At 33.8% G+C, this 72,089-nt stretch overlaps 1 long non-coding RNA gene across 1 annotated transcript; it reads left to right on the plus strand.

Annotated features, from left to right (window-relative positions):
* Nucleotides 1-484: 484 nt before the first annotated feature.
* On the plus strand, nt 485-48,438 carry LOC127553823 (uncharacterized). The gene is made up of 3 exons (XR_007951828.1): nt 485-609; nt 3,925-4,033; nt 47,226-48,438. It is a non-coding gene; the product is annotated as an uncharacterized LOC127553823 (long non-coding RNA).
* The last annotated feature ends 23,651 nt before the right edge of the window (nt 48,439-72,089 follow it).

The raw sequence follows: 72,089 nt of genomic DNA on the forward strand, positions 1-72,089 counted from the left end.
TAGTGTGATCTGAGGAGAGATGTGTTCACTACTTTCCTAGTCTATGCTGACCTGAACCCTTGCAGTCACAAATGTTATCATTCCTTAGGCTCCCTGATCCTTTAACCAAAACATTCTTCTCAACCCGGAACTGAGACTCTGACTGTGCAAAGGATTTACCAAGTAGTGTCTTGTTCAGCTTCCAAGACTAAAAGAGGAATCCCCTATAAAGGTCAAAGAAAGGTCAAGCCAGTGCCATCAGGATGTAAACAGAGGCCTGAAGTCCTGAGATCCCCATTTGTGATTTGCTGTGAACAAACAGGGAACTTTATGGGTGGGAACTCTGACCACACAGAAATCACATCATAAATGGGAAGTATCTCCATCTTTGATTGGCTATGCGTGTGACCTCATAGACCCTATATAAGCTCAATGGGGGAGGAACTTGACCCTTTTCACCTGGAACTCGCTAGGAGATGGAACTAAGAGAGTGCAGGAGGTCCTAGAGTAGGATGTAGCCACATGAATAAAGATTCTGAGCTTGCATGCAACTGCTTTCGAGTGATCTGTTGTGTTCCAAATGCATCCTTATGAAACAGCAGCCATAGGCCTCTGATACCTCAGAAAGAGGTAAGCTTGGTATAGACATTTACCAGAGATTTCTGAAGCCCTGGGAATTAGGAGAGCCTGGCAAGAGCAAATGCAAAGATAGAAACATTTGCAGTCCCCCTCCCAATATTTTCAAGATCAAGTTAGAAAAATGATCCTTTAAGAATAAACAAAATAGCATTTTTAAGTGATTGTCGTGATAAAAATGAGGAAAATAATGCAAAAACAAAGCAATTCATATCTTCAAGAACATTAAAATCTAATAAGAGGAGTGAATACATAGAATGGTGCACAGAAAAGAGTTTTAGTCTGGGAAGTCACAGAATGATGCATGGAACAGTAAAATTGACTAACCAAAAGAAAAGCCAGAGGTAATAGTAGTGCTTATTTAATTTCAATTCTCAGAGCAGGATGTGGAAAGAGGATGGGGTTAGGAGGATTGTACAAGGTAGCAAGATGGAAAATGTTCAGGTGAAGATGAGAATACCCAAAGTATGGCAAGAGGGTGGAAAATGGCTGCAATAAAGATGAGAATGCATATTCCCAATAAGTTCTTAGCTGAGTGCCTTCTGCCAGATACAGTTTAGAGAAAGAAGTAACAACAGCAAAACATCCAGCAAACTGTCAACAAAATTGTCGTGAAATCTTGTAGTTCCTATAGCAAGTATGGATTATTAGATGTCAAATATAAGACTTAAGGTGGATAAGTGCACTCTACCCGAAATTGAAGATACTTTACAAGTTTTTCTAGGTGGCAAATGTCCCTAGGAATCTCATCATCTGTCAAGATTAAATTATCCTTCATACTTACACCACATCAGTACCATTTGCTTCTCTGATTGGTGAGATAATGAGCTGTTCCCAAAGATCCATTTAAGTATGGACCCAGGCCATCCTTCTATTTCCCACTCACTGGTATTCCTTTAAACTGTCACACCATTCTGTTGGATACCTTCACCATCACTGCCTTTTTATCTCCCTTCTGTATGTTGTTTCCCCCATTATAGCATAAGCTTCTTGAGGACAAGCATCGTCTTGCTTTTTTTTCAAATTTGTATTTCCTATAGCTGGCTACATGATAGATGCTTAATAAAAGTTTATGACTCACTGACTGAGTGTTGAATCTGTACCATCTTATCTCTATGATAGAAGACAAAGGAAAGACAGCCTTTCATGTTCCTGAGATAGAAATTACCTAGCTTGCTAAATCCAGTTGCCACTGTCAACTAAGAGATCATTAATAATTTTATTATAATAATAAAGTTGGGAATTGAATTATGAGGGGATAAGAAGAGAAGAAATAGAGCCATCTATGACAGATGATCTGTTTGAGTTTAGCTACAAAGGGCAAAAGAGATATAAGATAATAATTAGAGAGGATGGAAAAATCAAGTGAGAGTTTCCAGAATAGTGGAGACATGGGCATGTTGGTAGAAAGTATGCAATGAGAAAGAGATTGAAAATAAGAGAATGATGATGATGAAAGAAGTAATCTATTGAAGGAGATGGGATAGAATGGGAGTGCTTGAAGAGAATTGGCTTGGTAAGGTATAAGGCCATTTCATCATATAAGACAGAAGAGGAGATAGTAACAGAAAGTATAAGAGTAATAGGAAATAAGGAAGAGAAGAGAGAGCTTATGGAGAATGGCTTTAAGTTTTTTTGTAAAATATGAGGCAAGATTCTCAGTTGAGAGTCAGAAAAAGCAGAGAGGGAATATTGTCTTAAGTCACAAGTCTTAGGGATTAGGTCAGTAATTTCTTCCTAGAGGGGATAATATTTGAATTATTCAATAGATAATTGCATGCATTGCTTAGTTTAAGTCATCAATGTATTTCTTTGTATTAGTCAAGGTATGTAATTGAAGAAGAAATATGTAAATTGATTTGATACATATATCATACATAATACTTTTTTCTTCTTCTAGCAATACACTAGCAATTCTAACAATAGCCTTGCAACAATTCCACCTTAAGATGAATCCCTGTGGATAATGATAACTCTCAAAAGTCTTCTCCAAAACCACAGTTCAAAAGCATTAATTCTGTGATGTGCAGCTTTCTTAATAAGCCAACTGTTTTTTTCCTAGTCCAGTTCTTATAGCCATGCATTGCTAATGGAAAAGTCATAGCTTTGACCATATGGGTCTTTGTTGGAAGGTGATGCTGTCCTGATTTACCTTAACTTTCCTTACAAGGAGCAAGTATCTTTTAATTTCATGGCTACAGTTACCATCTGTAGCAATCTTTGAGCCCAAGAATATAAAATTTGATACTGTTTCCATTTCTTCTCCTTTTATTTGCCAGGAAGAGATGGGACCAGTTGCTAAGGCCTTAGTTGTTTTTTTTTTTTTTAATATATTTTCAATCCAACTTTTATACTTCCCTTTTACATTCTCATCAAGTAGCTTTATTTTATTTTCTGCTATCAAAGTAGTATCATCTACATATCTAAGATTATTGTTATTTCTTCTGACAACCTTAATTCTGACTTTTGATTCATTCAGCCTGACATTTCCCATGCTGTATTCTGCATATAAGTTACATAAATAACATGACAATATACAGCCTTATCATACTCCTTTTCTCATTTTAACCCAATCAGGAGTTCTATATTCAGTTCTAACTGTTGCTTCTTGGTCTTCATATAGTTTCTTCAAGAGACAAATAAAATGATCTTGTACCCTCATTTCCCAAGGGACTTTTCTCTCCCCCTCTCATGTATCCTCCAATTTTATAACAGAGTCCTACCAAAACATTGATTCACCAATAGGTAGAGTATCACCAAATTCTGTCTGTAATTTATTCAGCTATGTTTCCTCCTGCCATTATTTTTCCCCTGTTGACTTATATATGTATGTATGTATATTTAAGGTCTTCTCATTTTCTTCTTAAATTAAAAAAAAATCAGTGTTTTTATCCCTTATTTTCCCCTGCTGTTCACTTTCTGGTTCTCCTCTGAAAAATTTTCTAAGGTCTAAATCTCTAAGTGTCTCCGTCTCTTCTCATGCAAGGCATTTCATGATTCACTGCCTCAGTGACTTCTAGGGGAACAGACTTGGTTTGGGTTTTTTCTGATCCCTCTAGGCTTAGTGGATTATCACACAATCTCTATCTGTTTCCTAGATGTCTTATTCTGGCATACTATCCTACTTTCTCTGTTTCTCAGTTTTCTGCCCTAGAAATGACAATTCAGAGAGACTACATGCTGTTGCAACAGAGTTGATTTCTATAGTTTTTAAGTTTCAGAGATTCTAAGAAGAGATGGGTGGGGTAGGGTTCATGGTTGAGCTATATTTGAAATCCAGACATATGTCCTGATCCTTTCTCTTTGCAGAGATCTTTTGCAGTAAAGAACATTAATTCTGTGGTGCTGTTATACTCCCCAAAAGCTTCTGCAACCCTGAGCCAGCATCTAAAAAGAAGGAGGGGAACTGGGGTATAAGGTAATATTAAGTCCTTAAGTTTTTTTTTTTCCCATGTGTCAGGTTTTGGGGTTTGCTAGTACAGGTACATAATATGATAGGGGGTTAAACAAAAGGATTCTGAGTGAGTTCAAGGTGTCAGTTCACAGTTGTGGGTTGTTTTTTTTAATCTTCTAGATTCCAAGAGTTTTAGATCATGTATACAGCTGAAGTTGCATTATCTTTAGTGCACAATTTATGTTTTGGAGAGCTCTGAAAAATTATGGAGATCAGAGAAAATACCAATACTTTCCATTATGTTGGTCATGTGACCTGGAAGTCCCTAACTAAAACACTTTAATTAAAATTGTGTATCTCTATTTACTATTCTTGTAGACTTTAAATTTATAATATTCATATTATGAGGTGATCCAGGCCAATTCCAATAAACTTGTGATGGAGAGATCCATCTGCATCTAGAGAGAGGACAATGGGGACTAAATGTGGATCACAACATAGTATTTTCACCTTTTTTGTTGTTTGCTTGCTTGGTTTTATTTTCTCTCATTTTTTCTTTCCTTTTTGATCTGATTTTTCTTGTGCACATGATAAATGTGAAAATATGTTTTTTATAGCTTTTTATTTACAAGATATATGCATGGGTAATTTTTCAGCATTGACAATTGCAAAACCTTTTGTTCCAATTTTTCCCCTCCTTTCCCCACCACCTCCCCCAGATGGCAGGTAGACCAATACATGTTAAATATGTTAAAGTATACATTAAATACAATATATGTATACATTTCCATACAGTTATTTTGCTGCATAAGAAGAATTGGACTTTGAAATGATGTACAATTAACCTGTGAAGGAAATCAAAAATGAAAGTGGACAAAAATAGAGGGATTGGGAATGCTATGTAGTGGTTCACATTCTAAATGTGGAAATATGTTTAGAAGAATTGCATATGTTTAACCTTTATTGGATTACTTGCTGTTTAGGGGAAGAGTGGAGGTGTAAAGGGAGAGAGAAAAATTGGACACAAGATTTTACAAGGGTGAATGTTGCTAACTATCTTTTCATGTATTTTGAAAAATAATAAGCTATTAGAAAATAAATAAAATATTCATATTATTAACTAGTATTAAATTATGGAAGGTGTTAAAAAACAAAGTTGAGACTGATTTTTAAGGGATCAAATATTTTATTGTAAAACTATTAATATCCCAAAGTAGTTTAGATGAGCTTTTTTCTAAATATTTTGGGTAAGAAAAATGGAGTTTGCCACTTTTAAAGGTTCTTTTAGATCTCACCATTTTAAAATATAATGAGAAAAAATGAAATTTTTAGCAAAAGCTTAGCTAAAGTGACTATTGACTCAATTAGAACAAAATTCCCTTTTGTTTCCCAAGTGAGTTGCTGCTTCCATTTAAAAGTCTTTTTCTTTCTGGTTGTTGTTCCCTGGAGGTAATAAAGGCATGAACATACTTTAAATGAGTAAATTCCTTGTATGACAGAATTTGCTAATTTAATGGACTAATTCCACAAGGGTTTAGCTACCAGCTTGCAGAGAGACTCCAAATTGCACATTCTTTAGCCATAACTAGCTTAACAAAAACTGTCTACATATTTTCTCATAAGAATACTAGATATCACAAATTCTTAGTACTCATGACCCTAATCCAGACATCAATTCTAATCTAAAAACATCCTAAAATTCTGAAAGTTCAGAATAAAATAATTATATTGAGTTAAGAGAATTTTAAAATTTGTTTTTTAACTGTAGAAAATGAGTAATGAGAATTACCTCCTCCAAGCCTTTCCTCTCCTCCATAATTCTGTTTGGCATATATAGTGACTTCTATAAGCACTTGGAAGAATTGCTCATTAAATTCACTAAGGGAAATGTTTTAACCCAAGATCAAGATTTTTATTGTGAACATCTGTGTATGAATATTTGGTACAAAGTATAAAATGACTGCACTGTCAAAATATTCTTTTGCAAAAGTTTGCTCCTCTTGGGTGATGACTAATTGTCTTCTGGTGATTAGTAATAATGATTATGTAAAATGATGATTCTATGAGACTTTTTCTACCAGTAAATGAAATAACACATTTCATACTTCAGATTCTTGTCTATTTAGTTATTCCCAAGAAATTAATAAGACCTATTATATATTATCTGTATACAAATATATGCATTATATGCATTGTCAAATAGAACAAAGTTGCTAATGTTTTTTAGGAGAGAAGTTACTCTCTACATAAAATCACATATATTTTTCATGTATATGTATAAATCATATGGATGGGAGCAGCATGGTTCAGTGTGAAGAATTTTAAAATATGAAGTAGAAGGAACTGGGCTCTAATCTCAGCTCTGTCATTTAATAATTGTGTGACCTTGATTCAGTCACTGAATTTTCCTGAACTTTAATTTCTTCATCTGAAATATGAGAGCACCAGAAAATATGCTATCCAATTCAATTCTGCAAGTTCTTATTAAAACTTGATGTGTTTTATACTGTATATAATTATAATCCTTGACTTCAAGGAGAGTGCCCTCTACTGGATGAAACAAGACCATAAGAGAGAAACAAATACAAAATATACACAAAATAACTGAAAGTAATGGTTGGGTGATGGATCAGGAGGAGGGATATAGGGGAAAGCTTTAACAATATTACAAATATATTTGTGTAGAATAGGCTTTGGAATCACTCAAACTAGCAGCTTAGATTCTTTGAGGGTGGCTTCTGCTTTTCTCAGCATTCTAGAGATGCTGGAAGTGAGGGTTCTAATATCATTCATAAGTATCCATCTAATAAATTCCCCATTATCAGTTAATAAGTTAGTATTTCCTCAACCAACAAATTAATATCCATTAGTTTTTACAAAGAATCATTAACTGAAAAGATAAAGAAAAGACCAGATCTTCTCATATCAGAGATATACTATACCTTCTATCCTTGCTTTTGGTCCTTGGGAAGTTGACTCACACTTAAAACAATTGGCACAATACAGCCCCCCAAAAAGAAATCTCTTTCTCAATTTCTTATCAAAAAATTCCTTTCATTATGTCTGTCTGAAAGTGGACTCACTAAGCGTCATGTGAAATTGAACCAGAAGAGTGCATATTAAGAATTCCCCCAGTAGTCAGATAGCCCTTGCCCATTATAATGCACATATGGGGTAGTTCTTCACCAGTCTGCAAGCTTGTGTTTTATATTTTAAATTTTAATATTTTATTATTTTTGTTGTTTTTGCATCACTTATATTTTTACCTCCTTTACTTAGGGTCATCCCTAATAAAAAAATTAATAGATTAAAAAGAAGAAAGGGAGGGAAGGTACCACAAATCTAACTAGCACAAGAAATTTTTAATATTATCTTCATCCCATCATCCTTACTTCTCCAAAAAATCAGAAGATGTCTCATATCCCTTCTTCAGAAAGGTAGTTATTATATTTTTATAGGAATCAGTTTTAATTACCATTATGTTGCCATCCTATCAAATTATATTGTTGTAGTTATCGTGTATGTTATTTCCTGGTTTTGTTTAATTCATTTTGCATCAATTCATATGATTTTCTATGATTCATGTTCTCATTTCTGAGATAATATTCTATTACCTTGATGTACCACAATTTACTTAGCTATCTCTCAACTGACATTTATAATCTTGCCAGATCTTTGCTATGATAAAAATTGTTGCCATAAAAATCTTAGTGCATATGGGTTCTTTATTTTCTAAAGGTTTATGAATAACAGGATAATCTCTTGGTCAAAGGAAAGGCATAATGGTTTTCTGATACATTAACACCAGCTAGGTTAAAGAATAAAGAATGAACGAATAAAACATTTATTAAATTATTACTGTGTATAAAGCATTGTGTGAAGTGCTGGGGATACAAATAGAAAAGTGCAATGAGGAAAGTAAAGTGAGCATTTTTATTGAGTTCTTCAAATAGTCTTTTCTAAGCATTTTTTAAAAAATCATCAATCAAATTCTATGTATCATAACCAACAAAAAGGTGCAATGAATCATTTTTCTTACCCAGAACAGCTTAGGAAGAAAGAAAGAGAGGTCTGTGGTCTGCAGTGTGGGGACTGGCCAGGAATATGGCATAGAGGAAGTGAAAGTAGTTGTGAGTCTTGGAGACAGTGGTGGTGGTTATGGTAGTAGCAGGAGCAGGAGCAGTAGCAATAGTAAGACTTCTTAGTACCTAGGCAGGCTGTAAATTGAATAACTAGTCAGAAAGAGTTTAAAGGGAATCCAAGATTGGATGTCATTTGGTAACTCTTACCTCTTTATATTTATATGTTTGTGGGTAATAATTATGGGGCATAAAGAAGCACTTGAGTATGGGAAAAAGCAGGGACTTTACCTGCAAAGGAACCAAGACATAGACCAAAATAGTTGTGACCACACCTTCCCTGATCATACCATCTTAGAAGCCCTGAAAACATATAGACTCCAATACCTACCTATGAAAATAGCAGGCCAGAAAAGCCTAAAGTTCAGAACAATCACCATCATGACTAGAAGCAGCAACCCAACTATAACATGAAGCCCAAAGTCCAAAAATGGATCGGAAAACTGAGCAAAAACAAATTAAGAACATGGCCATAAAAAGTTATTATGGTAACAAGAAAACTCAAGGTACAAATTCAAAAGGCAAAGATAGCTACAAGCAAAGTCTCAGAGACCAATGAAGATTGAACACAAGCCCAACAAAACAAGAATTAAAGAAAAAATATGTTTTAATATTTTTTCTCCAATTACAAGTAAAACAGTTTTTAATATTTGTTTTTAAAACTTTGAGTTCCAAATTCTATCCCTTCCTTCCCACCTCACGTACCATTGAAAAGACACATGTGAAATAATACAAAATATTTCCATAAAAGTCATATTGCAAAAGAAAACATAGATTTCCCTACACACACATATATATATACATGTGTGTGTATGTGCGTGTGCACACACACATACATACACTCTCAAGGAAAAAATATTTCAGTCTGAATTCAGACCCAATCAATTCTTTCTCTAGATATGGATAGAATTTTTTCTATGTCCACAGTACATTTCATTTTTTCTTGAGCTTATGGAAGACTTTTCAGGCTTTTCTAGGAGCTTCTTGCTCATTATTTCTTATAGAATAATAATTTTTCATCATAATCACAATTTATTCAACCATTCCCTAATTGATGGGCCTCCACTCAATTTCCAATTCTTTGACCTGAGAAAGGAGCTGCTATAAATATTTTTGTAAAAAAATGCTCTTTTGGGATTCATGCCCAGTGGTAGGGTTAAGTCAAAGGATATGCCATAGGCATTATCATTTTGTTGCTTCCCCTTTTATACCTTCCCTTATATACTACCAGAAGCCCATCATAAACATCCCCCCTCAGCACTAATAAATAGTCCAAAATTGTGATGACCGCATATTTAAAATCAGCCGGAGTCAGGTTAAGGGAAAAATCTTCAATCTTTATTGAAGTGAAGAGGAGAAGAAGGATTGCAATAACAATATGGGCAGACAGGAAGCCAGCTAGCAGAGGGGGATTGGAGGTGAAAGGTGGTCGCAATAGCAATGCAAGCAGCTGTGACAAGATGCTATCTAGCAGTTTCTCTTTCCACTTCCCTTTCCACCTCCCTGCCTCCACCTACCAAAAACGTCATTTCCTATACAACACATTAGGACTTGCACAAAGAGTGGGCAGGGCCATTCTTTCTCCAAGCATATATATTAATAGAGTATGGTCCAATTACTATTTAGCCTCAAGTGCTTGGGACCTCAGTGCATCAACTCAAGCCTCAGCCCATTACATCTCCCCCTTTCTTTTGTTTTAGAACACAGATGGTCATGCCATCCCTGACTCCTCAGGGAGGTCAGAGCCCCCAAGGGGAGGTGATTACACCCTCCCTGACTTCTCAGGAAAGGAGGTGATCACGACCCCCCCTGACTTCTCAGGAAGGGAGGTGAAAACACTAAAAAGGAGATAATCACGCCCTCCCTGACATCTCAGGAAGGGAGATGAAAAGCACCAAAGGGAAGTGGGGGTTGCTAGCGTGTTTCTGGGCTGAAGGTGTCTTATTAGAAACAGGTATGCACAAACCCATCAACATGGGAGGTATTACACAAGAACATAGCAGTAACTCAGAGGCTATTAGTGATGACTCTCCCCACAGTCAGTGCAGGCTTGATGTGGTGTAACAAACATGAATTGTACATGCAAGTAACGGTATGACAAACAATATAAATCAACATGGTGTTGTAAAAGATTGCCAGAAGTCCTAGAAGGAGGGTATGTAAACAGCAGTCACACATACACCTTCTTCAGCAGCCAAGAGATAGTCCAAAACCAATCTATTGTCCATTGCTTCACAAGTTAGGGAATCCAATGATCCCCCCAAGTTTTTGAAGTCCTGCAAAAGTCTTTTTATGTGTTAGGGAATCCAATGATTCCAGCAGATTTTGAAGTCCTGTAACAGTGTTATCATTTCTCAGAAAATCCAATGATTCCTGAGGGTTTTCAAGTCCTACAACAATCTTATCATGTCTCAGAGAATCCAATGATTCCTGAGGGTTTTCAAGTCCAACAATTTTCTATGTCCATGAGTCAAACGCCATAACTGCCACTCTCTTTCAATGGTGAGCACAATCAGCAACAGAACCACCTGATATTTCTTGGGTCTTCTCTTTCATTTCAAGGGTCTGCTCTGTCTCTCTGCAATGGACAAGGTGAATATGGCTTGTTGACACCCATCTGATTCCTTCTCCACCTGTAGAGATACAAGCAAACCCTCTCCCCCAAGCAGTTAGCCTATCTGGTCCCTTCCATTCACCACTTTCTGGGTCTCTCTCCACATCACCTGGTGATTATCTAAAGATAGTGGAGCTGCTCGCACTGGACATTGCCCTTCCGATGGGTTATAAAAACTGTCTGCTGGAGCTAGTGCATCTTTGTCAAAAATCAAGAAGTTAATAGTATAAAGGGCTAGATTTAGAAGATTTCTAGAGTTACCTGTGGCTCCCCCTTTCTTTTGTTTTTGGAGCAGCATCTTAATATCTCTGTTTCTCCTCTCTACTATTGCCTGTCCTTGAAGATTAAAGAGTATGCCAGTGGTGTGTAAACTCTTTTACTGTGCACAAAAGTTTGCAAAATGTTTGGAGGTATATGCAGGACCATTGCCTGTTTTTATTGCTTGTGGCACACTTATAATGGCAAATGCTTGTGTGAGGAATTCAGTGACCACTCAGGCTGTCTCTTTTGCTGCTGGTACGGTAAAAGTGAATCCTGAAAAGGGTCTACCACAACATGGATATAAGACAGACGACCGGAAGATTTATAATGGGTCACATCCATTTGCCAGATTTCATTGGGTCTCAAATCACGAGGGTTCTTCCCTGGAGGGGAATGTAGGAGGGTGGAAAGGAAAGCAAGCTGTACAGCTTTTTACTATGCTCCTAAGATTTCCTCTTTTGTTATCCCAAATTGTAAACGCAAAGCTCGAGCAGTCTGATGGTATTTAGAATGGGATTCCTCGGCCTCCTGAAATAAAGGTGTACTGGTTAATATGTTAAAAGGCTATCTGCCTTTGAATTTCCATCAAAAATAGGACCTGGAAGTCCACTATGTGAGTGGACATGCAAGATATAAATCTTTCCTGGATGCTTTCTCATTTGCTCCTGAAGTTCCTTAAAGAGCTGATATATATTAGAAGCTGCAAATTTTATTTGGGCTGTGATAATTCTTTGTACCACACCTACTGAATAGGCTGAATCAGATATTATATTTATGTCTCCTGGGTAATAAGTGAGAGCTAGCATGAGCGCATATAATTCATTCTGCTGAGTGGACTGAAAAGTAGTTTTGACTACTCTCTTATAGTTAAGTCATGAGAGTATACAGCACAAATATTGTGTTTGGATGCATCTGTAAAGATAGTTGGTCCTTTAAGAGGAACCTTAGAAACTTTTTCTTCAAGAATCCATCGCCAATTATGTAAAAGTCTGGTTATCTTTAATAGAGACCTGTGTGTAAAATTTGAAGCCATGGCTAATAAAATTTGCCACTCTGGGATGGTCTCACAACACACATTAATTTATGTATTGGTGTAAAAGCTGTATATCTTGTCAGGTCTTGTCCCAGATACTTGTACTGCTTGCTTAATGGCCTTTAATAAAATTCTAGCCACAAGCACTGGGTAAGGAGTAAGGCTTTGTTCTGGTTGTGCCAGGAGGTTCACCCCTTTATCACACTCCTTGATGAAGGACTGTTGTGGGTGCCTCTTGTGTGGCAAAAACTGATATTTCCAAGGGTTTTTGAGTGACTCTTTCAACCACATTGGATAAAGCCAGTTCAACTTTTCTAAAAGCCTCGAGCTTCTTTTGTAAGCTGGCATGGTGAATTTAAAGCACTGTCTCCCCTTAAAACGTCATATAATGGTTGTAACTGATAGGTAGTCAAGCTTAACACTGGTCTCATCCATTGGATATCTCCTATCAATTTCTGAAAATCATTTAAGGTGTTTAGCTTCTCTGTTCTTAAGGACAGTTTTTGTACTGTAAGCACCTTAGAGTATACTTCATATCCTAAATATTGAAAAGGAGCATGTCTTTGAATTTTTTCTTCAGCTATGTACAATTTGTAGTATCTTAGTGTTTCTATGGTCTTTTGTAGACATGCTTCTAGCATTTGTTCCTCAGGTGCACATCCCAATATAGCATCCATATAATGTAATAGCATAACTTTTGGAAATGCTTTTCTTATTGGAGCAAGAGCAGCAGCAACATACATTTGACACATAGTGGGGCTGTTTTTCATTCCCTGTGGCAAAACTGTCCATTCATATCTTTTATAAGGCTCAGCTAAGTTAACGCTGGGCACTGAAAAGGCAAATCTTTTCATATCCTCCTTATCCAGAGGGATAGAATAGAAACAATCCTTAATATCGACGACCCAAAGAGGCCATTCTCTAAGCAACTGAGTAGGAGATAGAAGTCCAGGCTGAAGAGTTCCCATAGTTTCCATCTGTTCATTCACTTTTCTTAAATCAGTCAACATCCTCCAGTTTCCAGATTTCTTTTTTACAACGAACACTGGGGAATTCCAAGGACTTAGAGAAGGTTGTAAGTGCCCTTGTTCAAGCTGCTCCTGTACTATATCTAATAAGGCCTGAATTTTATCACTACCTAAGGGCCACTGTTCTATCCACTCTGGTGTATCTGTTTTCCATTGGATAGGAACAGGTGAAAGTGTTGGCAGGCCTTCAACAGCAGCCCTGCTTAAAAAACCGAAGTACTCATTTTTAACCCTAATTGCTATAAAACGTCTCTTCCTCACAGATTGATGGGTATTTTTTCAACTATAAAAGGAGTAAAAACTCCTGTTTTGCCTTCAAAAGTCCATCTTATAGGGGCAGTACTAACTTCGGCTGCTATTGATCCTCCTATTCCAGACATGTAGGTGTCTGCTTTAATCTTTGGCCAGTGACTGGGCCAATTGACATCTCTAATGACTGTATGATCTGCATCTGTGTCTACCAATCCTTCTAATGATAGGCCATTTATACAGATCATTAGCATATACTGTTATAGCTGCTATCCAGTATATGTCTGGATTTTGTGGCCTGGAGTCAGAATCTGGGTGACTATCACCAGGTTGCTTATTAGGATTCTGAATGAGTAAACCTGATGCTACTACTTTTCTTGGGTGATAAGTCACACATTGTCTACCTGTATTAGTGACTGGGATATTATCTACACATTCCCCAGTTTCCCACATCAGTGTGTGGATGGACACTGTTTTGTACGTATAAAAAGGAGGTGAAATGGTCAAGCCTACTGTGCCTGGAGGCAAGGGATCCATAGGCTGGAGAGGAACAGATTTCACCTCTCCAGGGGGTATCTCAGTTGTCCCAGCTGCATACAGCTCTATTCTCCCCAATTGTAATTCCCTTCTGCCATCAGGTTGCTTCCTGGCTGGTTGATTGTGTAATCCCCTTCTCCCATCATATGGCTTTCTGGCTAATTGGTCATGTCTGGGTACTGGACTTGTAGGAATTCTCTGGGTGCACCATTGGCTGCCATCATGCCCCAAGTGTTTTTTGCCTTGGGCCCTGGGGCTGGGCTCCTCATCCCGTTTCCCTGAATCTGTCTACATTCTGAGGCCCAATGGAAGCCTCTGTTGCATTTTGGACATGGGGTATTGGGTCTTGTTCTCCCACCCTGTTTTCTGTCTCTATACCAACATTGAACTTTCAGATGCCCTACTTTACCACACTGAAAGCATCTACAAGTCTCTCTGGAAGTCCCTTGCCAGGAGGGACTCTGTCTTCCCATGTTAGGATCTTGGGAAGTCTACATCATAGCCTGGCTATAAAAGGCATTTGTGCCCAATGTGGCACAGCATCTTATGAGCTCCTCTAAAGGAGCATCCTTGTGCAGTCCTAGTATAATTCTTCTGCAGACCTCATTAGCATTTTCCTTAGCAAGTTGCCTTATCAAAATGTCTGTTATTGCATTTTCCCCATTTGTTCTTGTGATAGCTGTCTGCAAACATCCCACAAAGTCAGCAAAGGGTTCATTTGACCCTTGTGTTATTTTTGTGAAGGCCTCATCCTTGTCGTCTTTACTGTGGAGAGAAGCCCATGCTTTGCTAGCATTAGCAGCAAATGGGGTGGGGGATGGAGAATCTTTAGCTAGTATCTGTCCCATTTCAGCCAAAAAAAGGTTACTAGTTTAGTCTTTAAGAAATAGACCTGTTTGTCTATTACATTACTCACCTAAGTTCCTGGTCACTGGAGACTTCTTCAGTGAAAGTAGGGTCCTTGGTTCCCATGCTTGGGCGCCAAGTATAATGACCATGTATTTAAAATCAGCCGGAGTCAGGAATTCAGGTTAAGGGAAAAATCTTCAATCTTTATTGAAGTGAAGAGGTGAAGAAGGATTGCGATAGCAATATGGGCAGAGAGGAAGCCAGCTAGCAGAGAGGGATTGGAGGTGAAAGGCGGTCGCAATAACAATGCGAGCAGCTGTGACAAGACCCATCCAGCAGTCTCTCTTTCCACTTCCCTTTCCACTCCCCTGCTTCCACCCACCAAAAACGTCATTTCCTATACAACACATCAGGACTTGCACAAAGAGTGGGCGAGGGCCATTCTTTTTCCAAGCATATATATTAATAGAGTATGGTCCAATTACTATTTAGCCTCAAGTGCTTGGGACCTCAGTGCATCAACTCAAGCCTCAGCCCATTACACAAAATCAAGAAGACTGGAAGAATGATCAAACAAATTTCAAAAATCCTATAAAAAGATAAAACAGAGTTAAAGGTTAAGACACATTCAGGAAAAGAAAATGATTCAAAAACATCTACAAGAAAAACATTAAAGAAAAAAATCAACTTGGACACAAGTTCAAAAAAATTACTGAAAGATGAAATAAGAGGTTAACATGAAAGTAAAAATTAATTTTAAATTCAAATAAGATCAGCTGAGGGAAAAATATAAAAAGAAATAAAAATTATGGAAGAAATATATAATAAGAGAATGAATAACTAGGAAAAAGAAGTCCAAACTTTGGAAAGTATGAAAACTTACACAAGTAATAAATACCCTAAAAATTAGAATGAACCAAATGACTCCAAGAGACAGAATCAAAAGACTTTGAAAAATCTGTCAAAATAGAAAAAAAAAAAGGGGGATCTCTTAGTTAAAAAAAAATTACCTAGAAAACAAATAAAGGAGAGATAATTTAAGAATTATCAGAATTGGCTCAGTTAGGTAGGGCAATGAATAGAACCTCAGCCCTGAAATCAGGAGGACCTGAGTCAACTCTCTTATTGGAAAGAATTGGAAATTGAAGAGATGCCCATCAAGTAGGGAATGATTAAACAAGTTATGATATATGATAGTGATGAAACACTATTATTCTTCAGTAAATGATGAGCAGGATATGCTCAGAAAACCTGGAAAGACTCATACATTGATACAAAGCGAAATGTACTGTGTACAAAGTAATAGCAATATTGCAAGATAATCAACTAGTTGTGAATGATTTCGGTATTCTCAACAATGCAGTGTTTCATGACTAATATGAACGACTTATGATGAAATATGAGGACCTGAGGAAGAGGACCTCAGACACTTAGCTAGCCTAGCTGTGTGACTTTGGGCAAGTCACTTAACCCCAATTGCCTCAGGGGGGAAAAATCATCAGAATTGAAAGTCATGGCCAAAATGAGAACTTAGACACCATATTTCAAGAAATCACAAAACTACCCAAAACTCAAAGAAATAGTGCAATAAAATTGGGGGAAAAAATCTATTAATCACCTTCTGAAAAAATCCTCAAAGTAAAACTCCCAAGAATAATATAGCAAAAACTCAGAGTTCTCAAATCAAAGAAAAATTCTGCAAATAATCAGAAAAAAAATTCAAGAACTAAAATCATAGTAAGGGTTTTACACAATTTAATAGCCATCACTATATAAGAGCAAAAAGTTTGCTCCTGAACGTGTTATTGATATTCCAGAAGAGAAAAGATTAAGCTTTACGCTAAAAATAATATCCAAGAAAAAAATGGAGTCTCCACAATAGTGGGGAAGGGATGAACTTCTGATTAAATGGAGGATTTTAAAGAGTTCCTGATGAAAAGACAAGAGCTGAGTAGAAAATGTACAATCATGGAGGAGATTATTGTACATGGCAACAAAATTATAAAATGATCAATTCTGATGGAGGTGGCTCTTTTCAACAATGAGATGATTCAGGCCAGTTCCAATAATCTTGTGATGAAGAGAGCCATCTATACCCAGAGAGAGAACTGTGGGAACTGAATATGGATCACTTTTTGTTGCTGTTTGCTTGTATTTATTCTCTGGGTGCACCATTGGCTGCCATCATGCCCCAAGTGTTTTTTGCCTTGGGCCCTGGGACTGGGCTCCTCATCCCGTTTCCCTGAATCTGTCTACATTCTGAGGCCCAATGGAAGCCTCTGTTGCATTTTGGACATGGGGTATTGGGTCTTGTTCTCCCACCCTGTTTTCTGTCTCTATACCAACATTAAACTTTCAGATGCCCTACTTTACCACACTGAAAGCATCTACAAGTCTCTCTGGAAGTCCCTTGCCAGGAGGGACTCTGTCTTCCCATGTTAGGATCTTGGGAAGTCTACATCATAGCCTGGCTATAAAAGGCATTTGTGCCCAATGTGGCACAGCATCTTATGAGCTCCTCTAAAGGAGCATCCTTGTGCAGTCCTAGTATAATTCTTCTGCAGACCTCATTAGCATTTTCCTTAGCAAGTTGCCTTATCAAAATGTCTGTTATTGCATTTTCCCCATTTGTTCTTGTGATAGCTGTCTGCAAACATCCCACAAAGTCAGCAAAGGGTTCATTTGACCCTTGTGTTATTTTTGTGAAGGCCTCATCCTTGTCGTCTTTACTGTGGAGAGAAGCCCATGCTTTGCTAGCATTAGCAGCAAATGGGGTGGGGGATGGAGAATCTTTAGCTAGTATCTGTCCCATTTCAGCCAAAAAAAAGGTTACTAGTTTAGTCTTTAAGAAATAGACCTGTTTGTCTATTACATTACTCACCTAAGTTCCTGGTCACTGGAGACTTCTTCAGTGAAAGTAGGGTCCTTGGTTCCCATGCTTGGGCGCCAAGTATAATGACCATGTATTTAAAATCAGCCGGAGTCAGGAATTCAGGTTAAGGGAAAAATCTTCAATCTTTATTGAAGTGAAGAGGTGAAGAAGGATTGCGATAGCAATATGGGCAGAGAGGAAGCCAGCTAGCAGAGAGGGATTGGAGGTGAAAGGCGGTCGCAATAACAATGCGAGCAGCTGTGACAAGACCCATCCAGCAGTCTCTCTTTCCACTTCCCTTTCCACTCCCCTGCTTCCACCCACCAAAAACGTCATTTCCTATACAACACATCAGGACTTGCACAAAGAGTGGGCGAGGGCCATTCTTTTTCCAAGCATATATATTAATAGAGTATGGTCCAATTACTATTTAGCCTCAAGTGCTTGGGACCTCAGTGCATCAACTCAAGCCTCAGCCCATTACACAAAATCAAGAAGACTGGAAGAATGATCAAACAAATTTCAAAAATCCTATAAAAAGATAAAACAGAGTTAAAGGTTAAGACATATTCAGGAAAAGAAAATGATTCAAAAACATCTACAAGAAAAACATTAAAGAAAAAAATCAACTTGGACACAAGTTCAAAAAAATTACTGAAAGATGAAATAAGAGGTTAACATGAAAGTAAAAATTAATTTTAAATTCAAATAAGATCAGCTGAGAGAAAAATATAAAAAGAAATAAAAATTATGGAAGAAATATATAATAAGAGAAAAACCTGGAAAGACTCTTAAGCTGATGCAAAGTGAAATGTACTATGTACAAATGATGAAATATGTTATCCATACATAGAGAAAGAACTGATGGTTACTAAATGCAGATTGAATTGTACTTTCTTAACTTTATTTTTCTTAAAGTATTTTTTCCTGTTTTCTTTTATAACATGACTATTTTGGAAATGTTTTGCATGCCTACACACATATAACCTATATCAACTTGCTTTCTCAATAAGGGGTGGTAGGAAAGGAGGAAGGGAGAGAAATTGGAACTAAAAGCTTTTAAAACAAATGAAAAAATTATTGGTTTTTTTTTGTTTGGGTTTTTTTTTACCTATAACTGGGGGAAAATGAAATGCTATTTTTGAAAGCAAATCAAGCAAGAAATGAAAGCAAAAATGTTTCCTTCCCAGGGTTGTTATGAAGTAATCATTGTAAAGTGTATAGATAGGACAATGCACAGAACAATATTATATATTAGTCATTATGATTACTATGATCTCTATGATCTTTTGAACTCATTTCCTATTTCTACAAAATGGGAGATTTGTACCAAAAAAAGAAAAGAAAATGTGCAAACACAGGAATCAAGAAAAAATAAAAATATAAACATCAGTGACCAATAATAAGGAGTTAAATAAGGTTAAACTGTTTCCATTCTTATTTAAGGAAATAATGTGTGTATCTCTTAAAACATTATCATTATCAAATGTCATACAGAGAGCCTAATTAAATAGAGATCTTGTGAATAATTCTGTCATGTTCTGATAATTTTAAAAGAAGATAAGAAAGAGAAGAGAAGAGGAGAAGAATACACTGGTAGAGAGAAAGAAGAGAAAGAATGGGGAAAAGTAAAGCCCATAAATTGAGTATGTAAATATTGGTCCATAGAACAACAAAGAGATACTGACTAAGCAATACTTGATTATTATCATCTTAATTGGATAAAAGAATAATATACACATAAGCATAAACATTTGGGTACAGAAAATTCACTCAGGAAGGCAACAGGAACGGAAAGAATTAAAAAGCATAAATTATAAAGAAGATAGATTAAACAAAAGACTAACCAAAGCAAAACAAATTCTTAAAAAGAAGGTGAAAAACAAAAAATAAGGGAAAGTATACAAAAAAAAGTTGCAGAGAAATGCACAATCAACAATGTCTATAAATATAAATGGGATGAACTTACCATAAAATGGAAGAGAATAGCAGAATAATTGGAAACCAAACTCCCATATGTCACTTCATACATTTAAAACAGAAAGATAAACACAGAACTAAAGTAAGAGCTTAATATTCTTTAGACAAAATAAAAAATGCCAGTCACAATATAATCACAAGCAAAGCAATAGCAAAAATAGTTCTAATTTAATAGTTCTAATTTTCAAGGAAATTATATTTTTAAAAAGTACCAAAGAAAATAAATTAATGACATTAAACACACATTCATCAAATTGCATAGTATACACATTCTTAAAGAAAAAGTTAAATAAATTATAGAGGAAAATAGGAAAATTAAAATAATGTTGTTTAGTCATTCAGTTGTGTCTGACTTTTCAAAAGTATGATATTATAAAAATCACAGCTTTGACTATATAGAGCTTTGTTTACAAGATGATGTCTCTGCTTGTTAGTATGCTGTCCATATTTGCTATAGCTTTCCTTCTAAGGATCAAGTATTCTTTAATTTCATGGCTGTAGTCACAGTCTGCTGTGATCTTTTAGGCCAAGAATATAAGATCTGACACTGCTTCTGTTTCTTCTCTATTTGTAAGGAAGTGATGTTACCAGTTGTCAAAATCTTAGGATTTTTTCCTCTTATTTTAAACTTCAAGTCAGCTTTTATTCTCTCTTCTTTCACCCTCATTAATAGGCTTCTTAATTCCTCTTCACTTTCTGCCATCAGAATGATATCATCTGTATATTTGAAATTGTTCATATATATCCTGACAACCTTACTTGTAGCTTTTGATTCATCCAGCCTGGCATTTCCCATGATGTACTTTGCATACAAGTTAAATAAATAAGGTGACAATATACAATCTTGTACTCCTTTTCCAATCTTAAGCCAATCAGTTATTCCTTGTTCAGTTCTATAATATGTTGCTTTCAAGAAACATAATTGAAAACAAAAATATATACAGGGTGGCTGGAACATAATTTAGACAATTTTCCCCAAAAATAGTAGTTGCAATTGTTATATAGGATAAAATTAGAACAAAAATTCATAATGTAAAAGAGATTTAAAAAAAGGAAACTATTATGCTGAAAAGGACCATAGTCAACAAGGTAAATACATTTTTATAGACCAGAATACAATATAATATGAACCATTTCAGGGAGCACATAGACCCAAAAGGAAATATAACAATGAAAACCAGAGGAAAGGATACCCATGTACAAAAATATCTGTAGCACATTCTTTAATAGTGGCAAAGAACTAGAAATTGAGTGACTGCCCATCAGTTGGAGAATGATGGAATAAGTTATTATATATGAATGTTATGGAATATTATTGTTCCATAAGAAATGATCATCAGAATGATTTCAGAAAGGCCTGGAGAGGCTTGCATGAACTGATGCTAAGTGAAATGAATAGAACCAAGAGAACATTATACATGGCAACAACAAGAATATGCAATAATCAATTTTACTAGACACAAACAATGAAATGATTCAGGCCAATTCCAGTAGACTTGTGATGGAGAGAGCCATCTGCATCCAGAAAGAGGACTAAGGGGATTGAATGTGGATCACATCATAGTATTTTTACCTTTTTTATTGTTTGCTTGCTTTTTGTTTTCTTTCTCATTTTTTTCCTTTTCGATCTGATTTTTCTTGTGCAGTAAGATAATTGTGGAGATATGTATAGAAGAAATACACATGTTTAAGATATATGGGATTACTTCTTGTCTAGGGGAGATGGTTGGGAGAAAGAAGGGAGAAGAATTTAGTATACAAGGTTTTGCAAGGAAGAGTGTTAAAAACTATGCATTTATTGAAAATAAAAAGCTATTATTAAACAATAGTAAAACCTAAATTGTTGTGAAAAACAAATCATAGAAACAATTTAAAATTATCTAAACTAAAATTATAATGGGGAAAAGACAACAAAACTTCTGGGTTGCAACTAAAATAACTGCTTTTTGTATTGGGAGATTATATCACTAAAAACATAGAAATTCATTGAACTGAATATATACTTCGAAAAGCTAGAAATTTGACAAATAACTAAACCTAAAGTAACACAAAAAAAAAGGAGATATTGAGATTTGGAAGGGAAATAAGCTGGAAACAAAAAGAGATTACTTTAGCTTTTAGAAACTATACTATAGTAACTATATTATAATTAGAAAACAGCTTGTGGAAATTAATCTTGCAAATCTACTAGAGGCTTTCCAATGAATACTTTTCTTCTTATGTTAGAGAATAAGTTTTTCAGGAAAAAAAAAAACAAATCAAACTCATTAGGTAATAACCCCAAATGTATGCCTGCCTAAGCAGCCCCTCCCTTTGGCAACAAAATTCAATATATGCTTCATGTTTCAGTGCCTATTTCTTTTTTAACTCCTAGAATCTTTCAAGAACTATTATTCTTTTCTTCAATTACTTTGTTGACTACAATACAAATAGAAAAAAAAAAAGAATATTGTAGCTATGTCTAATTGATGAGGATCAGGACAGAAAACAGAAGAAAATATTTACTTGAGAAGAAATTTTATGATTTGGGTCAATTATACACTTGGGATGGGCGAATCCAGATGAAGTCTGAGTTTTTTCAAATAAGCCAAAATTATTTTTCAAACACTTTGGGTTTCATTCTAAGTTTTCTGCATAACTTTTAAACTAAAATGAATTGTGAGTTGTAATCCATGTGTTTTAAAAATTATTTATGTAAATTATGTAAATAATCAAACAAAGCTGTTCAAAAAGCCTATAAATTCATTATATTGGGAATTTTTTTCTTGTAATAAAAGAAAAAATAAAATTCCTCATATTTTGTTGAAGTTAAAAGTCCTTCAATCCCAAGTTTCTATTTTAATTTAAAATTTGATTTTAGTCAAATATACAAAACTAATATTGTGTAAAAACTATGTTTTTTAAAGATTGAAATGTTTACATTCCTACATAGGAAGATGATATGTGTAACTCTTGAGAATTGTATCTTTGTTAAGAGTTTGCTTCAAGAGTGTAGGTATAAGTTGACTTTAATGTGATGATATAAAATTAATATTGTGAACATTTATATAAAATAAAGCTATAGAATTTGCACGTATATTGCAACAATTCATATACTTAAGTATTATAATAAACAAATATGAAAGAGCCATTTGGTGAAGACAAGTTTGGAGATATAATTTTTAAATCATTTGTTCTCTCCATTTTATTTACTTTAATTGCTTTTTAAAGAAACCAGTAATAATATTTTAAAAGGGAAGATAATATCCTTACTATATGTAGTACAGTATACTATATTTTTCCAACTCTAGCTTCACTGACTCTGGGGAATAAAAGAGTCGATTTTCTTTATAGGCACGGGCTTTAAAACAGATTATGGCTATATTTCAACAGCCAACATAGCTATGGAGAAGCTCAACATCAGGTTAGCCAAAAAACAATGATGTTTTTGGCAACTGCAACTCTTGACAACCTTCTCTAAAGTCATAGAAGACTTGTGATTTGCATTAATGGAAGGAAGGCACATCAAGAAGGACCCAGTCTTTTTTTTTTATATAATAACTTTTTATTGACAGAGCCCATGCCTGGGTAATTTTTTAACAACATTATCCCTTGCACTCACTTCTTTTCCGACTTTTCCCCTCCCTCCCTTTACTCCCTTCCCCAGATGGCAAGCAGTCCTATACAAGTTAAATGTGTCATAGTGTATCCTAGATACAATATATGTGTGCAGAACCGAATAGTTCTTTTGTTGCATAGGAAGAATTGGATTCAGAAGGTAAAAATAATCTGGGAAGAAAAACAAAAATGCAAGCAGTTTACATTCATTTCCCAGTGTTCTTTCTTTGGGTGTAGCTGCTTCTGTCTATCCTTGATAAGAAGGACCCAGTCTTATGGTAACTTGAATTAAAAAATTAATTCAGAAATAGCAGGATGTTTTTGACTAGTCTGGGCTAAAGTAAATCCACTTTCTTTTTTTCTTATCTTATAATCATCTTTTCATGAGTTTATCTAGGATTGAATTATATTATTTATATCAGGGCTTCTTAAATTTTTTCCACATAGGATTCCTTTTTATCCAAGAAATTTTTTTATGTGACACAAGTTATATAGGTAGATAAAATAAGTATACACATCAAACATTTACTGATAATAAATCATAATTTTGTGCTCTCCAAATTCAGTTATGTAATCCCATATTAGATCACAAACCATAGTTTAGGAAGTTTGGGTTTACATGGCATAGTCAAGTGACTGAAGTAATTGGCTTACTAGTTAAACTCTAAGAAAGAGCTAAAAGAATTAGCAGTTCCTTTTTTCTGAATAAGGGAATGAGAAAAGACTTGAAAAATCTTAACTGACCTTTGTGTACTTTGATTCTGAATTACAAAAATGTAGTTCTCTCCTTTATTTTCAGAGATAAGTCTCAATGAGTGTGTACCATAACCTATATTGCCGACTTGGCTAATGTGTTAATTTATTTTGGTGATACCTTTTTATTTTTAAAATATATTCAGAGATAGTTTTTAACATTCATCCCCACAAAACCCTGTGTTCCAAATTTTTCTCCCTCCCTTCCCCCTACCTCCTCTCCTAGACAGCAAACAATCCAATATATGTTAATGGTGTGCAATTCTTTTATACATATCTTTTCACATTTATCATGCTGCACAAGAAAAATCAAATCAAAAAGGAAAAAATGAAAAAGAAAACAAAAAGCAAGTAAATAACAAAAAAGTGAAATTTTCTATGTTGTGATCCACATTCAGACCCCATAGCCCTCTCTCTGTATGCAGATAGCTCTCTCCATCACAAGTCTACTAGAAATGGCCTGAATTACTTCATTGTTGAAAAAAGCCAAGTCCAATTTGATGAATTTTTTTTAATTTTTTAAAGAATGGGCAAAGGAAAGAAAGATATATGGAAAATTAGTTATTTGTTTTAACCTTTCATGTATTGGTTTATAGTTTATAAGTCTTCTTTTGGGGAGCTACGTGTTAATATTTTTTTAATCTCTTATACATAATGGAATCCCATTCTATTGTGTAGATTTAAGATGAGACATCATAGTAAAGTGGAGAAAGAACTGTCTTTAGAGTTAGAAAGATTAGATTCAATCGTTGCCTCTAATTCATACTAATTGTATAACCATTGACAAGTGGACTACCTTCTCAAACTGTTCACTAAAACTATAAGTAGAGAAAGTAATCTGCACTAGTACTTTAGTTCTAAGTAGTGAGGAAATTGCTCTCTAGGCACTCTCTACATTATTGAAATAATTATATACATATGTTTATAATTTATTAAGATCAATAATTTTGCATATGTGTATATATAAACATATATGCCTATATATATATTCATATATATATACAACATTTATATGTTGTATGTAATATCTACTACCTACATTTATATTACTATAAATATTATTTGTGTGTTATATTAATATATTGATATGTATTTTATATAATGTATTTTATATATACATATGTGTTTGTTTATATTTCTTTGGGTAGAATGGCAACAGTAAACTAATATATCTCACTTCTCACAGTTCCTTCAACATAAATCATTTTCCTTTTTTCATCAAATTTGCCCATCTGTTGAGAATTTTTCTTATTCATGATTTAGATTTTTTTCCTCTTTGACTATTGACTTGATAACTTTTCTTAATTCTTTCTATTTCTATTAAGTCCTTACTCTTTCTGTCTTTCATCATGCTCATTTTTCCATGAAATGTTCCTTTGATATCTGTGATGATTCCTTTAAGATCTTTTCTTGAAGGATCTCTTGTCTTTCCCATTCTATTGGATTTTTTTCTATTTCTTTTCAGATTTAAGAAAATCTTATCTCTGCTATACTCTGGAATTCTGCATTCAATCATATATATATATATGTGTGTGTGTGTGTGTGTGTCTTTCCCTTTCTCCTTCATCTCTCCCTTTCTTTCTTTCCTTAGTCAATTTGTAAAGCCTCATCAGACAATCGTTGTGCTTCCTTCCTCTTTTTTTTCTTTGGAACATTTTCTTTGTTGCTGATTCCTATACAATATTATGAACTTCTTTATGCATTCTATATACTGGATCTAATCCCTTAAATCTATTCATCACCTCTACTTCATTTTCATTTGGGATATTATTTAAATTGTACTTGTATGATCTGATGGTTTTCCCTTTCTTCAATTTAAGTCTTAATTTTGTAATAAATTCATGATCTGATCTACAATCAGCTCTAGGTCTTGTTTTAACTATGTAAAGCTTTTTCATCTTGGCTTGCAAAGTGTGCAATCAATCTGATTCTGATATTGCTCATCTGGGTGGTATCCATATGCAGAATTGCTTTTTGAATTGTTGAAAAAGAGGGTTTGTTATTACCTGTGAGTTATCTTGACAAAACTCAGCCTCTATTCTGCTTCATTTGTGTATATACACATAAATATATATAGGCATATATGTTTGTCTATACACATATACAAAAATAACTTGCTTGTTATTCCAGTAATATTTGGTTTCCTACATTAACATTTCAATCCCCTATGATGACATTTTTGGTATTATTTTTATATTATATTTGAGGGTTTGTTGGTAATAGATATGAAAATAAAAGAGAATCAATAAAACACTTTAAAAGTTATACAGAAAGAAGGGTGGAAAAATAGATTAGTTTATTACTACCCCATTAAAACTTTAAAAAGTAGTATATGATAAGTTCACACTTTCTTGTATAGTACTCTTCCATGTTCTTGGTGTTTTGAGATATTTGATTATTGTTAATTATTGAATTCACAATAGAAAGGATTTTTTTTTTCAAAGAAAAAGAACACAAAAGAATGTTGCTTAAAATAAGGGAAGGGGAGGAAATTTTTGGATCCTACTTAACTAGGAGGAAGTGAAGTAGAAAGGCTTAAAAGAATGAAAAATATTTATAGCAGTGTTCTTTGTGGTAGCAAGGAGCTGGAAATGGCAGGGATGTCCATCAATTGAGGAATGGCTGAACAAGTAGTGGTTTATGATTGTGATAGAATACTACTATGCTTTAAGAGATAATGAGCTTGATAATCTTAGAAAAACATGGGTAGACTTACATGAAATAAGGAAGCTCAAAATGAGCAAAACCAATCGAATATTGTATCCAATAACACCAATATTGCTTTAAGAACAACTTTGAGTGAATAAGTTATTTTAACTATTATAAATCTCCAAATTAACTATAAAGGACCTATGAAGAAAGACACTACTACCTGTGGGAAGGAAAAAAAGAGGGATAAAAATGTAACATGATAACTTTATCACATATTTAAAAGGAACAGCAAGTTGTACATAAGAGATTTGCAGTTTTATTTGCACTTATCTTTTTTTTTCTATTCTACTATGTTATGAAAATGCCTGATTTTTCCTTAAGTTCAACCTAACTCTTTTCAAAAATTCTTGCTGACCCTAAGTCCAGTTAGCATTTTCTTTGAGCCTTTTCTTATAGTTGTTTTTACATTGTTATCTTCTTCTAAGTTTATGAATGACTTGGTCTTCCACATAGTTGTCTTTTGTGGTCAAGTTTTATTTGGTTTTGTTTTGTTTATTCATTTTCCCATCCTATTTCTTGACTTTGAACTTTATGCTAAGTTGGTTAGTCATGAATTACTTGGGGGTGAGGAGGCACTGTGCCAAGCTTTACCACTTTTTTGCTGATGTTTTCAGAATTAGTTCTAGGAAACAGCAAGTTTTAGGCATTTCTGAGTTAGTGTGAAGCAAGAAGAGGTGTGATTATTGCTTTCTTGGTGTGTGCTTGGTCTTTAGCCAAGAAAAGCTTCTATTCCCTTTCACCTTCAAGTACAAATTCTGCCCTTGGGCTTGAACAGCACCCCTGCTCCCTTGAGACCAATCATTCTGGAACTGCAACTCAGAACTACTTATAGATAATTTAGTTACCAATAACTTCCAGTTTCCACCAGTGCCAGAGAAGTCATCTGTAATCTCTTTCTGACTAGTTGTACAACCATTTAACCATCTCTATCCTGAGAGTTCTCAAAGGTACTAAGTTGATGAACTTTAACAAATATTTTTTGGTAACTGTAATTAAGTGATTTTCTTTTTAGTCATTTGAATTTTGTTTTATGCATTTAAGAACATTATTCTGAGAAATGGTCCATAAATTTCACTGGATTACCAATGGGGTTCATGATACAAAAAAAAAAAAAAGTTTAAAACTACTTTTCTAGGAAGAGTTGAATTTGCTTTATCAACCCTTCTATAGTAAGCATTCATAAAGAGTCTATGTCTTTAGAGTTCAGGTCATTTGTAGGAATGGAGAATTAGAGATTTCCTCCACTCCTCATGAAATTTCAAAATTCCCTCTGAACAGATAAAAACAACAAGAAGCCTGATAACTTAATATCAGACAATGCTAATTCTAATAACTAACTTACTTTTTCAGTACCTTTTTCTCTATAGCCCCAGTTCTTAGAGATTGCTTCAAAACCAAACCCACAGCCTTGTGCTCTGATTTCAACTTAGGAATTTTCTTGCTTCAGTTGCATTATTTATTAGCACACTTTGTCCCTGCTCTCACCAAACCTTTCCATTGCAACAAGCAGGAAAGAGAAAGAATATTCTACCAGAGAAGGGAGCATGCTGAACTACATCAGTGCATAGCCAGAAAAAAAAAAAAAAAAGTAAGGGAATTGAGGCAGGAAGCCAATGTGGGGAATGGGGGTGGGAGGGTGAGGATGTGTGTGTGTGGTGGGAACTGCCTCAGGCCATCAGACCCAAAGGTGGGGCCAATTCTGTCTACTGAGAAGTCTTCTGGGGCTGGGAATTAGGCCAATGAAAAGTGAACACTCCTGTATTTGAGGAGCTTCAGACTAATTTGAGTATTTCTGGGTCATTTGAGCAATGAGATGGAAAACAAAACATTTTTTTCTGACTCCTCTGACCTATCAGTCCTCTTCAAAACAGAAATTATACACTAAAGATAAAGCAACTTCAACTGTCTGTATATCCTGGACTACTCAGAACCCAAAAGAAGATTTTTAAAAAGCCCAAATCATCAAGCTGACACTCACTGACCCTGAATTTAAGCTTACTCAGCACCCCTTCTTCATCTCCAATGTTACATGTAGGGATGTACTAGAAGATCCAAGGAATGAGCCCAGGCTTCCAAGAAAGCACACCCATGCCTCAGTCCTTTCTCTCTCTTTCTGGATCCTTTGGAAACTGTAGCTCCAAGCTATGGAAATTTGCTTGAGTCATGACAATGGCTGACAGCCATAGTCCATCAGAGCACAAGCCTGTCAAGGGCCACAACCTTGTAGTACCATCTCTGTAAAGCTCTGAACTATCTGTATTGTGCCAGAGAACTGAGAAAAAAAGGAGTGGGATACGTTATCAGGATAGAACATCATTTAGATCCTGTACAGCATTCCACTATGTCTAAAGGAAAGAGCTCAGTATGAGCTGGGGCCAGTTCTGTCCCTCTTTTAAGTATCAAAGATCAAGCCTAGAGAATTGTGAATTGCCCAGGGTGAAAATAGGCTGGGATGATTTCAAACCCAGCCTATAAGCCCCATCAAAGAGGAAATAGAAAATAAACAAGAATAGAAAATAAGAAGACTAAAAATACATAGAAGAAAATTTTAAAAAGCTGAACATAATCAGACAAATCCATAGAAAAAACATTAACAATAGAAAAAAATATGATCTCCAGATCTAATAAACAAGTTCAGACATCTATGCATAAATACAGCAAAATGAAAGTAAATAATCCAATATTTGGTGAATAGAGGACCTTATAAAATATAAGAATATAGAACTCGAATATATTGGAACTAGAACACATTGGAAAGAGGCCTTTACAATAAGATCAGAGGTAATATAAGTATGTTTGACAATGTAACATAAGAATGTAAACATTATTACTCTATAGTGATAATTTGTAACAAAAGACAAGCAAAAGCAACTGAAGGAATAACAGGCAAAGGTAACAAAATGTTTATTTTTTTCTAGGTGATAGAATTCTACAGAGTAAGCTTTAAAAAGATTGAAAATTAAGTATTTCAGGAAAATCACAGGATAGAAAATAAACCCACATCAATCATAAGCATCTCTAGATATTACTAATAAAATTCAGCAGGAAGATGTAAGAGACAAGCATGTTACCATGAATTCTCAGATCCACTGATGAAGCCAGGAAAGTATTTTTATTAACAATCTTGCTAGACCAGATGTCTGGAAATAGGCACATCTTAGAATCACCAAAGCATGCCTTTTTATACCTGTCTCAAAAACACAAGTCCCTCCTCTGATTCCCCATTGACTGAGTATCACAGAGGTTACAGTCTATCCAGAGTGCCTAATTCCTCTATTCAGGGGTCCTCAAACTAAGGCCCATGGGCCAGATGCAGCAGCTGAGGACGTTTATCCTCTTACCCAAAGCTGTGAAGTTTCTTTATTTAAAGGCCCACAAAACAAAGTTTTTGTTTTTACTATAGTCCGGCCCTCCAACAGTCTGAGGGACAGTGAACTGGCCCCCTATTTTAAAAGTTTGAGGACCCCTGCAGTCTATATGAATGTGAGTCCCCCACCTCTGATTACATCTCATAGAACATTTCTCATTCTAATTTATGGATTCCTTCTATAAGTTTTGTTTCCTTTGTTCTACTTCAGTCTAACCTTTAGATTTCATTTCTCAGGTTTCAGTTTCATTTCTCTAATTTAAGTTTCATAATTCTGTTTAGAAACTAAACCCTTGGAAAATGAATGGATGCCCATCAATTGGAGAATGGCTGGGTAAATTGTGGTATATGAATGTTATGGAATATTATTGTTCTGTAAGAAATGACCAGCAGGATGAATACAGAGAGGCTTGGAGAGACCTACATGAACTGATGCTAAGTGAAATGAGCAGAACCAGGAGATCATTATACACTTCGACAACGATATTGTATGAGGACATATTTTGATGGAAGTGGATTTCTTTGACAAAGAGACCTGAGTTTCAATTGATAAATGACGGACAAAAGCAGCTACACCCAAAGAAAGAACACTGGGAAACGAATGTGAACTATCTGCATTTTTGTTTTTCTTCCCGGATTATTTATACCTTCTGAATCCAATTCTCCCTACGCAACAAGAGAACTGTTCGGTTCTGCAAACATATATTGTATCTAGGATATACTGCAACATATCCAACATATAAAGGACTGCTTGCCATCTAGGGGAGGGGGTGGAGGGAGGGAGGGGAAAAAAAAATCGGAACAGAAATGAGTGTCAATATAATGTAATTATTAAATAAAAAATTTTAAAAAATAAAAAAAAATAAATAAAAAAATAAATTAAAAAAAAAAAGAATAGAGAATAAAAAAAAAAAAAAAAAGAAACTAAACCCTCATAAGTCTAGGAAAAATTGACTATCACCTAGTTATAAGCCAACATTTCATACCTTATGTCCAAAAAAACTCCAAATGAAATGTCCAAAAAATATAATTTAGCCATAAATGGAAACTTTGTAAACAAATTAGAAAAATAAATAAGAAAATACCTATTAAAACTAAGGATGGGGAAGAATTTATGCACTAAACAAGAGACTGAAAGAATCACAAAAAATAAAATGGACAATTCTGACTGGAAATTTTTTAAAATTTGAAACAATAATGCAGCTAATATTAGAAGAGAAGAAGGTGAGTAGAGAAAAATGTTTGCAGAAAGTTTCTTTAATAAAGGTTTCACTTCTAAGATATGATGATGTCAACTGAATTGGAATCGGTCTCTAACTTGAGTGGAAGAAATCAAACAAAGCACATTAGAGGCAAAAGAGACAGGAATCAAACATAAGTTTAATTTCAAAGTGAGTAAAATGCTTGAAAGTGAAAGTCCACCTTCCTAAGAAGAAAGGCTTATGGCTTATGGGAGGTTTAGGACTTTTATATGTAAAAATCACAAGAAGATGGGTCCCAATACAATCTTGAGTAAACAGTCCCCATGGTTGACATTTTTTGGGACAACACAGGTATTCTTGGGTCCTGTGGGAACGAAATTATTGGAATCATTGAATCCTGTGATTGTCTCAAGTCATTAGAGTCTTTGAGCCTTGTGATCATTCAGCAGATTACAGAACCAGAATTAGAGTGATAGGAACAGGATTGCAGCACCAACCTGCTTACTGGATCTTAACTATGGAAAATTGGGGTGTCTCCTAATATTTTGACAATGAAAAGTAAAGAAAGCAGAAACAGGTAAACAATGAACAATTTTTTAAAAATCCAAACAGGAGGAATAAAAATAATTCTATGCATAGTTATATGCTGACAAAATTGAGAATAAAAAAAAAGAAATAGAAAAATGTTCTCAAATAGAAAATGTCCAAAGTAAAGGAAAAGCAAATAGAGATAAGCCAGTCTCAGAAACTCTCAAAGTATATATGTGGGTGAGTAAGTAGATGAATAAGTAGTTGAGAACTTTTACTCCTGAAAATTTCACAGATGAATAACTATAAAAGTTTTTAAAAATTGAAAACAAAAATTTTTTTTAAATCTCAAATAATTAGAAAAGATATTAGTATTTTCCTTTTTTTAATATTTTATTTTATGATATTAGTATTTTCCTTATTTGAGACAGATATAATTTAATAACTAAATCAGGGGAAATAAAACAAAAGAGAAGTATAAACCAATATTATTAATGAATACCATGCAAAAATTTTAATAAAATGCTTTCAATCAAGAAATCATTCTTTATTAGCTAACTTAGACTTACACCAAGGTGGCCAAAGTGGTTCAACATTAGGAAAACAATAGACAATTAATTACATTAAAAATAAAACCATCCCAAGCTACATGATTTTCTCAATAGATGCAAAAATAGCCTTTGGCAAAGTACAACACTTATTTATGCTAGTTCTCTCCCGTCCCACAAAATATTCATTATAAAAGGGATTTTTCTTGTTATTATACAAAATCTCCAAACACATGGCAGGCATCATATGAAATGCGCTTATGCTAGAAGTATCACAATTAATAGCAAAGCAAAGGTATATCTTTCCCCACTATTATTTGATATAGTTTTAGAAATGTTCTCTGTAATAATATTGTTGGCATATAGTTGATCAAAATGTCACCTAATAATTGCTTCTTTGTTAATGGTGAATTCACCTTTTTCATTTTTTATACTAGCGATTTGATTTTTTCTTTCTTTTTAAGAATTAAATTAGCTAATGGCCTACTTTACTAGATGGTTTTTTTTTTTTTTATATATAGGTTTAATACTGATATTGCTTCATTGTCTATAGGACCCTTTAGCAAGACAGTTTCCTTCCTCATCTCTTTTAATTAGATCAATCTTTGCTTTTGCTTGATCTGAGATAAGGATGGCTACCCCTGCTTTTTTGACTTCCCCTGAAGCACAATAGATTCTGCTCCAGCCTTTTACCTTTACTCTGTATGTATCTCCCTGTTTTAAATGTGTTTCCTGTAAACAACAGATTGTAGGGTTCTGACTTTTGATCCAGTCTGCTATCTGTTTCCTCTTTATGGGAGAATTCATCCCATTCACATTTACGGTTAAAATTACTAATTCTGTATTTCCTGCCATCCTAATATCCCCAGATTATACTTTTCTTTTTCTTGCCTTCCTTCCCTTCTCCCCCAGTATTAAACTTATTGATCCCACTTAGGTCACACAGCTCTCCTTTTTACTAGATGTTTTCAAAACTGTTCCTAGTTTAATATATTATTGAATTTTTTAGAATTTTCAATTTTGTTAAATTCTTCTTTGATTTTTGACATTGCTATTTTGGCTTTAATGGGGGTTTTAGGGTTTTTTTGTTTGTTTTGTTTTGTTTTCTAGGCTTTTTAAAAGATTAATGCCTAATTCATTGTTCTATTACCCTTATTGTTTATTAATGAAAGAATTAGATCTATAAATTTTCCCCAAGTACTGATTTGTCATTGTCTTTAAAGAAATTTCTTGATTGTTCCTATAATTTGTTGTTTGACCTACCTGTTCTTTAGGATGAAAATAATTTCCAGTTCTAGTTTCCTTCAAAGCCTTTTATTGAATATAATTTTTATTTATTATGGTGAGTAAAAGATTATTTTTATATTTCTGCTTTTCTACATTTATTCATGAAGTTTTTATTTCCTAGTACATGATAATTTTTTGTGAATTTGCCATGCATAACTGACAAATAGATATACATCTTTTGTATTCCCAATCAACATTATCTAGAAGTCAATCATATCTAATGTTTTCTAAAATTCTATTCATGTCAAAGTCTTTCTTGTTAATTTTCTGTTCAACTTGTCTAGATCTGAGAGGGGTAAATCCTCTACTATTATATTTTAACGTTTACTTCTTCTTGTAATTTATTTAACATTTCCTCTAAGAATTTAGATGCTATGCTATATTGTGAATAGAGCAGTGGGCTCTGGAAGACATGAATTCAAATATGGCTTCTGACATTTAGCTATATGACCTTGGGCACTTAACCTCTGTTTACCTAAAAGGCAGCTAAGTGACTCTGTTTGCCTCAGTTTCTTCTTCTGTAAAATGGAGTAATAACAGCACCTGCCTCTCAGGGTTGTTGTGAGAATCAAATGAGATAATAATTGTACAATGTCTGGCACATAGTAAGCACTATATTTACTTATTATTGTTGTTGTTGTCATATTTAATTTTAATGTTAGAGTTTTTCTTCTTGTTTTCTTGATCAATCTTTACTTCAATGTATTTTTCATTCCTAATACAATGCTTTCTATTTTGTTTCTTTGGTAAGACTTCTCATGAAGATTCCAATTTTTCTATTCTTCCAATTAGTTTTGCTGTCTTAGTGATAATTTTTACTCCCACAATTCTCATTTTTCTTTTAAAACACTAAGGAACCATATGTTTTGCTTCCATGTTTGTATGAAATTCCAAATAATCTTCAGTCTCATCAATTATTAAATCATTTTCCTTTGTTTTACAGTATCTTTTAATTTATGCCTACTGAATATTAAGAGAGTTGAGGGATTGGAGCAGCACATAGTAATGGAAATTGACAGCTTCCCTGACTATCTTGTGACAATTCCACAGCTAGCTCAATTACCTTTCTATTATGGGTCTAGTCTAATTTCTATTTTGTGAGAAAACTTTATTCAGTTGTGGAAATTGGGGAAAAACTTTATTGCATTGTTTGAACCTAGCCCTGTGTGGTTGAATAGCTGAACCACCTCTACCTGCTGCTTAGAGACTCTTAAGTTAAGTCCTAGGTTATGTTGACCAGAAACCTAGTCAAATCCAAAGATTTTTTCTCACACTTCTACATTCTCAAACAAACTGATTCTATACTGATTATTGTTTCCATGTTACTTTGATTGTTTACAGACAATTGATGGGCAGAGAGAGGGAGGACAGATCTTTTTCTGATTTCAGGGAATTGCATCTGTTCACTCTCCCCATTCCTTCCAAGTTGGAAAGTCCCTAATCTTTCATCCAATTAGAATTCAGATTGCCAAATGTTTTGTTTTCTTTTCTTTAAAAATTGTCTTTGATTAATTATTTTAGTGTATATTTTAATGTCTCTCTCCCCCTATATTCAAAGCCCAGTGTCAAAGCTGAGGAAGGCTATTGGTTCCAATTTGTTGGCTTGCATTTCTTAATAAATTGAAATGCTCAAAAGCACAGACTTTGTATCCTCTGTCATTTCATCTTTCAGCATACAACCTGGAGATCATGGTTGCTTTTACTGTTAATATTTTCCCTATTTATATTTCTGCTTATATTCAAGATATTCAAGTTTTCTTCTTCCTGAGATCTCTAATAATTTCTTCCTCCCCCCTCAATTTTCTTCTATTGTTCCCTTTCTGGCTCTTACCTCTCTGATCAGATCTCTGATCTGATCTGATTTCACTTGGGGTTGAATCTCAAAGAATTTCTGCCTCTTCCCACAATGAGCAGGTGACTTTTGGGGGAAAAGAATTGAAAGCAATTGAATGCTGAGCTCTTTTCAGGATAATAGAGTGCCACACAGCTTCCCTCCATATACTCATGCACAATGCCTGTTGTAGTGTTCTTTCCAACTTCTTTTCCTATTCTTGGTGCTCCAGAATTGTTTACTGTAATTGGGAGTCTCTGAGGCTCTAGGAGGAGAGTGAGATGGATTGTGAGACTGAGCTCTATTTCAAAGTTAAATATGTGTCCTTTCCCTTTCCCTCTATTCCTCTCTTCTGCAGAGATTTTCTTTGCAGCAAACACTGCTCCTGCTGCTACTGCAGCAGCAGCATCTGTAGAACTCCAGAAAGTTTCTGCAATCTAGAACTAGAATCTCCAAAGCACAAGGAAGAACGAAAGGGGTTTGGGGTTTAGGATTGGGTTTTGTCACAGTTTGTTGATCAGGTCCTTGGGTTAGTTAGTGTGGCATCTGTATCAATAGAATGGTTTGGGAGGTGGGGGGAGAGTGTTGAGTGATTTCAAGGTAGGCATCAATTCATACTTTCTTAACCTTCTTAACCTTGGAGACTACTAAAGTTGATTAATCATTGGTATATAATGTCTATTTTGGAGAGGTTTGAGAAGTTAATGGGATCAGAAGGAATTGTTTAATCGGTCAATACGTTGATCATATGGTTATTTTAAACAAAGTCAAACTTAAAGATTCATTCAAGAGAGAAATCTACATTATATGTGAGCTGTACTAATATTATTTTAGATGCATGTTTATATATGGGTTAATGCATTTGTATATATGTGTGTATGTTTTACTATATATAGAAATGTATGCATGTTGCTCTCTGTGTGCATATAAATATGTGTATTGTGTGTCTGTAAGTGGATATTAATGTAAATGTATATCTACATATATATATATGTGTGTGTGTGTGTGTGTGTGTGTGTGTATTTTGGGTGGAAGTGTTTATGTGTATATACATATGTGTGCATATATCTATATTTATATATAGATAAATATATGTGTTTAACCATAACCTGCTTGGAAGAGATGGGGAGGATGAAAGGGGAAAAAAGAATAAAGAACAAAAATACAACCTTCAAGGAAGCAAAGAAAAGATGGATACTAGTAAATATAATTTCTTCTACTATTATATATCCTTTTTTGAACTGGAAATTTATTGTTATATATTTGAATCGTCTGTGATGTTCTGCTGAGCATATGACAAAGTTCTGTTCTGTTCTGTTTTATTTTCCTTTTCTGTCTTTCTCTTTTCTATTCTGTTTTTTTTAATAAACAAAAATAATAATTTTTAAAAGAAGCCTGGCAATGGTTCAGTTGCAGTGGATGAAAAATAAAATAAAATTCTTCCTTTAACACTTGGACTTATATGTCCCAACTGCATTTTTTTCATTTTCTCATCCTTCCAGTTTTCTCAACTTTGGACTTTCTTGTTAATATTTGGTTCTGCACACTTCAGGGGGGTATGGAAGGGCATGGAAGGAAATCTAGCCTGAGCTTCTCTCCTTTTGCTGCTTTCACAGCAACTGTAGTTACCTGAAAACTTTCAGAGCCACCAAAATGGTATGACAGGGGGAGGGGAGGTTCTTTGGACTGAATTCTGTAGGTTCTCGATTTCAATCAACATTTTTCTGCTTAGGAGTTTAAATAGACTGATACTTGTCTCATCTGCTATTGAATCATGAGAAAACTCTATAGTTTCACAATGACTGAACTGCTGGCTTCTCTTTAGGATGCTATATTCTACTCCTGGAAAAAGAACCTCATAACTATCCTTTTCTTAACTTAATCCATACTTAGAACACAAGGCCAGCACTCATAACCATTTCTCTCTCTCTCCATCATAGTTCCAAGATCTAAATGTGGGTGACAGTTACCAGAAGGTACTGGTCTCAGCAGCCAATGTTTGATCAGGGATCTCTTGGGATTTTTGTGGCTCAATACTTCCTACTTTAGTGCCCAGTCTTGGTTCTCTCCTTGTCCTGGAATGCATCCTACCGAGTGTGCTCCTGGACATATCTTCACTCTAATGTATGCAGACCCCTCTCCCTAAGCCATCAAGAATTAGAAAAATAACTTACTCTGACTTCTTCTTGGCTTTTCCAGTGAGAATTCAATCATGTGCATTCTCTAGATCTTTGTTGAGGATAGAAAGAAGAAAGATTGCTAAACTCTAATGCTTCCTCTCTGTGTGTTTTCTGGATTCTGCTTTTTAATTTTTCTTTTAAATCATTAAGGAATATCTGGTTGTGGTTTTTTGTTCTCTTGGGAATTTACAGGATCCTCTTCATCTTTGAGTATTGATTCATTCTCCTTTGTTTTGCAATAATTATTCCTAGATATCTGGAGTTATTTAGTTGATCAGTTATTATATCTTTCCCCGTTGGTTTATCTGCTTATTCTCAAAATCTTTGAATTTTATTTTTCCTGAGATTTTTAAAAGTAATTTCAGTCTTTTCCCCCATATGCTCCTATTGTTCATTTTCCGATTCATTCCCCTTTGATAACAATTTACCTGGATGCTAAACCTTAAAGCTATTTCAATCTTATTCCATGATGGGAATTCATGTTTCACTTAGTCTCTTCTTCAAGTGACTTCTTTTTTTACATTATTTTTCTTATTTAAAAATTTTTTTGATTATAGCTTTTTATTGATAGAACATATGCATGGGTGATTTTTCAACATTGTCCCTTGCACTCACCTCTGTTCCACTTTTCCCTTTCTTCCTTCCACCTTCCCCCTTCCACCCCTGAGATGGCAAGCAGTCTCATACATGTTAAACATGTTAAAGTATATCTTAAATATATATTTGTATAGTTCTCTTGTTGCACAAGAAAAATTGGATTCAGACAGGTAAAAATAACCTGGAAAGAAAAACAAAAATGCAAGCAGTCCACATTCTGGGAAATGAATTTCTTAGTGTTCTTTCTCTGGGTGTAGCTGGTTCTGTTCATCATTGATCAATTAGAACTGAATTGGATCTTCTCATTGCCGAAAATATCCACTTCCATCAGTGTTGGAATCCTTACTAACTGCTAACTAATTAGAGTTGATCTAATCTTACAAGAAGATGTTTTGGGCAGAACCTGAAACAAGGTACTAAGTAGAACTAATCAATACACCATTTGAACTCTAACACATCGGAATTTATCCTCATATAGTATTGTTGTTGAAGTATATAATGATCTCATGGTTCTGCTCATTTCACTCAGCATCAGTTTATGTAAGTCTTTCCAAGCCTCTCTGTATTCATCCTGCTGGTCATTTCTTACAGAACAATAATATTCCATAACATTCATATACCACAATTTACTCAGCCATTCTTTAATTGATGGGCATCCATTCAATTTCCAATCTCTAATCACTACAAAAAGGGCTACCACAAAAATTTCCCTTCTTTAAGATCTCTTTGGGATATAAGCCCAGTAGTAGCAGTGCTGGAGCAAAGGGTTTGATAACTTTTTGAGCATAGTTCCAAATTGCTCTCCAGAATGGCTGGATGCATTCACAATTCCACCAACAATGTATCAGTGTCCCGGTTTTCCCACATCCCCTCCAACATTCAGTATTATCTTTTCCTGTCATCCTAACCAATCTGACAGGAGTGTAGTCTCAGAGTTGTCTTAATTTGCATTTCTCTGATCAATAGTGATTCGGAACACCCTTTCATTTGAGTAGAAATAGTTTCAATTTCATCAGCTGAAAATTGTCTGTTCATATCCTTTGACCATTTATCAATTGGAGAATGGCTTAATATCTTATAAATTAGAGTCAATTCTCTATATATTTTGGAAATGAGGCCTTTATCAAAACCTTTAATCAAGTGACTTCTAAGAGAGAGACAGAATTGGCTCCAGCTGGTTACCAGGCTTCTTCTTTCAGGCTTAGTGGAAATCTATAGAGCCACATATATGTGTTTTGCCCTATTCTGTCTATATCTCAGTTCTTTCCCTGAACTCTATTGCAGCAAAGTGAGCTCCCAGGATATTTTCCCAGTCAGGGGAACCGCATTTGGAGTCATTTGGTTTTCATTGACACTAAGAAAATGGAGGGATATGGTTGAGGGTTTGGGGCAACTTGTCTGTTTTTTTTTTGGGGGGGGGATTGGTTTCGTTTTGTTTTGTTGCCAGTTTGTGGGTATGCTTGTGCAGCTTTACTGCTGAAGTCTGGTGGAGAATAGAGGAAGGAATGCTAAGTAAACACAACAGAAGTTAGGAATTATTAGCCATCTCTATAGATATTTAATGGAGTTTTAACCTCATTTGGGTTCCAGTATTATATCGATTGTAAAGACAGTTGAAATTGCTGTATTATTTATAAGTCTTACCTTGGAAAGGTTTAAGAGGGCATGAGGATAGGAGAAATGTCCTCAGCTTTCTGTCTTGTTATATTGAAAGTTGATAGATTTCTACAAAAATAATAAAATGCAAAAGTCAAAAATAAAAAAAATATTCAAATAACTATAAAATTCATAGAATATTTGAGGATTAATCTACCTACCAAACCACACAAAACATTTATAAAATCCAACATTTAAATGATCTTTAAAGAGAATTTAACAAATGGGGTTTGTTCTGGATGTGCTTAACATGGAGGTTTCCTGAAAGGACTTTGGAGCATACCTTAATATATAAATGTTCTCCATTCTCTACTATGTGAGTGAGCTAGGTTAATTGGCTGTTTAACTAAAACAATATGAGACTTTAAAACTGCTCATTTGCTATTTATTAAATATAGAAAAGTGGATGGAACAAACTAAATAAGCAAGAGTCATATTTAATGGAACTCGATAACCAAATGTTCAATAAACTTGAAGATATTAACTGTCAGTCCTGAAGTCAGAAAGACTCATCTTCCTGAGTTCATATGTGACCTCAGACATATGTTATCTATGTGACCAAAGGCAAGTACCTTAACCCTGCTTACCTTGGTTTCTCAAATGAATTAGAGAAGGAAATGGCAAGCCATTTCGGTAACTTCTCTGGGACGACCCCAAATGGGTCATAAAGAATTGGACATTTCTGAAATGACTAAATGGCAATAGCAAATAACCCAGTGTTCAATAAATCTGAAAATATAAATTACTTAAGAAAGAAGTCCCTATTTAATGAAAATGGTTGGGAAAATAGCTTAAGCTATTTTGATATATTTGCAAATATATATTTTTTTCATTTTTCATAATAAATTCAAAATGGATATTTAAACCTAATATTAAAAATCATACCATAAAAATTGTAAAAGAAAAGCATATCATACACCTTTAAAAATATTGATATAATAGTTTTAGTCCAAGAAAGAGACAATTTAAAAAGATAAAAATTTTGAATCCATAAATTCAAAAGGTTTCCTATAAACCAAAGTAATTCCATCCAGATTAAGAAGAAACAATTGAATCAAGAAAAAAATCACAAAAATTGTGCACATAAGGATTTGATATGTAAGATATGCTGACAATTAACACATTTATGCATATATACATACATGCTTATGCACATACACATATGTATATATACATACGTATATATATAACTTATACATACATATGACCAAAAGCTATTCCTCAGTAGATAAGTGACCAAAGACTGTAAATGAAGTTCTCAAAACTATTACTAACCATATGAAAAAATGTTGCAAGTTATTAATAAGAAGAGAAATGCAAATCAAAATAATGCTAAAGTTTTACCTCATACCCAGAAAATTATTAAAGATGATAAAAAATGGGAATAGTGAATTGTGGAAGAATTGGAGAGAGATAGGCACACAAGAGAATTGTTAATGGAGCTGTAAATATTTCAATTATTTTGGAAAATAATTTGGAATTAGGCAAAATGACTAAAATGTTCACTCCTTTTGACCCAGAGATTCCACTATTAGGCATTTACCTAATGTGATGGGGCTGATATTTACTAGCTTTTTTCACCAATTCAACTCCCTTCCCCACACCCCAGGTAGACCAGATTCCATTCCCTCCTTGCCTAATCTTTATAGATTAGCTTTTTTTAAAAAAGGAACAAAGTCACCTAAAATCATAAAAAAAAAATCTCAACCATGGGCAATTGGGGCTTTTCAAACATGATGCCATTGTATTGTGGCAGCTAAGTAGTATATAGAGATAAGCCTGAAGTTAAAAGGATCTGAATTCCACTCCAGCTCCAGAAACTGAATAACTATGTGGCTTTGGTGAATTCACTTAACCTCTTTCTGTCTCAATTTCCTCCACTGTAAAATGGGGATAATAAAGCATGTATGTCCCAAGGTTATTGAGAGATTAAAATGAGAGCACATTTGTAAAATGCTTAGCACCTCGCCTATATGGTACATACTATATAAATGCTGACTTGTTATTGTTGTTTTTGTTTTTAATGTTCCTGTATAGCCATGGCATATTAAAACAAAATAGACATCCCTTTGATTACTGTTAAATGACTTTTTTTAGTTTCCCAACATGGAATCTGAACTAAAGAGTTCAATTCCCTCTAATACCCATAGGAGAGAAACATTCTCTAGATACTAAACTATTTATAGAAGTACTTTTCCCCTTATAACAATTGACTGTAAACAGCCATTGACTAGAGAATAGCTAAGCAAAGTAGGTAGATGAATATGATGGAATATTACAGTGCTGTAAGAAATGACAAATATGATGAATACAGAGAAACTTGGAAGAATTGCATGAATTGATATAGTAAGGCAAGGAGAGTCACAAAAGTAATATATCCTTTTTAAATGCCAATGATATCAAATGACTGTGACAATGTGAATGAGAAAAATAACCACCGCAAAATTATCAAAATAAAATCACAAAATTACAAAGAATAAACATGGGCCAAAGAAGAGATATGAGAAAATATCCTAATCCCCTTTTTTGCAGAGTATAGTGGCTTCAGCCACCTTTTGTCCCTTTTTTCTTCCTTCATAAGGTTAAAGAAATGAGATTTTCTTTTCTCTAAAGAGATAAATCTGAGAGAAGAACTAATGATAAAGGAATATTTAGAAAGAAAAGTTAGGAAAATGGAACACTAATCAGATGAGTTAGAAACAGGTGAGTTGCAATAACCAGTCCAGAACACTTGCTTTTCACATTCTAATCCACATAGTGCTAGAGTACATCAATCTTGCACTACAGACAAATGAGACAACCACTACAAAGGCAAGAAGATGGATCACAAAACATTATAAGAGAGGAACAATAGGAAAATTGTGGCTGGACTATCGAGTGCAAGAAGGAAAGAAATAGGTCCAAGTTGTACATATAACTCATGTATAAGTGAGTTAAATTAAAGAAATTATACTAGATTCTTAAATAAATAGTAAGTTATCTAAATTTACTAGGTAAAGAAATGATATGGTGAGATTTGCCCTTATGGAAAATCATGTCAGCTGTATGGAGGATAGATGGAGTAGAAATAGACATGAAACAAAAAGACTAATTAAGATCCTATTATATTTGATTGGTTGTTCTTTGTTCTCAAAGAGGGCCAAAAAGACATCTCTCCAACAGTCAAGTTACGGTGTGTCCCACTGTGATGATCAGACAAAAATTGGATACAGATAATCCATTTGAACATTTAAGCTGGATTCTCTCATATCCCATATTTCTTTTTACCTACTTCAATTCTGCTTTGCTTGTAGACTACAGTACCTTCTCTAATAAAGGCACACCATTCATGTGGTCCTGTACCAGTGTCTGTGTCATGCAATAAATTCCAAAATTTAAGAAAGATCTTGAGAATGTCTTTAAATCTCTATTTATGGCCATTTGCTCTGTGTTAGTTCATAAAATATTCTTGTAGGCAGGCATACATTTAACATTTGTACAACATAGCCAGCCCATTGAAAGTTGCATTCTTTGCCACAGAGTTTGAATGGTTAGCAGTTTAGTTAAAGTAAGACATCAGTGTCTACTATCTTATCTTCCCAGATGATCTCCAGAATCTTTCTAAGACAAATCAGATGGGAATGATTTAGTTTCCTGGCACGGCACTGGTATATATACCATTCAGTTTCATGGCTATATAACAACTCTGTAGAACTTTACTTTGGTAATCAGTCTAAAATGTCTTCTCTCCCACACTTTCCTTTAGAATCTTCCAACTATTGAACTCTGGCAATGCATGTATCAATCTCATTATCAATTTGTACATTTCTAGAAAGTATACTGCCAAGGTAAGTGAAGCATTCAAAATTTATCCATTTGCTATAATGAATAGTTCCTGTTACAGTAGTAAGTCAAATAGCAATCAAGGTCTATAGTAATCTAATATTTTATAAACTCCAGCTTCTGGAATAAGAGCTCACTATTTGACAAAAATTTCTAGGAAAAGTGGAAAATAATATGTCAGAAACTCAGCATAGATCTCCATCTCACACCTCATACTAAAATAAGGTCAAAATGGGTACATGATTTGAGCATAAAGGATGATACCATAAACGAATTAGGACAGCAAGGAGTAATTTACCTATCAGACTCTTGGGGAAGGGAGGACTTTATGATCAAAGAAGAACTAGAGAACGTTATGAAAAGGAAAATGGACAACTATGATTACATTAAATTAAAAGGTTTTCGCACAAACAAAACCAACGGAAACAAGATTAAAAGGAAAATGCAAAGTTGTGGAAAAAAATCTTTACAGCTAATGTTTCTGATAAAGGTCTCATTTCTAAAACATATAAAGAACTGTGTCAAATTTATAAGAATACAAGTCATTCCCCAATTGATAAATGGTCAAAGGATATGAATAGATTATTTTCAGATGATGAAATTAAAACCATCTATAATTATATGAAAAAATGCTCTAAATCACTATTGATTAGAGAAATGCAAATTAAAACAATATTGAGGTACCACCTCATACCTCTCAGATTAAATAAGGTGACAGGAAAAGAAAATGATAAATGTTAGAGGGGATGTGGGAAAACTGGGGCACTAATGCATTGCTGGTGAAGTTGTGAAATAATCCAACTATTCTGGAAAGCAATTTGGAACTATATCCAAAGGGCTATAAAACTGTACAGACTTTTTGACCCAGCAGTGCTATTACTGGGTCTGTATCCCAAGGTAATCATAAAGGAGGGAAGAGATCCCACAGGTGCAAAAAATGTTTGTAGCACCTCTTTTTGTGGTAGCAAAAAATTGGAAAATGAGTAGATGTCCATCAGTTGGGGAATCACTTGACAAGTTGTGGTATAGTAAGATAATGGAATATTATTGTTCTATTTAAAATGCTGAACAAGCTGATTTTAGAAAGGCCCAGAAAAATTTACATGAACTGATGCTAAGTGAAACAAAATAGAACCAGGAATACATTGTATATGATAACAGCAAGAATGTTCAATGATCATCTATGAAAGGCTTGGTTCTTTTCTCAGTAGTTCAGTGATCCAAAGCAATTCCAATAAATTTTGGACAGAAAATACCATCTATATCTAGAAAAAGAACTAAGGAGACTGAATGTAAATCAAAATATGCTTTGTTCACTTCTTTTTTCTGTGTTTTTTTTTGGGGGGTCTCTCTTAAGGTTTTTCCCTTTTGCTCTGATTTCCCTCTCCCAATATGATTCATAAAGTAATATGTATTAAAAACAAATAAATTTACTACTACAAAAAAATAAAAAAAGAAAGTCAAGTAGCATTTATTAAGCACTAGGTGAGAAAGCCTAAAATAGGGCAGTTCTATTTGTGTAAACAAAAGAAATTGGAAGAAACAAGATTTTGTGAAGATGGAAACAGCAAAGACTTGCAAATTGATTAGATATGCAGATTGAGAGAGTAGCCAGGATAACACTGAGGTTGTCAACTTAGAGGACTGAAAGGATAGTGTTTCATATAAAACTATTTCAGGAAATTTTGGAGAAAAGATTAATTTGGAGGGGAAATACTGAGTTTTTTTTAAATTATAAAGCTTGAGATGCTTATGAAATTCACAATTTGAAATATCAAATAAATAGAGATGCTGGAATAGAGTTCAGGAAAGAGAATGAAGTTAGACACAGATAGGTGATAATTAAATCCATGAGACTGATAAAGTGACTGTGTATGAATGTTTAAAGAGGACAAAGAACAGGGACCAGACAGAAATCTTGGGAAACCTCTGAAGTTCCAAACTTTGACACGGAAGGCGAATCAGCAAAGAAGACTGAAAATTATTCAAATAAATCGAAAGAGAACCAAAAGAAAACTTTATTATAAAAGACTGGAAAGGACAAAGTATTAAGGAGAAAAAGTTGTCAAAGACTTCAAAAGGGTGTAACCGATAAGGATTACAAAGCTTAAGAAGCAAATAAAACTGGAAAGGTACATACAAAGAGACTAGCCTTGGCAAGGGGTAGTGTCAATTTTTTATGAGAGAGTAAAGGATGAGAGGATTGGAGGAACAATGTGAAGGACTTTTGAGAGGTACAAAAAAAGGGAGAGAGCTTATAGTGATGGTTTCTATTTTCTCAGGAAAGTGTGAGATTAGCTTTTCAGCTGGCATAAGGTGGGGAAAGGATAATGGAAGAGATTTGGTGAAAAAAAATTGGAACAGACTCTGTAAGGAGTGGAAAATGGATTCAATCAGGAAGGAATAAAAGGATTGTCTTGCTAAAATAAGGTCCCATTTGAGATTAAATAGTACAATTTTGTAATGCTACCTTTTGTCTCAATTGAGTGACTTCCTTCAATTCTATTCAGCAGTTTATGAGTAGAATTGGAGGGAGGCAGATGGGGGGATAATCCAAAGTTGGCATCTTGCAAGATATAAGCATATTTCAAAGCTATAAATAGAATGCTTTCTGAAGATAAGAAAAACTTTCTATTAGTGATATCCAAAAGTGGAATGGGATACCTTTGGGAGCTAGTAGAGTCTACTATACTTGAAGTAGTTAGGCAAGGGGCAGCTAGGTGGTGCAGTGGATAGAGTACTAGACCTGAAGTCAGGAGGACCTGACATTTAACACTAACTAGCTTGTGACCCTGGGCAAATCACTTAATCCCAACTGCTTCAGCAAATAAATGAATAAATAAATAGGCAAATGAAAAATAACTTTAATGAAATAAAAAAAAAAAAACTTTAGCTGATATTTTAAATAATCCAGAGAAATCAGGAGACTGGGAAATGAGGAGGGAAAGCATTACAATGGCTAGTTCCATGTGAAGAACAGCAAGGAGGTCAATGTCACAGAAGAAAAAATATGTTGAAGGGGCTAAGATATAAAAAGACTGGAAAGGTAGGAAGTGATTTTGTTACATGTAGCTTTGAAAATCAAATAAAAGATTTTATATTTTAACTTGGAAGTATTAAGAAGCAATAGAGTTGAGTGAATTGGGTAGAGAGTGTAGAGAATGGACTAGAATGGTTAGAGACTGAAGGCAGACAATTGTAATGGTCTTGGCTTGAAGTGGCTTACACCAAGTTGATGACAGTGTCACAAGATAAAAAAGAAGTATATGATAGATGTCACCATAACAGATGGGGGAAGTAGTTTTGAGGACATTCTGTATTCCCCTACCAAGTGGGAGGATGTAGCATATCCATTGGTTGCATATCTGGAACAGATTAAATTTATAAAACTGTCAGGCTTGGATGGTGACTTTTTCCTGTGGCATTCAGAAAGGTTAAAGGTTCAGTCACGTTGGGAAATACCAAGAATTGAACTGGTGAGGGGAGAAGGGCTACCTCCCCTCATCCCATTATACCCTGTGGCTCCAAGAAATAAAACTAGGGTTTTGGCCTAATCTCTTTACTTTGTGCTCAGTTTTAGGTGCAGGTGGTGGAATTCTCACTGGACCTGGAAATTCAAACCATGGCAACTTTGGAGGCAAGATTCCCAGGCTGGATGTGTAGGCAGCCAAACAGGAAAACCAAAGAAGCCAGCAAGCTTGGAATTTGAGCCTAAATTGGGGGTTGTGATGAGGGGTGTTTGCATTTGGAAATTGGAACTGGGCTGCATAAGAATGAAGCTAAACTGTAAACCTAAGCCCCTCTGACTCCTAAGAGTATAAAATGACAAAGGTGGGGTTTATGATCCCAGATATTGGGGGGGGACATATGTTTGTATGTTTATTATTTCTATTCCTTTGAAGTAAATATAAATGTTCCTTTGGAAAAACTATTGAAATTGTTAAATGGCTAAATAGAACTGAGATTCAGCTAACCTCCTGCAATTAGGAACATGTGATTGGAGGGATCTGGAGCCAATGGCAGAATGGCATCCCTAAGCTCCCTTAAAAATATTGAAGAAATATTGAGAGTGGTGATGGTAAAAATTAACATACTTGTCTTTCAGGCAGTAAGGACATTGGTACATTGAAAGGTTGAGTCCACAGGAGTTCCCCACTGATTGAATATGACAGCTAGAGTGAGGAATCAAGGGTGAAAACTCAAATTGTGAGTCTACGGGGTTGGGAAAATAATTATAGCCTCCACAGTAATAGGGAAGTTAAGAACACTGGAGAGATAAGGAGTAAGTGTGAGTAAAGTTTTAGTTTAATTTAAGATATCTATGAAACTATCTGTTGAAACTATCTAATAAGCAGTTGGAGCTGCCGGTCAAACTGGAGATTGGGAGGGAAGTGAGAAATAGACAAGTAGGTTTGAGAGTCATCTGCTTAGAGATGATAAATGAAAACAAAAGAGCTGATTAGATTTCCAAATGAAATATTATAAAAAGTATAATGAGAGAAGAAAAGAGAGCCCCGTTCATAATGGGTGTGACATAGATCCAGAGCCAAGCAAAAGAGACAGAGAAGGAGTGGTCAGACAAGTAGCAAAATAAGGATAAAGGAATGTCATGAAAATGTAGAGAAAAGAGAGGATCACAGAAAAGGAAGCAACTAACAGAGTCAAGAATTTGATACTGTGTTGACAAGTATTTTAGTACATGAAAATGTATCGGAAGGTGCATTTATGTTGTCTTTTCACTATGTAACCTGTCAAGAAACAAATGAATAAATTCTGCCGTAGTCCAATGTGTTCTCTCTCCTTAGAAATCCATGTAATGAAAAACATGTGCAGGGGCACACAGACCTACACTCAAAAGCTTCTGGAAGAAAGGAGAACAGTAAGTCAATTGTCAGCAAAACCCCTCAGGCATGAATCATACCAGAACTTACAGAACTTTTGAGATTCTATACAACAAACATCTGAAAGAAAATAGGGAGGAAAAAATCAAACATTACTTACAAATGCTTGGCTTTTTGCTGCCTTTTCACAAAAATATATCTCTGAATTGTCATGTATATTTTTATTTATTTTAATTTTCAGTTACAAATTTTCCCATTCCCTTCACTCCCTCCCTCATCCTTTAAAAAGACAAGAAATATAATATCCATAAAAATGAAATTATATAAAACATATTTCCACAACAGCAATATTGTGGGAGAAAGCACAAAAAATGATTAAGTGAAAAAAATAATGTTTAAATGCACATTTAGAGTTTATCAGTTTTTTTTTCTTAAATCTTATTCATCATGAATCCTTTGGAACTGTCATGGATCATTATTGTACTAATCAAAGAAAATGTCTTTCACAGTTGATTGTCATTACAATATTATTGTTTCAGTGTTCTCCTAATACTCCCCCTTTCATTCTCCATCAACTCATGTAAGTTTTCCTAGGTTTTTCTGAAAATTTTCATCATTTCAAATGGGATAACTATTCCATCACAATTATAGATCCCAACTTGTTGCCATTACTCAAGATGGATGTCTTTCTGTTTCCAATGATTAGCCACCACCAAAAAAAAAAAGTAGATATAAATATTTTGTAAATATGAGTCCTTTTCCTCTTGTCTCTTTAGGATATAGATCAAGTTTCAGTTTACTAAGCCAAAGGGTAAGAACAGTTTTCTCCAGAAAGATTGGGCCAGCTTACAACTCCATCAACAATGCATTAGTTCCCCTATTTTTAACAATATTTGTCCAGCATTTGTCATTTTTATTTTTGATCATGTTAGCCAATCTGATAGGTGTGAGGTAGTATCTTAGAGTTTTTTCAATTTGCATTTCTCTAATCAATAGTGATTTAGAGCATTTTTGTGAACATGTCATGTACAGCTGAGGAAGAGATATGAACTTTTCTATTTGTAGAGGGCTGAAACTATGGGGTTGATGCACTGAGGTCAGGACTGCCGAGCACTTGAGGCTAATTACCAACATAACATACTCTAAGGGCATATGCTTGGAAAATGGTCCTTTCCACTATCTGTACTAGCTCAATGGTTGGTGTATAGAGGATTGTAGGAGGGACTAGGGGGTGGAGTAAGACAAGCCAGAGTCACACTCTTGGCAGTAGATGAGGGAGAAAGTGGTTGCGGAGAATCTGCTTCCATCCTGTTCAACCCTGCGTCTAAGACAAAGAATAAAGACTGAGGACTTTTGCTTATCCTGACTCCAGCTGATTCTGAGGTGTCCTGGGTGCTAGCGCGGTTGTTACATCTATTCCCATTAAATATTCTCCAGAATACTATCATATCTAATTCCTTTAATTCATTTAATTTTTTATCAAGAATTTAGGTGAGCTGCCATTTGGTACATACATGTTTAGTATCAATATTAATTCACTTTCTATGATACCTTTTAGTGAAATGTAGTTTCCCTGATTTTAAAATAAGGTCTATTTTTTGCTTTTGCTTTTATTTGAGATCAATTGCTATTTTTGCCTTTTTTATTTCAGCTGCCTGTCTTTCTCTTTCAGATGTGTTTCCTAAGCAACAAATTGTTAGATTCTGGTTTCCAATCCATTCTGCTATCTTCTGTTTTATGAGTGAGTCCATCACAATTATGATTGCTAACTATATTTTCTGCTATCTTATTTTCTTCTCTTTATCCTTCCCTGTCCCCTCCCCAAAGATTTCTTTGTTTTTGATGATTACTTCCTTAAAATGCCCTCCATTTTATCACCATCTTTCTTGTACTTATCTCTTTCTCCTCCTACTTACACACAGACACACACACACAGACACAGACACAGACACAGACACAGACACAGACACACACACACACACACACACACATATTCTTTGCTCTTTTAACTAGTTCAGATGAAAATGAGGTTCAAGCATTGCTTCCTCTATCTTTTGCCCCTTCCATTATAAAAACTCTTTCTTGCATGCTTCTTTTAGATGATATTATTTTCTCATCTTTCTCTTGCTTCCACCATCTCTCATGGTTTCCCACTTTATCATTCTTTTTTTAAAAATCATTTCAACATAAGAGACTCACACCTATGGCCTCTATTTAAGCATATTCCTTCTAACTGCCCTAATGATAGAACTTACAAATATCATCCTATTTGAGACTATAAATAGTTTAATCTTATCAAACTCCTTATGATTTCTTTTTTATGTTTATCTTTTATGCTTCTTTGTCTAAATGCCAAATTTTCTATTCAACTCTGGCTTTTTCATCAGAAATGCTTAGAAGTCTTCTATTCACTCAATATCCATTTTTCCTTGGAAGAATTTACTCAGTTTTTCTCAATAGGTCATTTTTCATTGTATTCCTAGCTCCTTTGCCTTCTGGAATATCATATTTCAAGCCTTCTGCTGCTTTATAGTTGGAACTGCTAAATCTTGTGTGAACCAGACTCTGTAGCACTACAGTTTATAAATTGGTGTTTTTTCCTTGTTGCTTGTAATATATTCTTTTTATTCTGGGAGCTCTAGAATTTGATTAGAGTATTCCTCTAAGTTTTCATTTTGAAATATCTTTTAGAAAGTAGTTAGTAAATTTTTTTCAATTTCTTTTTTTGCTTTCTGGTTCAAAAATGTATGAGCAATTTTCTTTACTATTTCTTGAAATTTAATGTCTACCTTTTGTCTTTAATCATGATTTTTCTATAGTCTAATGATATTCAAATCATCTTTCCTTTATCTTTTTCCAGGTCAGCTTTTTTTTCCAATGAGATATTTCATATTGCCTTCTATTTTTGACTTTGTTTTATTGTTTTTTGATGTTTTATCTGATCATTAATTTCCATGTGACAAAGCCTCATTTTTAAGAAATCTTTTTTTTCAGTGAGGTTTTGTATCTCTTTTATCATTTGGTCAATTCTACTTTTTTAAACCTCTTTTCATAACCTGTTAAAGCTTTTTTCATAATTTTCTTCTATCACTCTTATTTCCCAATTTTTCTTCTACCTCTCTTTTTCTAATTTTTAAAATTAATTATCAATATAAGCAAAAATATTTAATTTACTCCACCATCGTGGCTCAGCCACATGGTGTATTTTTTTAACATCATATTTTGACATTGTAACCCAGGTTAGAATCCTGAAGTATCCTTTTTTTTTTTTTTGTCAAAAAAGAAAGGCAAATCAACTCAGGAAAATTTTACATGATATAAATCTACCTCCAACCAGTAGATTTTGAAAATATTCAATTTTTCAACACATAGATATCCAGAACTACTAATACTACATAAATTGTAAATTATGCTTAATTTTTAAAATTCAAATTTATCTTCACTATAGCTATCTAATACAGAAATCTCATAAAGACCTCAGTTATACATTCAGGTTGGAGAATTCTTGATTCCTTTGGCCATTTGGTTCATTATCATCTTTCTTGTAAAATGGCAATCAAAGAAGGAAATTTTGTTACTTTTTGTTCCTGACTTGCTTTTGCCTTCATTCATCAATCACTTGAGGAATTCAATTCCAAACAATTAGGAACTGAGAAATACAATTCCATAGTTAAATGAAAAGTTGGAAGTGGAAATATTCAAAAGTCACTGCTTATATTAGAACACTAAGAAGAAAAGTTCTAACCCTAGGAGCTTTATTCTTTTCTAAAGTCCATTATACATATGAAGGGGGAGAGTCTTAGATCCAAAGTTTCTGATTTTTTTATTTAAGGAACAGTCCTAATGTATACATGATTTAAAAATCAGTCGTGAACTGTATTGTATTACCTAGACTATTTTGTCCCACTTGGAGAAGTGATTCTGTAAACTAAGGAAATCCATACTGAGCTGAGAATAGATAATATACTTTCTGATTGCTGCAAAGAGATGCTAAAGGCTAACAAATGTTTTTCCCCCTTATTTTTGTTTTTTTTTTTTAATTAAAATGGAATTAAGCTTACATTAATTGTGACTTCAATACATTTAAGGATATAATCATTATGATCCATGAGCCTTGGCATACCATTTCCAAGAGGTTTGCCATTTTTCTGTTCAAAATAAGTCTATCTATGTATATATACAATAATATATGATTTATGATCAAACAAAACTTAAAATTTTCCTTAACAAATAATTGTTTTGTTCAACTATTACATTTTTAAACTCTTTAAAAACTCTTCACAATTATTTGGCTCTATTAACATGTTCTAAATAATGATTCTACATTTTAAAAAAAAGTATAGCACTCTAGAAGACTTTAAAATGCAGCTCATCATATTAAGCCTTCCCCTGATTATGTTTGTTACACTTGATTGCTGACCTCTAAAATAAATAACAACCTAATTGTAGGATTTTTGCTTCTTCATTAAAATGTAAGCCAGATATTGTAGAAATAAACTATGGGAACACCTGAAATTAGCATGTGAATTGTATTAATAAAATTATTCTTGAACAATAGCTCACCATAATGGTTTTTACTCCACACATTTGAGGAAAAAACTATGGCATAAGAATAATATTTTTCTTTCTTTTTTGGATTTTTATCAAAATATTGCTGTGTCTACTCTTAGAACAAAAAAAATTTGAGAAATAAAATGAGCACACACAAATTTCTTGGATTTTATTTTGTGTAATTGTTACCTTTAATAATAACATAATACAGAAGAGAATTTGCCAATAGATTTGGAAATTGTAAAGAATACAATAAGAAATTATTACAATAGTTCTAAATCACTACATGGCAATAACTCTCTAATTTTAATATCCTGGTTGATAAAGTAATCAGTCTGTGTCTGTGTGATCACAACAATTTCTTTGAGTTCTGAAATTGTATGATTATCATAAATCTGTCATAAACACTCATATTTACTTAAAGATAGAGAAGATGTATGAGTGATTTTGTTTTTAATGCCTGGTATATTCACACAGGTTATGTGGTTGACAAGAAATCTTTTGGTAAGAGATGTTATCCTTGAGTGATTTATCCTTTAATTAGAAAAGTCCAAGTGCTGCTCCAGGGTTATAATTTGTGTAATCAAATGCATATTGTTTTGTACACTATTCTTTCAACTGATATAAAATTCTTCAATACCAACACATTATTGCTAAAAAAAAAAATTTTTTTTCTAGATGACCTTTAAATAAAACGCCTCTGGACCTTCTTTTAAAGATGACAGTTGTTTCACATTCTCAGAATTCTAACTTGTTCAGTAATTGTTAAGAACCCATTCCAGCTCTACAGCAATTATGCAATCTACTGGAATGAGAACAGCTGGAAAAAGTTTACAGATGACTATTCTAACATTTATTTTAGAAAACAACCCATTGGAGTGTTCTGCTGCTGTCTTATGTGAAATCAGACTTGTTACTTAAGTCTGCCAAAACAAGGAACTGATTACTTTAAGGCAAGCTTTCTTAACCTGTTGTCCTTGAATTTTTTTTAAAAAAATATTTTGACAATTATATTTCAATTTAATTAGTTTCCTTTGTAAGACTATGTATTTTATTTTATACATTTAAAAACTTTCTGAGATGGGATCTGTAAATGTCCTAAAACTGCTAAAAGGGATCTGGAAAAAAGTGACAGAATAACATTAAATTCTGATGTTGGAATAACTAAACATATGATTTGTATTAAAAAAAAATACATCATTACGGCTGAACTATGCAGCAAGTAACACATTGTAAAACAAAATCCATTTTTCAATGCACATTATATTTCTTTAAAAATGTTTTTATTATTCAAAGTACTCTCACACTATTTACTAATTAGATCCTTAATGAGGGAAGGACAATAGTATAGTCTCCATCTCACAGATAAATAAACTGAGTCACATTGAGGTGGTTCAGATCACAAAGCAAGCTGCCAACATACATTTTTGACAGATAATGATTTTGAACATTGAGCTGAAACTGGAACTGAAAAAAAGGATAGTGGGCTGGATCTCTGAAAAGTTATACATTTTTTTATTGGCCCATGTTTTTCTCCATGAAACATAGATCTGTCTATTTAACAACACTATTTAACAAAAATGGTGTTGCTTCTCAACAGCATAATAGGTAACAATCTAACCTCAGAGTGAGGAAGATCTAGGTTTAAGGCCCAGTTATCTGTAAGTCCCACAGATTCTAGCTATGTGACCCTATGCAAGTTATTAGGGAATGTTAGATGGTCCAGTAGATAGCACACTGGGCTTGGAAGACCTGAGTCCAATCTGGCCTGAAGTTTGTAACCCTGGGAAAGCAACCTTTTTTGTCTCAGTTTCGTTGAATGCAAAACAGGAATAATAAAAACTCCTATCTCATTTCCACTGATGCTTTCTGAAAAAGTGAACTTGTAAACCATGAAAATAATAATAGACATATGAATGGTGGGCATGAATAGGAAGAAAGTAATGTAAGGAGAAGTAATGTAAAAGAATTTTATTGGTTGATGAGCAGACTAATTTCAGAAAAGCCTGGAAAGACTTACATGAATTGATCCTAAGTGAAGTAAGAGAACATTGTACATAGCAACAATACATAGCAATGACAAAATTATGTGATGATCAACCATGATGTACTTGGTTCCTTCAACAATGAAGTGATTCAAGGCAATCCAATAGATATGATAGAATGTGCCATTAGCATCCACAGACAGAACTATAGAGACTGAATGCATATTTTCACCTTTTGCTGTCGTTTGCTTCCTTGACTTTTTTTCCCTTTCTTTTGTATTTTTTCCCTTTTGATCTGATTTTTCTTTCATAGCATGACAAACATGGAAATATGTTTTTAACCTATGTTAGATTGCTTCCTATTTTGGGGAGAGGAGCAAGAGGGAGAGAGGGAGAAAACTTGGAACACAAGTTTTTGCAAGGGTGAATGCTGAAAACTATCTTTGCATGTATTTAAAAAAATAAAGTACTATTAAAATAAGATTTTAAAAGGGGGTGAAAAAGAACTTTATTGGTGATAGATGTTGGGCCAAACATGCTATAAAAACAAAGGCAGTTCCCTTCCTATTTTATTAATATCTATACAATGTTAAAAAGAACCTCTTGTAAAGGAATTATAGGAATAGGGAGAAGAGGAATAAATGATTAGGTTAAGATTAGAAAAAGAGTATGAAAAGTATGAAAATGCATATTGTTACCTTATTTTTTTTAACTTTATTTTCCCAAATACATATAGGATAGTTTTCAACATTCATTTTTATAAGACTTTCTGTTCCAAATTTTTCTCTGCCTCTCCCTTACTTTCCCTCTCCTCAAGAGAATAAACAATAGAACAATAATATTTCATTACATTCACACGCCATAGCTTATTCAGCATTCCCCAACTAATGGGCATCCACTCAATTTTCAGTTCCTGGACCCCACAAAAAGAACTGCTACAAACATTTTTGCACATATGAATCCCTTTCCTTCCTTTATGATCTCTTTGGGCTATAGATCCAATAGTGACACCACTGGATCAAAAGTATATGCAGTTTTATAGTTCTTTGGGCATAGTTCCAATTTGTTTTCCAGAATGGTTGGATCATTTCACAATTTCATCAACAATTATTAGTGTCCAGTTTTCTCATGTCTCTTCCTACATTTATCATTATCTTTTCCTGTCATCTTAGCCAATTTATTTATGTAACTTATATGCAAAGCCTAACATTCAGAATGCCAAGCTGAATGAATCAAAACCCAGAATTAAGGTTACCAGGAGAAATAAAAATCTCTGATATTTAATTGATAGCACTCTGATGGCAAAAAGGGAAGAGGAATTAAGAAGCCTCTTGATGAGGATGAAAGAAAAGGGCATAAAAAACTACCTTGACATTTAAAAAACTAAAATCTTGGCAACTGGTCATATCACTTTCTGGCAATCAAAGGAAGAAGAAATGGAAGCAATGCCAGATTTTAGTTGAGTTCAAAGATCGCAGCAGACTGTGACTGTAGCCATGAAATTCAAAGATACTGCTTCTTGGAAGGAAAGCTATGGTGAATTTGTTCAGCATACTATCAAGCAAAGTCATCACCTTGCTAACAAAGGGTCCTATAATTGAAGCTATGGTTTTTCCACTAGCAAAATATGACTGTGAGAATTGGATTATTAGGAAAGCTGAGCACCACAAAATCAATGCTTTTGAATTATGGTGCTGGAGAAGACTTTTGAGAGTCCTTTGGACATTAAGGAGATCAAATCAATCAATACTTAAAGAAATTAATGCAGGCAATTTGTGGGAAGATCAAATACTAAAGCTGAAACTTAAATACTTTGGTCAATGAGAAGATGGGGCTCAATGGAAAAGTTGGGGGTAATTGAAGGCAAAGGGAAAAGGTGAGGGCAGAGATTGAGATGGACAGATGGTGTCATGAAAATAATGAACATGAATTCAGACAGATTTTGACAGTGGAGGATTAAAGAGTCTGTGGGATAAGAGTTGAACACGACTAAAAGACTGAACAATAACCCCAAAGAGATACTAAAAAAGGGAAAGGGACCTGTATGTGCCAAAATGTTTGTGGCAGCCCTGTTTGTAGTGGCTAGAAGCTGGAAAATGAATGATTGCCCGTCAATTGGAGAATGATTGAGTAAATTGTGGTATATGAACGTTATGGAATATTATTGTTCTGCAAGGAATGACCAGCAGGATGAATACAGAGAGGACTGGTGAGACTTACATGAACTGATGCTAAGTGAAATGAGCAGAACCAGGAGATCATTATATACCTCAACAACGATACTGTTTGAGGATGTATTCTGATGGAAGTGGATTTCTTCAATAAAGAGAGCTAATTCAGTTTCAATTGATCAAGGATGGACAGAGACAGCTACACCCAAAGAAAGAACACTGGGAAATGAATATAAACTGCTTGCATTTTTGTTTTTTTCCCCGGGTTATTTATATTTTCTGAATCCAATTCTCCCTGTGCAACAAGAGAACTGTTCAGTTCTGCACACATATATTGTATCTAGGATATACTGTAACCTATTTAACATATAAAGGACTGTTTGCCATCGGGGGGAAGGGGTGGAGGGAAGGAGGGGAAAAATCGGAACAGAAGTGAGTGCAAGGGATAATGCTGTAAAAAATTACCCTGGCATGGGTTCAGTCAATAAAAAGTTATTAAAAAAAAAAAAAAGAATGAACAATAAAAATGAATGGGTCATATAGAATAGGAAAGTCTAGATAGGTTATAATCTGCATTACTGGAAATTGCACTTACATTGATAAAATCTTAGACTCATCAAAATATTGAAATATGTTCAACCTAATCTTAATGCTTACAGAAGACAAATTTTTCTTTAGGAATATAGGTAAAGGGAAAGAAAAGATAAGTGTAAGATTTTGCATTTTTACTTTACTTCAAAGATCTATAAGATTTCATAAATATGGGTCCTCCTTTTATTTATATAGGTCACAACTCTTCTCTAACTTAGTCATCTTATGTTGCTACAACTTAAAAATTCATTATTCTGAAGACAATTTGGTCACAAGTATGTGCAAAGTTAGCTATGCTGGTTCTGGGTCACTAGTCATACAGTCTCTCACCTGAACTAAACCTGAAACTTTCCAGATTGATAGAATTTACCAAGACTCTTCATTTACCAAGAGCACCTTGGCCTAAGAAAAATCTTGGTTTTCAAAAATTTTAGGGACAGCTACAAAGGAAGGATTTGTTCTTATTAGTCCCAGAAGGCAAATCCCAGAAGGATTTCAGGAAAAAACTGGAAGAGGATTTCTTAGAAAATGTAGACATTTATTTCTGGGCATGGATTATACTGATTGGCTTCTAAGGTGCCATTTAGCTTTGAATTTCTGTGATTTATACTAGAATAGAAAATATCTCAATTTTCCTAAGATTCACTGTGACTTGAATTTCCAAGCTCTAGAATCAATCCTTGGTTATAGAGCTCTAAAAAGATAAATATTGTGATATATTGTATTTTACTTTAAAGTTTTATAAAGCATGCTGGGGAAAACTATTTTCTCAAATTTTGATATCCTAATTAGATGTCCTTCTCAACTCTTGTTATTCAGCTAGTACTTGAATATTTCTTATATAGTCATAAAAGAAAAGTCTCAATAAATCTCAGAATGAAAAGAAAAACAATGCAATATTACCAATGGCTATGTCCTCTATTTATAGTGGAAAGGTAATGTCAACCTGAATTAACAAGAAGGTAACCTATATTAAGTTCACTGTTCCAAGAAGTGAGTTGCAGCTTGGCATTCCCTACAGTAAGTGCTGAGGTAACCAAAGATGCAGCTGGATGTGAGGTTCTTATAAAGTATTTTGGCAGAGGAGAGAGAAGATTGCAGGTGGAAGAAGGAAACATTCCAATGTTTCGTAGGTAAGTGGTTTTGCATAACTAATAAAAGATCTTAGAGAAAGACTGGATTTGATGTCTGGTCAACCTCAGGCAGTTCACATGGATCTGAAAATGGGAATAAGAACAGCTTCTATCATCTGAGTTTGCCATCAACTTCAATTTTCCTAAATTTTAACTTTAAACAAACAAATCCAAGAATCTTTATCAAATTTTGATGTAAGTGAAATCCCATTTTTCTCACATCCCACAATTTCTCACATTGGTTATCATTCCAAAGGCCCAAAGTTGACTTGAAGTCAGTGAAGTTTAGTAATTCTTAGAAAGTTAATATTTTTGTTTTTTAAAAAATCTATTACATAGTGAATTCCTGTTATAAAAGCAATATGTTCTATAGGTAGAAGAACAGATGTAGCTGAGAAAATATTCATGCTATTAGTGATGCACAAACAACATTCTTTGAAAAAAAATTGGGAATTTTATTTGACTTTGAATTTTTATTGTACTTTCAGAAAAAAAGGTTAAATATTTTATTAAATTATTAGAAGGGGAAGAAACATTTATGATTGACAATGATATTGTCAGTGTTTTTTCATTATAAAGAAAAATAAAAATTCTCACTTAATCAATCATGGATTTTATATAAGGGAAAGTGCATTTGAATATAAAATGGATGTCATTTTTAGGCTACAATAAAAGACAAGAAGACAGAAATTGAAATATTTTCCTAGTTTCTTTAGCCTCTCAAATAAGAACCATTCAGTCACATTTCAGGCAGGAATTTATTCAAGTAATGATTATAATGATAATGCCTAGTATTTGCCTGGTCTCTACTGTATTCTGAGGCACATTATAAATATTATCTCGTTTGATCCTCATATGACCCCAGGGAGGTAGATGCTATTATTATCATCCCCATTTTATAGTTGAAGAAACTAGGTAGATAACTCACTTTCTTACAGCCCCTGGGATGTCCTATTATTAATCCTTATTCAAAATGTGTGCAGTCTACCTATTTAGATCATTTGCTTTTCCCAGTAGTTTCTCTCAGTTCCTTTAAAACCAAAAGCAAAAACCTTAAATTCTGTTTGTTCACACCTTTAGTCTCACACAGTCCCTCCTCCCTGAGGCTCAGTGCTCATTTTTATGATTGCAATTTAAACAAATCTGTTTTGTTTTTAGAACTTCTTTTCCTATTATGCCTTTGTCTGTAGTTTTGGTAACCAGGTACATATTTATTGAAATGACTTTCTCTTAGAAATAAGATAAAAATATATAATGAGATACTTTACCTAAATATTTATTCACGTAAAACCTTAAGCTTGTTTTAAATCTTCTTCCAAGACTATATGTTGAAACTATTTATGGTTTTCTAATTTATTTTCTAATTTTTTTATGGAAGAGAAATAGGGAAAATAACATTTAACATATATTGATCTTTAATTTAGATAAAAACTTAATCTTGATTCTTCTTGGTTCCCACCAACTTATTTAAACAATGAAAATGTAATTGATTTTTAATGGAAATTCTGAATGTATACACATATGTGTATACATATATAAATTTATTAATTTGGACAGCCATTGTATAGACCTAGATCAAAACTTTTTAAACTATGTGTCACATTCCCATATATGGGATCACATAACTGAATGTGGAGATTGCAAAATTATGATTTATTATCAGTAAATGTTTGATTTGTATACATAATTTTACATACCTACATACCTGGGTTTACATAAAATTTTCTTGGGCTAATAAGGGTCACAAATGGAAAAAGTTTAAGAAGTTCTGGCCTAAATGATGACAGAATGATCATTTTACCTCCCTAATCATTCTCAAAGGGGAAAGACAGCATTTAGCTTACACTTCCTCAGATTAGTCTTTTTTCAACAAATGTAAATCTCTTTATCAAAGAAAGCAGTAAATAGAAATCTATGAAGAAACCCATTTGTCAGATAAGCCCTGTCAAGGGAAGAGAAAATGAAGTGTAGCATAACAAAAATGGCTAATTATCTCATAGAAGATATCATGAGATGCCTCTTTTGTGTGTGAACAGAATGATGATAAAAATGAACAAGAAGAGAACTTGATTTAAATTTTATAAAGTCTAAGTGGAAAAAAAGCACAGTTTTCAAAAACAAAAAAGTATTCTTTCAGAGCTGTGAACTCATACTCCAGAGGACTGTATATAGTTCCTCAAGGCATATTTATATAACTATTTTAAAGGATAAAATGATATATTAAATAACTCTTGGAAATGAAGGGATGATTAAATAGGAAATGTTAATTTCAAATAGGATATTTTCTTAGTTTTTACCTTATAGATAAAGGTGAATCACTGATTATGAGGAGACACTTATTTGAGCCATTAAAAGTAGTGAAGAACCTTAGTAGTGGAACAAGAGAATGAAGAAGCAGAAGGGAAATGTGAATCAGAATCAGAAATGATAAACCCCATATGTGAAGAAACTAGGAGCAGGAACATCAGATCACAGAGGGTTTCAGTTGATGCTGATTTGCCAGATAAAAAAGTCTATGGGAGAGAACTTTCATTTCTATTATTTCTCTTTAGCACCATCTACTGTTAAGAACAGTGAAGGCTTTCTGAAATACATATTCTCTTTTGATTTTAGAGGAACAGGAAAAGTCCAGGGAGGGAGAGAAGATCTTTATAGAGGATTTGCTAAGAAGAAATGGTAATATCCAATAGGTTGTAGAATTCCACTGAGTAAAAAGCTGTCTGTATTTCTCTGCTTTAGTCAAAGAAAGAAAGCTTGATGAGCGTGGTTTATCTCTGATTTAAAAAAAAAAAAAAATCTGCCTTTTTAAGGGTAATAATGAGTTACAAGAGTTGCAACTAGTTCATCAGTTCCACAGTAAAAGACACAAGTATTTGTCTAATATGAAAGTGATAAAGACCAAAGAAAAAATGTGTAGCAGAGAAGTATCTTCATGGAAGGCAGATGTTCGTTAATGGATCAATAATATTAAGGCCTACAATAATATTCAGGCCTATGAGTTAATCAAAGCATAGAGATTTTCCTCATTGCTACATTTCAATTACTGGGTATCCTCTCTCCCATACAGATATTGAGTGAAGGATACTAGGAGAAAATTCTAAAAAAAAAAAAAAAAAATTCTGGTGATGTAAAAAATTAAATATTTTTAAAATTAATATCAAGTAATCTTTCAAATTAAGGTAATCATGGCTTTCCCTAGGGCAAGAAGGATAGTGTGATCCAGGTTTATATGTAAAAAATGATATATTTATTATTTGTTTTATGTTAATTCCTGTGATATTATTAGTGTTTTCACCTTATTGTTAAGTAAATGGTAATGTATCATCATTGTTAATTACTACATTTGTGTAAATAAAAGTGCATAATTGAAGGCTTAACATCTATAGGGGAAAGGTAGAAGAATGCCCCCCCCAACACCCTGCAAGATTATTTACCTTAGTATCCTGAAAAACTTTGGGTATAGACAAATGGAGTCTAAGTGACTGCTTCTCTACTATCTACAAAAACTCCTGTTCTTTTCTCATCCTCAAAAAACCTCCTGATTTTATCCATTCATTTCCAGTAACTATCATCCTACATCTCTCCTTATTTTTATGGCTAACTCCTTTGAGAAAACTTTAACGCCTTTACTTTCTTTCCTCTTTCTCTTCCTAACTCTTTGCAGCCTGGCCTCCAGCTCCATCATTCAGCTGAAACTGCTGTCTCCAAAGTTACCAGTGTTTCTTTTAATTATAAAAAAAAAAGTGTCAAATACAACAAAAGGTAGCTACAAAAAAGCAGGTGGTGTCTGCTCCCTCTACTTAAACACAGCAGTGGGAAATGAGAATTGGATAAGCATTAAATGAGGAAAATGGCAGAGACACAATCAACTAGAGTCCTGGGGAAACTGGGGTGAGGAATCAAGCTATTAGTCCTGAAGAACTGTCCAACCAGATTAAGGGACAGTATTCTAAGGTATTAAAGATAGATGAGCAAGAACTGATCATCCTGTCCATCCTGCCAACCGGGTGGAGGTGGGAAAGACTCCCAGAAAGTCAGTCTCTCTTCTCCAAGGGGCCTTGGGACTGGCTGCTTGGGATTTCTCTGGAAGTTCTCTATATTTCAGAGAACAAGACATAGTTCAGGACTGTACCTCGAGGAGTCAGCAATTACAAATAGATGAATGTAAATATTTTTTCTGAAATCTGCTCTAATTTTTGACACTATTGATCATCCTCTTTTCCTTAATAATCTCTCCTCTCTAGGTTTTTGTGAAGCCATTCTCTCCTGGTTCTCCTCCTTCTTTGATCAGAAGGTCTTCACTTTCCTTTATTAATTGTTAATCTAGGTCAAGACCACTCACCAATACGTTGGTACTGGAACTATGATCTGGGCTTCTACTTCCCTATGACCAGCCACAAACATTCCTCTCCATCCTGCAGCTGTGATCTAGAAGTGCATATAGGCAATGAAGTTGTTAAACAATATAGATATGGAAGAAGAAAGTGAACAGTCCTTTAAAAAAATACTACATCACTTAGTGATCTCATCAGCCTCCAAAGATTTAATTATCATGTCAATGCAGATGATTCTCAGATCTATTTGTCCAAACCCTAATCTCTCTATGCACCTCTATTCTTGCATCTGCAATTTCTTACTGGATATCTCAAACTATTCTATAAATATATTAAACTCAATATATCTAAAACTGAACTTCCCCCTCCTCCAAAAAAATCACATATTCCATATTTTCATCCTTATCTCTTCTGATCCCAGCACTATCTTGATTCAGGCCCTCAAGGCTTGAACTATTAAGATAGTCTGGTTGTTCTTCCTACCTCTTGTCTCCCCCTACCTCAGTCCTTCCACTTAGCTACCAAACCGATCTTCTAAAGTAAATACCCAACCATGTTACACACATCTCACTAGCTGTAGCTTTCCTTTGCCTCCAGCATCAAATTCTTAAAATAAACATGTTTGACTTTTAAGCCTTTCTTAATCTGGTCCTTTCCTATCTTTCTAGTCTTTTTATATATTATTTTTCTTCACAGACTCCATCATTCAGTGACTCTGATCTTCTTGCTGTTCCTCTTACAAGATATTCCATTTCCTAATTCCCTAACTTTTCACTGATTGTCCCCCATCAAAAAAACTTCTTCCTTGTCTCTGCTTCTTATTTTTCCTAGCTTCCTTCAAATCTCAAATGAAATTATATTTTCAGTAGGCTTTTCTCAATCTCTTTTAATGTCTGTGCTTTCTTTCTGTTGATTATCTCCAAGATAATCTGCATGTTAGCATTTGTTAATAAGTATTTATTTGTTCTCTCTACTACTAGACTGTGTCTCCTTGAGAAAAGGAATTGTTATTTTTTTCCTCTTTGTATCCCAACACTGAACATAGTCCCGGGCACATAGTAAGTGTTTAATCAAGGCTTGCTGACTGACAGATTATTTAAATTAAGCAAAAACTTTTGACCCAATAGTAACATAATTGGAAAAATACTCCAAAAAAGTCAAAGACAAAAACAAAAGTCTAATATAAGCCCCCCAAAAATCAGCAAAATTCTTTGTGGTAGCAAAGGACTAGAGGACCATTGACTGAAAAGTCTTAGGCAAGCAATGAATATAATAAAACATTATTAAATAGCAAGGCATTGAATAGTAAAAACAAATTTCTTTCGTATTTCTAGGGAGTACTTTGAGAAGTTTGGTATATCTCTTCTCTAATTTCCTTATTTCAAAGTCTAATCAACTGTGTTCTCATGCTATTTATTGTCAGGGATTAGTGCTCCATTGCCACATGACCACTTAACATCAACTAGTTTTTAAAGTGATATTTACTTTAAAGATATAGCAGGAAGAAATAAACAAATATTTTCCCCCAGTACCTAGAAGACATAGGTCTTTCCCATAGCTTTCCCATAGCCTACCTTATTCTCTGGAGAAAAAAAAAGGGGGGGAGGGGGATCAAAATTAGCTTAGTTCCTACATAACATTGGGTTCACAAGGTTCATGTCCAAAGGCAGTATTGCTGCCAGATTAAGCTTTGTCTTAGCTACTGCTGAGAAGGATGGATCTGAAAGTTCACTCCTAAAGATCATTCCTTCCTCCTTAGAGTACCAATACTAAATTGGACACAAAACTTAGATGCTGGGGACCCTGGAAGTTCACTCTTCTGACAATTAAAAACTCAAGATCAGAGGATTCAATCTCTTCACCTAGAAAAGAGTAAATGTAGAAACTGAAGATTGAGGCCAATTTCTTATTGTCATAGGACTTTATGAAAAAAGCTGAATTCTTCCCAATATTCCCCTCAAAATGACTTTGAAATTATAAATTAAATGAAATCTGGAGCAATATAGCTGACAAAAAGGATTGGGGGCAGGGATACATTTTTCTAGTCCATGATAACTTAGGAAGATGGAGGGAAGTCTGTGACCCTGAGTTCGGGGACAGCCCAGAACTGCAACAGCAGCAGTCTCAGTGTTGGGAGCTCCCAGCACAGAAACAATAAGGAGATTGGGCATCTGATAAAAAAAGATATTACAAAGGACCCTGAGGTGACATTGGGAACAGGACTGAATGCTGTTCGACCACTTCATTGCCCACGCACACTTTCAATTGCAGGGAAACAGAGGATCTGATCATAGTTCAAGGACAGAGAAGAGTATCATCACTTGCAGATACAGAGGAACAGGATCTCTTCCTGAATAAAAACTGCAGCACACTCCAGGAGAGCAGTAATAACACCACTCCCAGGTAAAACTACCTTGAAAGCACTGAAAACCTATAAATTCTAAGAACTAGTTCTGTCAACAGCATGTAATAACATCTAAAGCTTGGTATGGTTTTTGAAATGTTTATGTTGATTTAAAATTTAAAAAAAAAAAAGGAAAAGCAGATTAATGAGTTAGGCATCAAACTAAAAAAAAAAAAAACTGGAAAAAGAACAAATTTAAAATCCCCAATTAAATATCAAAATAGAAATTCCAAAAGTCAGAGGAGAGCTTAATTAAATTGAAAGTAAAAACAAAAACAAAAACAAAAAACATTTAATTCATAAGCAAAACTAGAAGCTAGTTTTATTAATATATATTATACATAATTTTCTAATTAGATTTTTGAGAAGTTAAAAAAAATTACTTGTTTCAAAATTAAAAGGGTCAATGAAGATGAAATTAAATCAATATTAGGAAGTCTTTTGCCTATCTATATTCTAATAAAACTGACAATCTAAGAGAAAGGAGTGAATATTTACAAAAACTATAAATTGACCAGATCAATAGAAAGAGAAATCAAAAATGTATAATCCTATCTTACAAAAAGAAATTGAACAAGCCATAAATGAGCTTCATAAGAAAAAACCCCCATGATGAAATGAATTTACAACTGAATTCTACCCAATATTTAAAAAGTTGGAAAATTGTTTCACTCCATCCTTTTGGAGTTCTGCTGTTCCAGAATTCATTTGGAAACATTATTTAAAGTTTTTTTGTTGGGGAAATTGAAAAATTTCAGCTGGATCTCCGCTTTTTTTCCCCCATCTTTGCTCTGCCTCTACACAATATTCATATTAAAGGAGAAGTTACTTTGCTAATGTTACAATTGCAATATCTTCTGGTTATTATTTTTTTAATAACAGAATTTCTTATGCAATGATTTTCAAAAAATCACAAGAAAAACTAGGAGTTTCACACTAACATAAACAATAATATGGATTTTCAAAGCAAAGCATAATTATTTTTGCCAATCAAATAATATCATTCATTTGAATGCACTTCTGAATACTCTAATAATGAAAATCAATATCTATCAATTTGGCATTCTATACCAATTGCATTTTTTAAAAAATTATGTAGTAATTATGCTTAATAAAAATAATAATAGCAAACAATCATGTTGTGATTATCAGGACTATGCTAAGCACTTTACATTTATTATGTCATTTGATCCTCAGCTTAGGATCTTAGGAAGTATATGTCATTATTATCCTATTTTTACAGATGAAGAAACTGAGGCAAACAGAGGTGGTGACATTCTCAGGTCACACAGCTAATAAATTTCTGATATCAGATTTGAAAAAGTTTTCCCAGTCCATGCCATTTCCAAGTATATCACTTAAATGCCAAATATTAAATGTATTTTGCATTAAATTTGGATTTACTACACTTGTTTTAATAAAATACTCTGTAAATGAGACCACTTTATGATTTAGTTAAGGATACATTTCAATCAAATTAAATCTGGATTTACAATCATTAACACTAACATTGAAAATCTTAATTTTTCAAAGGCTATATCAGCTACCAGCACCTTAAAGTATAGGTTCACTGTTTTGACAACTCTTTTTTAAGGATTCACAGTAGCAGTCTCATATTCCCATCTCTCTCATTTTGGAATCCATTAAGTTCTAAGGATTAGGGCCTAATCCTTATGACCTTTTAGGGATATATTTTATCATATTATCTTCAAATAATTCCATGCTGTAAATTTATTTCTATAGCTACCATTTGGCAAGTGTTATTACTTGATTAAAAAAATTGTCTGTCTGAAATTAATAACAGGCCTTTCTCCAAAATGTTTCTCAAATTCTTATTTTAATAGAATTAAAAATCTTCTCAAACATCTTTTGAAACCCTTAACTTTACTCTTTATTGTCAGTTACTCTCTATGTGGTGCAAAGAAAGTTCACTTTTATTAAATATTCCATCCATTCTCTTCTTATCTGTATTTCATTTTACTTTACCTCTGCTACTTGTCCATCTCATCTTATTTCCCCAATCATATTCTAATCTAACATTTTACTGAATCTCTCCTGTATAGACATCTTTCTACAGTAACAATAACTTTCTGGACTTTTCCTTCTTGAATTATGTAGTCTATTTCAAATTAAGTGACTTAGTTAACTTAATTTAGCTAAACTCTGCTTAATCACTTCAAATCATTTAGTTCTGTTGATTCTCTCATGGCTGAAATCACCTTTTACTAGAACAAAATGCATTTATCACCCTCAGGAAGGGAAGATAGTAGTAATAGAGATATGTATCATTTGTCTATATTCTCTATCCTAGCCTCAAACCTCCAAAAATCCACTAAGATATTTCAAAACCTTTTAAAATATTTCCTTCCTCTTCTAGTCATTTTTATTTCTGTAATTTCCAACCTAACTGGGGTTGTGAAAGTAAAGAGAGAGAATTTTTCAGTTTTCTTCTCTATCTAGCACTAAAACTCTAAACAAAAAATCAGAGAAAGTGATTGTATGCTTAATATTCCAAATAGCTGGAGAGGTGTTTTAAGTATGAGACTTCATTAGTCTTCCCCAGCCTGCTAAGCTCTCTTTCTGTGCTGCCTTACAGCAGTTTCCATGGTTGGCAAAGAATTTCCCTTTGAAGTTCTTTAAGGTAAACAAGACCTTGCACAAACTAGAGAACTTCTGAAACAAAAAACTTCATCAGAGTTCACCCTCACTAACTCAGGGTCATCTTAAAGTGAATGAGTGTAGAATTATTGCCCATTTCAGTAGACTGTTCACTGAATAGTTTTGTACAGTCACAGACCATCAGGTTTTCTTTGCGTTTGGTATGATCCTGTATTCATCAATCCTACCCATCCTAGAATCATAGAGATGTATTCAGTTTCCATGATCACAGAACTATTTAGATTTATTAGGGTATCCATCAGACAATCCTACTTCTAACACCACATTGTTATTCAAGATGACAAACCCCAAAACCTGAAATACTTTTTAAAATTAGGTCATTTAGAGAAAAAGAGATAGTGAGAGAGACAGAGAGAGTGATAGCAAGAGCAAACCAGAAAGAAGTTCCCCCTTCCAAGTTCTGGAAGGCTTACATTATATAGGATTTTCACAAAAATTTCTGCATAAGTATACGTATGAATCACATGAAGGAAACCCAAAATAAAAGCTTCAGTGAACCCTAACCAAGTTCTGGATGTAGTAACCCAAAATAAGAATGCTTAGGGTGAATCCAAACCTTATGGGAAATCCAAAACTTCTTGAAGCCATTTCCAGCCTTATTAGAGAATTATTGGAGTTAAGAAGACATTTGGGATGGAAATAGTATTTAGTTAAATTTAAACAAAATAATAATTGATGTTTTCCAACTAATATAATAAAACATTCTTTCCACAAAATAGAAATCTGGTAGCAATAATGACAAAAAGGCAGATAGAATGTGTATGTAGGAGATAGGTGCATTATGGTAACATCCTTCCTAAGGTGGATACTTCTTTTGAGAGATGACATTACAAAATGGGAAAACACATAAAGAGAAGAGGGAAATATCTGAACTTAGATTCTCCTGACTCCATGATCGATGCTCTATCTATCGTGCCACCTAGCTCCTCTATAAAATCTTAAATAATAAATGAATGAAAGAACAAATCATAGAAACAATTAGAAAATACCATCTAAAAGAAAATTATAAGGGTGAAAGGATTTACCAACATTTCTGGGATGCAACAAAAGCAGTCTCCAGGGTTAAAGTTATATTCTTTCCATCATTCATTAACAAAATAAAAAAAGGGGGAAATTAATAAATTGAACACTCATTTTTAAAAGTTAGAGAACCAAGAAATAAACTTAAAATAATCACAAAAGAAGAGATAATAAAAACTAGAAGGGAAATAGATATTAGGAACAAAAACCACAAATATAAATAAAATTTTAAAGCGTTTTAAAATATTAATAAAGTTATAATTATCTAATCATAACTTAACTATATATAATGATTATATTTATATACATTGGATGATTAAATCCTAACTATTAAATTACTAATTATTTTAAATAACTAAATATAATTATATGCCCATAGTATAATTATAATCACATAATCTGATTAAAGAGAACAGAAAATAAAATCAGTAAGATAACAAGTGAGTAAGGTGAAATTATATCAAAAGAAATAAAAAGAATAAATAGAATATATTATGCATAGTTATATGCTAATAAAATTGAAAATATTGAATTAAAGGAGGAATACATTCCAAAATATAAAATACTGCAAACCATAAAATTATAAATAATCCAATTTCAAAAAAGAAAATAGATCAATCTGCAAAGGAACTATGAAAGAAAAAAAGCAAAGATAACATCCATACTTAATAAGTTATTCTCAAAGACTGAAAAAAAAAGAATACTGCCAGAATCCTTTTTTAAGACAAACAAAGGTTTATTACCTAACCAGGAAAAGATAAAACATGAAAAGAAAACTATAGGACAATATCATTAATGGATATTAACTCAAAAATTTAAACAAAATCATATTGAATAGATTACAATGAATTATCCAAGAAATCATTTATAATGACTGAGTGAAATTTATATCGGGATAGAGGGATAGTTTGACATTAGAAAACAATTAACATAATTAATCATTACAAACCAAAACATAATAGATGAAGAAAAAACCTTGACAGAGTACAATACTTTTATGATTAAAAAGAAAAAAATAGCATTAATAAAGAATCAGTGTAGAGGAATTTTTTTTAAAAAGAAAATCATGAAAAAAGCATTTTAAAGCAATTAAATTAAATTAAAAACAATTTGATCTATTGAAAAATCAAAACAAGTATTATATATAATGAGAAACACTAAAAATTTTCCACTTAATATCAGAGTAAAGCAAGGATGCATACTCTTCCCACTATTATTTGATCTAAATCTGGAAATGCTAGCAAAAGAAAGGCATTAAAGAAATAAAAATAAATAAATAAATTTTTGAATGTTAATGATATGATGATTTACTTGGGAAACCCTGGGGAATCAGGAAAGACCCTGAGACCATGAATAGCTTCAGCAAAGTTATAGGCTACAAAATAAATCCTCAAAAAAAAAAATCAAAAGCATTACTATACTATAATAACAAACCACAAGAACCAATTCAAAGAAAGGGAAATTCCATTCCATATACTACAAAAGGCATAAAATATCTGGAAACCGACCTCCCAAAGCAAACAAACAAACAAAAAAATTTGCATGTATTTAATTATAAAACTTTTATCAAGAATTAAAGAAAAACCTAAATGGCTGGAGAAATGTTTAGTGCTCATAGTTTGGCAATGCTAACATAATAAAAATTATAATACTATAAAAATTAATTTATGTTTTGATGCTACATCAATCAAATTACTAAGAGTTTGCTTTACAAAACTTGACAAAATAATGACAAAATCCATTCGGAAAACCATAAGATCTAGAATATTAAGAGAAATTTTGACGTAAAATTTAGAATAGAGGGGAAAGTAAAATTTAACATAAAAAATTTAAAATCAGAATGAATTACAAGCAGAATCCAACAACAGATTTGATAGGAGGTTTTAGATAATATTTTATTTTTCTCCAATTGCAAGTTAAAACAATCTTTACATTTTTTAAACTTTTGACTTCCAAATTTTATCCTTCTCTCTTTCCCTTCTTTCCTCCCTTCCTGAGACAGTAAGCAATCTGATAGATATGCAATTGTGTAAACCATTTCCATAATATTAATTTTGTAAAAGAAAACACACATACACACAAAAGAAAGTGAAAAGTAGTATGCATCAGTCTAATTTCAGATAATATCAGTTCTTTCTCTGAAAGTAGATGGCATATTACATCATGAGTCCTTTGGGATTCTCTTAGATCATTGCTGACTATAGCCAAGTCATTCATAATTCATCACACAATATGCTATTGCTGTATACAATGTTCTCTTAATTCTGCTCACTTCACTTTGCTTCAGTTTATGTAAGTTTTTACAGGTTTTTCCTGAAATCATCCTGCTCATCATTGTTGTTATAACAACAATATTCCATTGCAATCAGAGATCATAGTTCGTTCAGAAATTTCTCAACTGATGGGTATCATCTTGTCAAATTCTTAGTCAATAAGAAAACAAACGCTATAAACATTTTTGTACAAATAAACCCTTTTCCTTTTTTTTTTTTTTTTTGCTGAGGCAATTGGGGTTAAATGACTTGCCTAGGATCACACAGCTAAGAAGTATTAAGTGTTTGAGGGCAGATTTGAACTCAGGTGCTCCTGACTCCAGGGCTGGTGCTCTATCCACTGTGCCACTTAGATATCCCAACCCTTTTCCTTTAAAAAATATTTCTTTGGGATACAGATATAGTAGTTGTATTGCTGGATCAAAGGATATGCAGAGTTTTGTCACTATTTGGGAT

This window comes from Antechinus flavipes, chromosome 3 (assembly GCF_016432865.1).
Source record: "Antechinus flavipes isolate AdamAnt ecotype Samford, QLD, Australia chromosome 3, AdamAnt_v2, whole genome shotgun sequence".
NCBI lineage: Eukaryota > Metazoa > Chordata > Mammalia > Dasyuromorphia > Dasyuridae > Antechinus > Antechinus flavipes.